General features: G+C 35.5%; 1 protein-coding gene and 1 long non-coding RNA gene across 2 annotated transcripts; both read right to left on the minus strand.

The window, feature by feature from the left end:
* Positions 1–7,494: 7,494 nt before the first annotated feature.
* Positions 7,495–8,799, minus strand: LOC128551529 (polyadenylate-binding protein 1A-like). The gene is made up of 3 exons (XM_053532421.1): positions 8,625–8,799; positions 8,062–8,333; positions 7,495–7,785 (listed from the first exon to the last, which is right to left on the minus strand). The coding sequence occupies exons 1-3, from the start codon at positions 8,782–8,784 to the stop codon at positions 7,510–7,512; spliced, it is 708 nt and encodes a 235-aa protein (XP_053388396.1). The 5' UTR covers positions 8,785–8,799; the 3' UTR covers positions 7,495–7,509.
* Positions 8,800–12,078: 3,279 nt separating this feature from the next.
* Positions 12,079–44,329, minus strand: LOC123563045 (uncharacterized). Its single transcript, XR_008368821.1, has 8 exons — positions 44,196–44,329; positions 31,099–31,226; positions 29,531–29,647; positions 28,989–29,111; positions 27,916–28,053; positions 26,650–26,793; positions 14,568–14,699; positions 12,079–12,175 (listed from the first exon to the last, which is right to left on the minus strand). It is a non-coding gene; the product is annotated as an uncharacterized LOC123563045 (long non-coding RNA).
* Positions 44,330–62,765: the final 18,436 nt, after the last annotated feature.

Raw genomic sequence — 62,765 nt, forward strand, 5'->3', positions numbered from 1 at the left:
TTGTAAAACTTTCTTACCTCATTACCACAGGATACAAGAGCAACAATACCGGCCTTATAAAACTTTCTTACCTCATTACCAGAGGATACAAGAGCAAAAATACTGGTCTTGTAAAACTTTCTTACCTCATTACCAGAGGATACAAGAGCAACAATACCAGCCTTGTAAAACTTTCATACCTCATTACCAGAGGATACAAGAGCAACAATACCGGCCTTGTAAAACTTTCTTACCTCATTACCTGTAAAACTTTCTTACCTCATTACCAGAGGATACAAGAGCAACAATACCGGCAACAATACCGGCCTTGTAAAACTTTCTTACCTCATTACCAGAGGATACAAGAGCAACAATACCCGCTTTATAAAACTTTCTTACCTTATAACCAGAGGATACAAGAGCAACAATACCGGCCTTGTAAAACTTTCTTACCTCATTACCTTGTAAAACTTTCTTACCTCATTACTAGAGGATACAAGAACAACAATACCGGCAACAATACTGGCCTTGTATAACTTTCTTACCTTATAACCAGAGGATACAAGAGCAACAATACCGGCCTTGTAAAACTTTCTTACCTCATTACCTTGTAAAACTTTCTTACCTCATTACTAGAGGATACAAGAACAACAATACCGGCAACAATACCCGCCTTGTAAAAATTTCTTACCTTATTACCAGAGGATACAAGAGCAACAATACCCGCCTTGTAAAACTTTCTTACCTTTGGGTCTCTATCCTCCCAAAGAGCCTCAACATGGTCTCCAATATTGAAAACCTGTTAAAGAATAAATAATTTTAGAACAATATTGAAATAAGTTATGCTGAAATGTTGCTTTTTACAGCCATTTTTGGGTTCATTTAGAAACTGACTTAACAATTAGTTTACATCTTCCCAACAAAACTCTTAGTACCACCTACAAAAAACTATAAGAGATGATACAATTAAATGTTAACCTAAACACAATTTTCAGATATAAATAAAAATATTCTTTTTACACACACATAAATATATGCATTAGTTACATTGAAAAATTTAATTTCAAGTAAAAGGTATTACATCTGATGACATCCTGTTAGGCAGAACTGTTGCTGCTGCTGCTGTCGCTGCCACTGCTGCTGACTGTTATTCAATTAAAAAAAAAGGTTTTATTGAAATACAATTTGAGCTAACCTCAACAGACTATATTCAGACTAAAGATATGAGACATCTGAAAGTGTTTGCAAATTTACAGATGTCTACAGTACAGCTTAAATACATGAATATAAAATTCCTTATATTTCCTTTGTATGTCTTCCATCATGATTTTATAAGTACTTTATTTCTTCTGAAAAATAATACTGATATGCCTATACCTTAATTAAGAGCAGATATATTGCAAAAATATATGTGTGAACTTAGTAAGATAATAAAGTACAAAAATAAATGAAAAAGTACCGGTACCTTTTTTCTTTAACTTTCCTGTCAGCTCTTCACATTTCTGTAAACGAAAGAATGCATTAAATTACATGGTGATTATTAAATAATAATTCCAGTTAATATTACCACATTATATAATAAACTTTATACACAACTGTTACTTAAAGTATTTTATAAAACAGTTGTTCCTATAAAACCTTTCGGGAAATGACAGCTTGTTGTTATGCAGTATAATCAGGTATCAGGATTAAATCAACTATAACACAGTTAAATAGAGCTGTGGTAACCTTTAGCAGGTCGGACTACAACGCCAGCTTAATATACTATGGTCAGGACAGATGAAAGTACAACTTTCAAAGAGAATAGAAAATTAAGCCACATGTAAGGTAGACATTCTATAGACTAAAAACAGTTAACAAAATAAACAATCAATCAGGTATTAACTAGCAGTTAAAGAACCCTTATCATATCTTACAAATAACAAAAGCTCATCGAACACGAAATGCCCTCCCCCATCCCCCCACCCCTTGATGCATTCAGTAATTGCACAAGGAACAGAAATTGTATGCTCACTGTAAACAAAAGTTCTACTGTTCTGGTCCAATCTGACAATCTGACCTTGACCTTCAACCTATTAACCTAACAAGAGATGACAGAGTGATCTTGGCGCCCACCATGAGCCATTTTTGAATGTTCCAAATTTCAAGAACTAGCTCAAGGTCAAATTTCATTTCGGTACAAAACACTGTGCATGTGGTCCAAATTGGAAAAATGTGGCTTCAGAGATGTGAAAGTAGGTCACAAGATCAATTTCAAGGTCAACATTCATTTCGGTACATAAAACTATGCATGTGATTCAAATTTGAAGGTTGTAGCTTGAGAAATGTGAAAGTAGGTCACAAGGTCAAATTTCATTTTGGAACAAAAAACTATGCATGTGGTCCAAGTTTGAAGCCTGTACCTTCAAAAATGTGGAAGTAGGTCACTAACAAGATCAAAGTTTATTTCGGTACGCAAACCTATGCATGCTGTCCAAATCTGAAGGCAACAGAAATGTGAAAGTAGGTCACTAGGTCAAGATCAAGATCAACTCGTGTCAAGGTTCATCTTGCCACTCATAAACTATACCTGTGGTCCAAATTTGAATGATATAGGTTACGGACATGAAGATTTTAAGTTTTTCCCTATATAAGTCTATATAAACCATGTAACCCCCGGGGTGAGGCCATACTTGACCCTAGGGAAATAATCTGAAAAATCTTGGTAGAGGACCACTAGATTTTGCTACATACCAAATATCAAACGCCCTAGACCCTGTGGTTTTGGACAAGAAGATCAGAAACCGTTTAACTGTTCCTGGCCTATGTGACCTTGACTTTTGACCTAATGACCTCAGAATCAATAGGGGTCATCTGCTGGTCATGACCAACCTCACTATCAACATTCCTGACACTAGCCCCAATAATCAAATTAATAATAAGAAATAACAAGTATATGACTGTACTACCTCCATCCTTCCAGAACTACATGGTGTTGGACTGTCATCTGTGAATGTTAATTCATCGTGCTCTTGTGCCTGCTGTATAATATAGTAAATATAATCAGTTGTTAACATGGACCAACCACTAAAGAAGCTGTTACGTGAATTTTCAACAAGAGCACCGCTTTGCGGGTGCAGACGCTCATCTGTTTTTTTGTCTCTGTATACAATATCTTCCGGACAACAGGCCGAGGCCTATATGTTAAAATAAGTGAAATTTTCAGGGGTGCGGCCTATGCATCAAAGCGGCCTATACATCATTTTATTTTTTCAGAATAGATACAGTGCGGCCTTTTCCCCTTTGATTTTCTGTCCAGAGTTTTAAATCTTACTCCAGTTTTGGATTACCTCCGAGACGATCCCATTAAAATTGGTGTTTAGAGAGACACTCTAGTTTGTCTTTCTCTTGTTTCCAGCAATGAAAACATTTCTCATCAACCTAGGAAATAATTAAAAGTGCACGTCAATTGAGATTTATTTTCAAAATGATTTTTGCGGCCTGTAAATCTCGAAAGTTATAAAAATCTCGGTAAAATCACCATGATTTCGGCGTGTATTTGAAAACAAAGGACAAACAGTGAAATAAGCCCAGTTATTTCGCATCTCTATTGTTTTGTAGACAAAGGATGAATAGACACGAACAGACGATTACCGGTATTGCGTCAAATATGTATAATCTGATGTACATGAAAATTGTTGTGCAGAAATTTTAATTAATTAGTATATATGTATATATGTAAACGGAATCATGTATCGCTTGTTGAACCTCATCAAATTTAGACAGTGTTTACCAGTACATACCTCAAAGTAATGACCAGTAGACCGATTTCCATTATCTCTTCAGGGTATGCAACCACTTACAGCTTGAACTCAGTGGTGTTACTTTTTCTTTTAGATAGACTAGTGCTGGATGTTCCAGCGTTGATTTTAGATAATTTTCTCTTTCTCGTCGGTGTAGCCTTATTTCGCTTATCCGATCAAATCAAGTAAAATGTACAGAATGGACACTTTTGCCGAGAGGGCCTTTGAAAACAGCTCACGAAAATTTACATTCGGACTTAACAGTTCCCTGAATTCGACGGATTAGCAAGTGTGATTACCTGTAAATACAACCGATTTCAATAACTATTTATCGAGGACTGTCTTTATAGGACATTGACATGTTCGTTGCACTGTGGTGTATAGGCCGCGGCCAATATGTCGGAGCGGTCTATACGTTTAATTTCATTTCTGATATAGTTAAAATATACGGCTGTGGCCAATACGGTGCAGCGGCCTATAGTCTGGACAATACAGTAATAGAAATATTGTCCTACCCATGATTTTCTAAGTCCAAAAGGGGCAACAATTCTTGCAAAAAGCAATAGAGTTACGGTTCTTGCTGTGCAGGGTCAGTTTTTAATGGCAAATAACTGCTCCAAGTTTTAAAGCAATTGCTTTGACTGTTAAGGAGAAAAGTTGACCTAAACGCAAAACTTATAACCAAGAAATCTGATATTCAAAAAGGGCGATAATTCTTGCAAAAAGCAGGATGGAGTTATGTTTTTTGCTGAACAGTGTCAGCTTTTGATGGTGAACAAGTGTTGCAAGTTTTGAAGCAATAGCTTTGATAGTTAACTTAAAGGAGAAAAGCTGACCTAAACATAAAACTTAACCAGGCAACGCCAACGCCAACTCCAATGCCGATCAAATGATGACAATAACTCACCCTTTTTCTTACAAAAAATCAGATGAGCTAAAACCCCCACTTAATTAATTTAGACTTGAATAGAAAAACAAGAGGGCCAGAGTAATAGTGGACGCAACTTGACCCCGATGGTTGACCTTTGTATTATAATACATGATAAGGCACAACCTATTATTGAAAAGGAGTGCATTGTATACAAACTTACTGCATATAAATACACATGGAAACCCTAAGCACCCCTTATTCATACTAATGAAATAATCGATATGAATAATCAGGTCAACCATCGCGGTCAAGTTGCGACTACTATAATATACACGCTATCATTACAACAAGAGGTCCATAATGGCCCTATATCGCTCACCTGTTATCATTGCACTTTAGGACAAGAAGGTCAAAAAATCGTAATCAAGATCAATCAAAAGAATCATGAGTAAATATAGTTGAAATTTTCTTAAAGGTACAGATATGTCAAAATACACCTAAAAATTGGAGGTACCATCCATTGTACCACAGAAAAGTGGTCTCGGTTTTTCCCTACGGCCAATAATAAAGAAGTTACTAAATAAGCTATTATAGTAACATAAAATAAAGTAACCCCTGGGGCTGGGTCAATTTGACCCTGGGGGGTCAAGATTTGAAATTTTTTTTGTAGAGGTCCACTAGGCAATGCTACATGTTAAATATCTAAGATCTAGGCCTTCTGGTTTATTTTTAGAAAATTTTGAAGATTTTTCTATGTACAATCAAGTAACCCCATGGGGCGGGGTCAATTTGACCCCGGGGGTCATAATTTGAAAAAATTATGTAGAAGTCTACTAGGCTATGCTACAAGTTAAATATCTAAGATCTAGGCCTTCTGGTTTATTTTTAGAATATTTTTTTAGATTTTCCTATGTAAAATCAAGTGACCCACTGGGGCGGGGTCAATTTTAACCCCGGGGGACATGATTTGAATAAATTTTGTAGAGGTCCACTAGGCAATGCTACAAGTGAAATATCTGAGCTCTAGGCCTTCAGGTTTATTTTTAGAAAACTTTTGAAGATTTTCCTATGTAAAATCAAGTGACCCCTGGGGCGGGGTCAATTTTGACCCAGGGGGTGATGATTTGAACAAATGTTGTAGAGGTCTTCTAGGCAATGCTACATGTGAAATATCTAAGCTCTAGGCCTTCTGGTTTATTTTTAGAAAATTTTTGAAGACTTTCCTATGTAAAATCAAGTGACCCCTAGGGTGGGGTCAATTTTGACCCCGAGGTCATGATTTGAACAACTTTAGTAGAGGTCCACTAGGCAATGCTACATGTCAAATATCTAAGCTCTAGGGCTTCTGGTTTTTGAGGAGAAGATTTTTTAATATTTTCCTATGTAAAATTAAGTGACCCCTGGTGTGGGGTCAATTTTGACCCCGGGTGTCATGATTTGAACAAATTTTGTAGAGGTCCACTAGGCAATGCTACATGTCAAATATCTAAGCTCTAGGCCTTCTGGTTTATTTTTAGAAATTTTTTGAAGATTTTCCTATGTAAAATCAAGTGACCCTGGGGTGGGTCAATTTTGACCCCGGAGTCATGATTTGAACAATTTTAGTAGAGGTCCACTAGGCAATGCTACATGTCAAATATCTAAGCTCTAGGGCTTCCGGTTTTTCAGAAAAAGATTTTGTAAGATTTTCTTATGTAAAATCAAGTGACCCCTGGGGCGGGGGTCATGATTTGAACAAACTTGGTAGAGGTCCACTAGGCAATGCTTCACACCAAATATCTAAGCTCTAGGGCTTCTGGTTTTTGAGAAGAAGATTTTTAAAGTTTTTCCTTTCGGTTGCCATGGCAACCAGAGTTCTGCATGGAATTCAATTCTTTGAACAATTTTGAAAGGGGGCCACCCAGGGATCATTCCTGTGAAGTTTGGTGTAATTCTGCCCAGTTGTTTTCAAGAAGAATTTTTTACAAATTGTTGACGGACGACGGACATCAAGCAGTCACAATAGCTCACCTTAGCTAAAAAGGCCTATTTTTGGGTAATTCAAGGGCCATAACTCCAAAATGCCTGGACCGATTTAGCTAGTTATCGAACTTAGCCGAGGTCTCATGGTCAAACACATTTTGTTCAAGTTTAGTGAAGACCAGATGAGAAATGTTCGACTTAAGAGTGTGGACAAGAGTAAAAAGGTAATTCATGGGCCATAACTCAAACATGCCTGGACCGATTTGGCTAGTTATCGAACTTGGCCGAGGTCTTATGGTCAAACACATTTTGTTTAAGTTTGGTGAAAATCGGATGAGAAATGTTCGACTTAGAGTGCGGACAAGCTTTGTGACAGACACACAGACTGGAGTAAATCAATATGTCTCCCACACCACTGTGTGGTGGGAGACATAATAAAGGCGGTTATTTTAATATTATGTTGAAGTGTCTTCAAAAAACTGTCGCAATCAATTACATGAATGACTAGCTACCTGACAGTAACCTGTAAATTTGCAAAGACAAAATTAACTTTTGCTACTGTTCATATGAGGTTTATAATAAATGTACCCTAAAATTGATTAAAACAGCATTATCATGCATTTCAATACTGCAGATGCTTATTGAAACCCACTTTCATGTATACCCATACAAGTACAAAAGCTCAATCTCTCCAAATACAAACCAACAATTAACAATATATATAACTCTTTTAACACACTGAAGATTTTCATGCAGGGCATTCTCAGTACCTTGAATAGAGCACTGTGTGCTCAAGTGAGCTAGAAAGGCTGCAGATGTCTTTTGCACTTCTGCAAGCGTTATCAAGATGTTGTAATTCATTTCAAAATTCAAGCTTGGTTTGGGACACTAGTAGGATTTTATCCAAGCCCACCTCTATTTCACTGTATATAACTTTGTATATAATTTTTGTAAGCAAAATCTCACCTTGGCTTTCAGAGACTCGGTTGATTCCAACATGTGCAGCAACTCGGAGTTGTCGATCTCCAACAACATGCCTGTAATTTTACCCGCAAGGTCTGGGTACATACGCTGGATGAGTGGGAACAGACGTTCTCCCAACATCTGCTTCTGTTCCTGGGGAGGAGCAGCTGCCAACATGGAGGCAGTTAGAGCATCCTGGCCTGGTACAACAATAGCCTGGCTCTGCTGCTGCAAATCACAAAAATAAAATACATATGATTTCTCATTTCATAGTGCAAGGGAGCTGACAAAATTGTTACTATGCCACTGAGTTTTTAAAACCAATTGTGAGTCTAGCTTCAATTCCTAGAAAAATTTCAATCCATTGATAATCAAGACAATCTGCTAATCATTTGAATAAGTTTTGTCGTAATTTCTTCAATGTAAATAGCTAGTTAACTAGCCTTGTTCAAAACCTTACTGTTTTTAAGACAATCAACTGCCGTTAACGGAAGTTCATTTTACCTGTGGCCTGTTGTCCTGGAACTGACTGTACCCTGGTCTAGCACCCTGGGGCATGGTTGGGGCCTGTGGCTGCTGGGGTCTTCCTTGCATCGAGCTCTGAGGCATGCTCATCCCTGGTCGAGCCCGGGCTGTAGGCTGGCCAGTGATTGGTCTGGCATTCATGGTGGATGGCCTCATTTGCTGCTGAGCACCTGGGCATCCGCCAGTGTTGGCTGATGCTGAAGGTCTTGGACCTGGTCTCACTGGTCCACCTGGCATAGACTGGAAGCTTGCTGCAATTGTTGCAATTTGTGAATTAATTCCTTTCTCAAGTTTTCAGCAGGTTTTTAAACAATTCAGAGATAACTATACTAATTGTTTTTCAATATTCATTCTTCAGGCCTGGAACTCACAGCAAAAATTCGGAAAAATCAACTTTCCAAAGCTTGACATACCCTTTTTCAACAATGTTATATAGAGAAATTCTGGCAGTCAAAAGCCTGTTACTGGGACCATTAATGAAAAATCAAAGCCTTATTTAGTTTTCTGATGTTATGTAATCAATCACAAAAAAGTACACTTACTTCCGCCTGGTTGTCCTGTAGGTCTTACAGTCTGCCATCGAGGTCCAGCTCTCATCTGCGGGATCTGGGTAGGAGCAAAGTAACTGGCTCTGGCAGCACCAGGGTTCATTGTTGGTACGAAGTACCCAGCACCTCCGCCTGGCTGGAACACTTGACCCATCTGCTGAGACTGTAAAATACATCATGCATTGAAATTTGTTTTTATGGAATTGTTTGATACTGGCCTTGTGTGATTTATTTATTCACTTATGTCAATTCAAGAAGTTAACCAAACCAGTCTGAATCTAGTTCTTCACAATTGCCAACAGTAAAACATCGTAGCATTCAGGCTCTTGACATTTTGTAGAACTTCAAAAGTTTTCCTTTTATCTAATGTAATTTCAGGTTTCACCAGTGTTTAAAAATCTGGAGAAGTCAGCACTTTCCTCATCTCCTTGCAACCTCTAGAAGTCAGTGTTTTACTGCTGTAACTTTGCCCATGCGTGGAAGAGGGATTTCAATATCCTTTATTGCTTTCGCTTTTATCAAAATGTTACACAGCATTTGCCTCACCAGGTGGTCAAACTCTACATCATGTCTATGTTCTGCCTAAGCTAAGCTACATAATTTTGAAAGGCATGTTCAGTTTATACCAAAACATTTCTTTATTTTTAAATAAACATGAAAAATTTCGAATTTTCATCAACAGAGATCCCAAATCTTCAAGTGAAACACTTGAATTACTTGACCAATTTCCTTGCTAACATAATTATACTATAAAAGCAAATATTTTCTCGAGGGTTTCTTGCGAAAATTAATCCTCGCATAAATATTCACCATTAGTATAAATTAATTAATTCAAATATGATACCATTTATACAATTTCACAAATATTATACCTTGAAAACATACTCAATTTCCAAATTGTGAAATTCTGACCCAGCGAAAATATGTGCTTTTACAGTACTTATAGTGTACCTCATTTCTTGTTAAACAAAATATAATATTACAAGACTTCTAACATAAATCACCAGTCCATATTTCTAATTTACTCTCCCTAAATTTTCAATTACAGAGCATAATATACATAAAACTTTGTTCCAAATTCAGACATGTATGCCATATTTCAAATGATTTGAAATATGTCAAAATCTGTTGGATAAAAATCTGTCACAGAATCGCACCATAAAAAGCCTGTGACTTCAGACTTTTGGTATGTGCGATGTTCTGTATATTTGTGTACCCAAACTGGGAGGAGACTAACATCCTGTCAGGCTCCAGGGTTTTTGGGATATAGATTTCTCAAGTTTCTCCTTCGCTGTGAACTGAAAATGCACTTCAAGCAAAGGACAGGAAGTTCATTAGTTACCGTACATCAAATCCTTACTCCTGGGTTACTAAGACTTAAATTTTGTCAAGGGTTAAAAAAAAATTAGACTGTCTTCTGAAAAGCAGTTAATACTGTTTGTTGAAAAGTGGCTTTTTGCAATGGTGTTGAAAAACAATTTACAGAATAAGCCAAAGCTTTCTGTTAGAACAACCACTCAAAGATCTACAGTTTATTCAATGCATGTATCATGAATAGAATTCAACTGCTGTTGTTTGTAGAGCTCTCACAATTTGGGCCAAAATTGTGACCTCTAGAGTGTTAAAAAGCTTTTTCTTTGATTTGACCTGCCTATGCTGGTGACCTAGTTTTTGACCCCAGATGACCCAATATCAAACTCGTCCAAGATTTTATTGAAAGTAACATTCTGACCAAGTTTCATTACGATTGGGTCAAAATTGTGACCTCTAGAGTGTTAACAGTCAAAACAAATCAAACGGACGGACCACGGACACAGGGCGATCACAAAAGCTCACCTTTGAGCACTTTGTGCTCAGGTGAGCTAAAAACAAGAAAGTAGGTCAGTAGGTTACATTCATGGTCACTGAACGTCAGTTTTAAGATCGGTGCGCAAAACTTTACATGTCATCCAAATTGTAAGGCTGATCTTAAAAAACAAGACAGTAGGTCAGTAGGTCACATTCCACATGACCCAGATTTGAACTTGACCTAAAGACCGTCAAGTTTAACATTCTGACCAAGTTTCATAAAGATACAGTCATAAATGTTGCTTCTAGTGTTAACAAACTTTTCCTTTGATTTGACCTGGTGACCTAGTTTTTGACCCCATCTGAGCCACATTTGAACTTGATCTAAAGACCATCAAGATTAACACTCTGACCAAGTTTCATGAAGATACAGTCATAAATGTGGCCTCTAGAGTGTTAACAAGCTTTTCCTTTGCTTTGACCTAATGACATTGTTTTTGACCCCACCTGACCCAGATTTGAGCCTGACCTAAAGATCATCAAGATTAACATTCTGACCAAGTTTCATTACAGGGTTTTTTTTCGGCCGTTTTTATAGCCGTTATTGGGCTATATTCCCAATGCCAAATAGTATGTTTTTTCCCAAAATGAGTGCAAAAATTCCCAATCTACAGTCTGAAAAAAAAATCATCAAAATTGCACAAACATTGACCAAATTATGGACAATTTTGTAATGACAGTATGTTCAAGAGGTTGTACAATGTGAAACAAGTGTATGAGAAAGTGCTTAAACACATCCTTACTTTATTCTATGGGACTGAATATTTCCCAATCTGGAACATTTACGCGTCAAAATTCCCAATTTTGGGGGTATAGGCTATGTTCCCAAAACAGCAAGAAAAAACTCTGCATTAAGATACAATCATAAATGTGTCCTCTAGAGTGTTAACTAGCTTTTCCTTTGGTTTGACCTGGTGACCTAGTTTTTGACCTCACATGACCCAGATTTGAACTTGACCTAAAGATTATCAAGATTAACTGATTAAGTTCCATTAAGATAAGGTTATAAAAGTGGTCTCTAGAGTGTTAACTAACTTTTCTTTTTTGATTTGACATGGTGACCTAGTTTTTGATTCCACATAACCCAGATCCGAACTTGATCTAAAGATCATCAATATTAACATTCTGGCCAAGTTTCATGAAGATACAGCCATAAATGTGGCCTCTAGAGTGTTAACTAGGTTTTCCTTTGATTTGACCTGGTGACCTAGTTTTTGACCACACCTGACACAGATTCAAGATTAACATTCTGACCAAGAATCATAGAGATATTTTCACAAATGTGACCTCTAAGAGAATAAGCAAGCTTTTCCTTTGATTTGACCTGGTGACCTAGTTTTTGGGATAACATTCTAAGTTTCATTAAGATTGTGCCAAAAATGTGACCTCTAGAGTGTTACCAACCAAATTGTTGACGACGGATGACGGACACAGGGTGATCACAAAAGCTCACCTTGAGCACTGTGTTCATGTGAGCTTAAAAGAAGTCTTGTTTTAATATCATTGGCAAAATCCTGATATTATAAAAAAGCATTTAAATCAATCTGTGGTTTATTTGGTATATATATATGTATATTTTTATTATACATACTAAAGTTACCTTTTATCATGCCAGCTCATCCTGTTTACACAACAGGTAAATTTTTCTATCAGAAGGTTGCTGCTTCGAATCCTTGGGAAGGTGTTAGTTTGGCTATCTGTAAGACAAAACATCAGTGAAGTTTTCTTCCTAGTTTATGTGAACAACTTACCAGTTACTTGTAGAAAACAGTAACAAGAGGGCCAAGATGGCCCTAGGTCTCTCACCTGAGTAACACACCATAACAGTGTAACATGTTTTACCTAGTGATTATTCTTACCATTTTTCATCAAGATTGGACCAAAAATGTGGCCTCTAGAGTGAAAACAAGCATTATCTTTGATTTGACCTAGTGACCTAGTTCTTTACCCAACATGACCCAGACTCAATGTTTCCAAGATTTTATGAAAACAAACATTCTGACAAAGTTTCAGAGAGATTGGAGCAAAAAAGTGGCCTCTAGAATGTAAATGAGCTTTTCCTTTAATTTGACCTTGTGACCTAGTTTTTTACCGTACATGACCCAGATTTGAAATCATCCAAGAAATCATGATAACAAACATTCTGACTAAGTTTTATGAAGATAGAATCAAAAATGTGTCCCCTAAAGTGTGAACAAGCTTATTCTTTGATTTGACCTGGTAACCTTGTTTCTGACCCGATAAATATTCATCAGAGATTTCATGCACATCAAAAGAAAAATGCAGCCCCTATTGCATGTACATGGTTTTTCTTTGATTTTAACAGATGACCTAGTTTTTTAACCAAGATGATCCAGATTCGAACTTGACCTTGACCTAGAGATCATCAAGATCTTCGTTTTGACCAAGTGTCATGAAGATATTGCCATAAACGTGGCCTCTGGAGTGATATCAAGCTTTCCCGGATGACCTAGTTTTTGACTCCACATGACCCAGATTTGAACTTTGCCTAAAGATCATCATGAAAAACATTCTGACCAATCTCATTAGCTTCAAACTCCAACGAATGACAACTGTGACTTCAAGAGCTCCTAGAGATCATCAAGAAAAACACCATGAACAAGTTTCATAAACTTAAGATTGGATCACAACTGTGGCCTTTAGAGCTGTTCACAAGCTTTTCCTTTGATCTGGCTTACTGACCTAGTTTTTGAACCCAAATGACCCAGTTTCGAACTTTACCTCGAGTTCATCAAGAAAAACATCCTGATCAAGTTTCATAAAGATTGGGTCACAACTGTGACCTCTAGAGTGTTCACAAGGTAAATGTTGATGGATGACTCACAACGGACAATGACAGATCACAACAACTCACCTTGAGCCCTTTGTGCTCAGGTGAGCTAAAACTTTGTAGCAGAGTTACAAAGGTCCCCTAGCTCGGTAGCGGTGATGTGAAATATTCGCATTTTTCCAACGTTACAAACAAATCATTGGCTGCTGAGGTCGTAATATAAAAGTATTTTATTGTCAGAAAGCATCCTTATTATAATTATGCTTATGTTCTGGCAAAAATAATTGCTAACACTATACACTGTTGTAAATTGATTAATCTCCCCGTCCCTTTTACAGAAATACTGGAGGAGGGGATTTATTCTATAATGTCGAAATGGAGAATGGACCAGACAAGAAAAGACAAAGTAAACCTTCAACTTCTATTTGTGACCTTGACCTTGGAGCTAGTGGTCTGGGTCTTGAGCAACGTATTAAATGCAACCTTTGTAATTTGAAAATCCCTTGATGAAGGGCAGAGTAAAGGACCAGACAAGAAACATACCATGTTAATATTGAACCTCTAAGTGTGACCTTGGCCTTGGCGCTAGGGGTGCCAACTAATTTCAAAATACCTCAGTGAATAGCAGAGTAAAGGACTAGACAAAAAACTTATAATGTTAATATTGAACCCCTAAGTGTGACCTTGACCTTGATGCTAGGGGTGCCAACTAATTTCAAAATCCCTCAATGAATGGCAGAGTAAAGGACCAGACAAGAAACATACCATGTTAACATTGAACCTCTGTGACCTTGACCTTGACGCTAGGGGTGCCAACTAATTTCAAAATCCCTCAATGAATGGCAGAGTAAAGGACTAGACAAAAAACTTATAATGTTAATATTGAACCCCTAAGTGTGACCTTGACCTTGATGCTAGGGGTGCCAACTAATTTCAAAATCCCTCAATGAATGGCAGAGTAAAGGACCAGACAAAAAACTTATCATGTTAATATTGAACCCCTAAGTGTGACCTTAACCTTGACGCTAGGGGTGCTAACTAATTTCAAAATCCCTCAATGAATAGCAGAGGTACGGACCAGGCATGAAACATACCCTGTTAACATTTTACCCCAAAGTGTTACCTTGATCTTAGAGCAAGGTGTCACATTTTTGTGATTACATATTGTCTCATTATAGGGAACATTTCAAAATTCCTTCACTGATGGCTGTGGACCTTACATCTAAAGTCAAACCTAAAATATTGATTTGTTTGCACAAATTCTTTTCAGCAGGTACATACATATACCATATCCTTACATCTTCTTTACCCTTTTCCTTTTATAATTCCTTCAAGGCAATACTGTCATGTGGAACACAAATCTGTGCAAAAAAATGTGAACTTCTTGGTGTGTTTATGGAAAACTGTAGAGCTCTACCTCATATCTTCCTCTACAAAAGAAAAATATTTCCTCACATGATGTACATAAAAGCTGGTTTTTTACTGCAAAGAATATAAGACAATATTTACAATTCAAATGTGTTTCCTATATATGAAAGACTTCATCAATTATATATAACATTTTATAAGTGTTAAGTTTGGAGCATTTCAAGAGTAACAAAGCTCCGCTGGCAGAACTTAATAACACGTCTCAGTGTTATATCAAGTTGTACGTTGTAGCAGTTGTTTCTAAGTGTGTGATGGAAAGCTGTGTTTAAATGTTGTATGTTCAAACAGTTGTTTTCCCAGTTTCAACTTTGTTCTTTCTGAGACTGACAGCAGCGCTGGACCAAATGAAACAAGTGATGGAAAAATTACTGATCTGCAATCAAGAGATCCCCGCTGTTAAGGGGAAAATTCACAGAACAAGACAGCCATAATGGCCCTTAGCTGCTCACCTGACCATAACTATGACCTTGAATATATGTATGCCAAAGTGATCCATGAATGGTAACAAACGTGTTTAGCCTAAAAGAACATAACAGGTTCAAGTGCTCCTATCTGAACAAATCTGAGTGAGGCCAATATACAAATGCTACTGAAAAAGTTTACTGAAGCTCCCCAAAGCAGTTCAAGGAATATAGTCAGATAAAGGTATTTCTTTTTTAATCTCTAATGTCCACTTTTAAGGACCAAATTTCCTTTTTTGAAGAAATTAAAGGACTTTATAAGAATGCTTCAGTCCAAGTCTGTAAATCCATCAAGCTCATAATCAATGAAAGTTGTTCAAATTATTTCTATTTTTAGCTCTAATTTCAGTAAGAAGAGCTAATTGTGTCTGATCGTAAAAAATAAAGAGAGGACCTTATGAAATATTGCTATATAAAGTTTGATACGGATGCATTAAGCTGTTTACGTGAAGAAGTTGTTTATTAATGTATTTCTTTTTTGGAGCTTGCATCTCCCAAAAGGAGTAAAGCATCTCAATTGAATACATTTGATAAACTTTAAGAACCTTATAATGATACTAAAGACCAAGTTTGATGAAAATACATGTACATTCAGCAGGTTCTTGAGGAATAATTTGTTTAAATATTTTTTTTTCTTTTTAAGCGCTAACAGTACATTAAAAAAGTAAAGTGCCCAGATAGAAATCTCTTTGATAGGGGATATTACAATGATGGTATAGAAGAAGTTGGATGAAAAATAAGTCAGCAGGTTATGAGAAGAGCGTGTTCAGGTGTTTTTCTATTTTAACTCTGGCTGCCTCTAGAACTGGAAAATGTTGCTGATATGCACACCTACACTTCACAGTGATCACTTACAAGGTTTTGTGAACTTCATGAAGTGTAAACACTGTAAAATACAACAAGAGCTCCACCAAGCAGGGCAATATATGCCCAAAGGGTTATATCAGAAGAATGGTGCAAAATTTAGAGAACTTGACTGTTGAAACCAAAAGGACAGGAACAACAAAGGGAAGAAATCCCCCTCCCAACAATTCTCTCTAAGTCCACAAAAAAAAATCACTACCAGGTACATATATGTAAAAATACACCTAAAAATTGGAGATACCATCCATGTTGTACCACAGAAAAATGGTCTAGGTTTTTCCCTACGGCCAATAATAAACAAGAGGACCATGATGGTCCTGAATCGCTCACCTCTTCCCACATGACCCGGTTTTGAGTATGACATCAATTTTTCTATTATTTGACATAGTGAACTAGTTTTTGAGCTCATGTGACCCAGTTTTGAACTTGACCTAGACCTTATCAAGATAAAAATTCTGACCAATTTTCATGAAGATCCATTGAAAAATATGGTCTCTAGAGAGGTCACAAGGTTTTTCTATTATTTGACCTATTGACCTAGTTTTCAAAGGTACGTGACCCTGTTTTGAACTTTACCTAGATATCATCAAGGTGAACATTCTCACTAATTTTCATGAAGATCTCATGAAAAATATGGCCTGTAGAGAGGTCACAAGGTTTTTCTATTTTTATACCTACTGGCCTAGTTTTAGACTGCACGTGACCCAGTTTCGAAACTGACCTAGATATCATCAAGGTGAACATTCAGATCAATTTTCATGAAGATCCTTGAAAAATATGGCCTCTAGAGAGATGAAAAGATTTTAATAATTTTAGATCTACTGACCTAGTTTTTGACCGCAGTTGACCCAGTTTCAAACTTGACCTAGATATCATCAAGATGAACATTCAGACCAACTTTCATACAGATCCCATGAAAAGTATGGCCTCTAGAGAGGTCACAAGGTTTTTTTATTATTTGCCCTACTGACCTAGTTTTTTAAGGCACGTGACCCAGTTTCAAACTTGACCTAGATATCATCAAGGTGAACATTCAGACCAACTTTCATACAGATCCCATGAAAAATATGGCCTTTAGAGAGGTCACAAGGTTTTTCTATTTTTAGACCTACTGACCTAGTTTTGACCGCACATGACCCTGTTTCGAACTTGACCTAGATATCACCAAGATGAACACTCAGACCAACTTTCATACAGTTCCCATGAAAAATATGGCCTTTAGAGAGGTCACAAGGTTTTTCTATTATTTGACCTACTGACCTAGTTTTTGATGGCACGTGACCCACTTTCGAACTTGATCTAGATATCATCAAGATGAACATTCAGACCAACTTTCATACAGATCCCATGAAAAATATGGCCTCTAGAGAGGTCAAAAGGTTTTTCTATTATTTGACCTACTGACCTAGTTTTTGATGGCATGTGACCCACTTTCGAACTTGACTTAGATATCATCAAGGTAAACATTCTGACCAATTTTCATGAAGATTTCATGAAATATATGGCCTCTAGAGAGGTCACAAGGTTTTTCTATTTTTAGACCTACTGACCTAGTTTTTGACCGCACGTGACCCAGTTTCGAACTTGACCTAGATATCATCAAGATGAACATTCAGACCAACTTTCATACAGATCCCATGAAAAATATGGCCTCTAGAGAGGTGACAAGGTTTTTCTATTATTTGACCTACTGACCTAGTTTTTGATGGCACGTGACCCAGTTTCGAACTTGACCTAGATATCATCAAGATGAACATTCTGACCAAATTTCATGAAGATCTTTTGAAATATATGGCCTCTAGAGAGGTCACAATGTTTTTCTATTTTTAGACCTACTGACCTAGTTTTTGATGGCACGTGACCCAGTTTCGAACTTGACTTAGATATCATCAAGGTAAACATTCTGACCAATCTTCATGAAGATCTCATGAAATATATGGCCTCTAGAGCGGTCACAAGGTTTTTCTATTTTTAGACCTACTGACCTAGTTTTTCACCGCACGTGACCCAGTTTCGAACTTGACCTAGATATCATCAAGATGAACATTCTGACCAACTTTCATAAAGATCCCATGAAAAATGTGACCTCTAGAGTGGTCACAAGCAAAAGTTTACGGACGGACGGACGGACGCACGCACGCACGCACGGACGGACGACGGACACCGCGCGATCACAAAAGCTCACCTTGTCACTTTGTGACAGGTGAGCTAAAAAAAGATACAGAATAAGTTATTTACAGTAACATAAAAGGGAAGTAATTAAAAAAAAAAAGATTATTGTAAGTGAACAACAGGAGTGCCAGAATGTCACAATATAGGCCTGTCACTGCAAATTTCTTTACACTAGCACATGTATTTGCAAATGGAATTTTAATTTTGTGGTTGTTTACAATGCTATTTTTTTAGTAATTATTGTAATTCTTTTGTTTTTTCTAAGTCCACAAAAAACTCCTTACCAGGTAGAGATACCTTAAAATACATCTAAAATTTGAAAGTAACATCTATGTTGTACCACAGAAAAGTGGTCTTGGTTTTTCACTATGGTCAATTATAAACAAGAGGACCATGATGGTCCTGAATCGCTCACCTGTCCCCACATGAACTGAGTATGACGTCATTTTTTCTATTATTTGACATAGTAACCTAGTTTTTGAGCTCATGTGACCTAGTTCTGAACTTGATCTAGATATCATCAAGATAAAAATTCTGACCAATTTTCATGAAGATCCATTGAAAAATATGGCCTCTTAGAGAGGTCACAAGGTTTTTCTATTATTTGACATAATGACCTAGTTTTTGAAGGCATGTGACCCAGTTTTGTACTTGACCTAGATATTATCAAGGTGAACATTCTCACCAATTTTCGTGAAGATCTCTTGAAAAATATGGCCTCCAGAGAGGTCACAAGGTTTTTCTATTATTAGACCTACTGACCTAGTTTTTGACCACATGTGACCCAGTTTCGAACTTGACCTAGATATCATCAAGGTGAACATTCTGACCAATTTTCATGAAGATCCATTGAAAAATATGGCCTCTAGAGAGGTCAAAAGGTTTTTCTATGTTTAGACCTAGTGACATAGTTTTTGACCGCAGTTGACCCTGTTTCAAACTTGACCTAGATATCATCAAGATGAACATTCAGACCAACTTTCATACAGATCCCATGAAAAATATGACCTCTAGAGTGGTCACAAGATTTTTCTATTATTTGACCTACTGACCTAGTTTTTGACCGCATGTGACCCTGTTTCAATCTTGACTAGATATTATCAAGATGAACATTCTGACCAATTTTCATGCAGATCCCATGATAAATATGGCCTCTAGAGAGGTCACAAGGATTTTCTATTATTTGTCCTACTGACCTAGTTTTTGACCACACGTGACCCAGTTTCGAACTTGACTTAGATATCACCAAGATGAACATTCTGACCAATTTTCATGCAGATCCCATGAAAATTATGACCTCTAGAGAGGTCACAAGGTTTTTCTATTATTTGACCTAATGACCTAGTTTTGGACCACATGTGCCCCAGTTTCAATCTTGACTAAAGATATCATCAAGGTGAACATTCTGACCAATTTTCTTGAAGATCCATTAAAGAATATGGCCTCTAGGGAGGTCACAAGGATTTCCTATTATTTGACCTAATGACCTAGTTTTTGGACTGCACGTGACCCAGTTTCAAATTTGACTTAGATATCATCAAGATGAACATTCTGACCAATTTTCATGAAGATCCATTGAAAAATATGGCCTCTAGGGAGGTCAAAAGGATTTCCTATTATTTGACATAATGACCTAGTTTTGGACCGCACGTGACCCAGTTTCAAACTTGACTTAGATACCATCAAGGTGAACATCCTGACCAATTTTCATGAAGATCCATTGAAAAATATGGCCTCTAGGGAGGTCACAAGGATTTCCTATTATTTGACCTAATGACCTAGTTTTTGACCGCACGTGACCCAGTTTCAAACGTGACTTAGATATCATCAAGATGAACATTCTGACCAATTTTCATGCAGACCCCGTGAAAAATATGGCCTCTACAGAGGTCACAAGGTTTTTCTATTATTTGACCTACTTACCTGGTTTTAGACCGGACGTGACCCAGTTTCGAAATTGGCCTAGATATCATCAAGGTGAACATTTTGACCAATTTTCATGCAGATCCCATGAAAAATATGACCTCTAGAAAAGTCACAAGGATTTTCTATTATTTGACCTACTGACCTAGTTTTTGACCGCACATGACCCAGTTTCGAACTTGGCCTAGACATCATCAAGATGAACATTCTCACCAATTTTCATAAAGATCCCACAAAAAATGTGACCTCTAGAGTGGTCACAAGCAAAAGTTTACGGACGGACGGACGCACGCACGGACGCTGCACCATCACAAAAGCTCACCTTGTCACTTTGTGACAGGTGTGCTAAAAAGTTACAATGTAAGATTTTTAAAGTTACAACTAAGGAAAGAAGAAAACAAATCCCCCCAAAAAATTCCAAGTCCACACAAAAATTATTACCAGGTAGAGACAGGTCAAAATACACCTCAAAACTGGATGTAGCATGCATGTTGTACTACATAAAAATGGTCTCGATTTTTCCCTATGACTAGCAATGAAACAAGAGCAGTCGGAGGACAGCAATGCTCGACTATTCAACAGCCTTGTCGCTTGAATGAATACGAAAGTCGAAAAAGGGGCATAATTTAGTAAAAAAGTAAAATAGGGTTATGGAACTGCATAGTGCTTATCAGCTCATGACAGTGGACAAGTGTATGAAGTTTCAATCCATTCCCATTAGTGGGCACTGAGATACCAGCTTACATAATAAGAATTTAACCCAAAACTCCTAAGTTGAAAAAGGGGCATAATTTTGTAAAATGCGAAGTTGAGTTATTGACCCTTTGCACTGCATGTCATATCATGACAGTGAACTAGTGTGTGAAGTTTCATTCCTTTCTCATTAGTGGATAATGAGATACCAGCTTACATACAACACCTTAACCAAAAATTTCTATGTTGAAAAAGGGGCATAATTTTGAAAAAAAAAAGTTATGGGACCTGCTTTGTGCATGTCAGATCATGACAGTGAACAAGTGTGTGAAGTTTCAATCCATTCCCATTAGTGAGTACTGAGATACCAGCTTACATACAAACCTTAACCAAAAGTCGAAAAAGGGGCATAATTTTGTAAAAAAGCAAAATAGAGTTATGGAACCTGTGCAATGTAAGTCAGTTTATCACAGTAATTAAGTGTGTGAAGTTTCAATCCATTCCCACAAGTGGTTACTGAGATACCAGTTTACATAAAAAACCTTAACCAAATCGGGAAGCCGACGCTGACGCCCACGCATGGGCGAGTCCAATAGCTCTACTATTCCATGAATAGTAGAGCTAAAAATTACAATATAAGCTATTTATAGTAACAACAAGAGCGCCGCCAAGCGGGGCAATATACGCCCGAAGGCTTATATCATAGGATTGGAGCAAAATTTTAAAAACTTGACTGTTGTAGCCCCAAAGGACCGGAACAACAAAAGGAAAACTTCAAAAAACAAATCTAAGTCCACAAAAAAAAATCAAAGTCTACAAAAAAATCCTTACCAGGTATAGGTATGTAAAAATACACCTTAAAATTGGAGGTACCATCCATGTTGTACCACAGAAAAGTGGTCTCGGTTTTTCCCTTCGGCCAGTAATAAAAAAGTTTCAAAATAAGCTATTTATAGTAACATAAAAGGGAAGTAATTCAAAAAAAAAATTATTGTAAGTACAAAAAAGAGATCTGCCAAATAAAAACAAAACCACTGCAATGCAGAGCAATATACACAAAGCAGTCATATATGACCTTTGACCCTTAAGTGTGACCTTGACCTTGAAGCGAGTTATCCGGAACATGCGCTCTGCACATCGTTACAATGTGGTGAACATTTCTGCCAAGTTTCTTTGAAATCCTTCCAGCAGTTCAAGAGTTACAGAGCGGACACGAAACAAACTGATATGACTTTTGACCCCTAAGTGTGACCTTGACCTTGAAGCAAGTCATCCGGAACATGCGCTCTGCACGTCGTCTTGGTGTGGCGAACATTTGTGTCAAGTTTCTTTGAAATCCTTCAAGGGGTTCAAGAGTTACAGAGCGGACACGAAACAAACTGATATGACCTTTGACTCCTAAGTGTGACCTTGACCTTGAAGTGAGACATCCAAAACATGCAGTCTGCACATCGTCTCGGTGTGATGAACATTTGTGTAAAGTTTCCTTGAAATCCTTCAAGGGGTTCAAGAGTTACAGAGCGGACACGAAATTGCTAACGGACAGACGGACACCAGCATCATAACATAATACGTCCCTTCGGGCGTATAATAAAGGGAAATAGTTCTAAAGGGACCTGCGCATGACACTCCGTTCCATGATGGTGTACAATTGTGCCAAGTAACATCAAAATCCCTCCATGCATGAAGAAGAAATGCTCCGGACAAAGTCATTCTTGTATCTGACATTTGGCCTCTAAATGTGACCTTGACCTTAGACCTAGGGACCTGGTACTTGTGCATTACTCCGTCTTGTGGTAGTGAACACTTATGCCAAGTTATATCAAAATACCTTCATGCATGAAGAAGTGTTCTGGAAAAAGTTTTCATTCTTGTATCCTTTGACCTCTTAGTGTGACCTTGACCTTAGACTTAGGGACCTGGTTCTTGCGCATGACACTCTGTCTCATGATGGTGAAAAATTGTGCCAAGTCTCATCAAAATCCCTTCATGCATGATGAAGTTATGCTCTGGACAAAGTCTGCGGACTCCGCACATGCCAGGGGCATTCCCATAATACGACCCGTTTTTCAAACAGGCGTATAAAAAAGGGATCTGCCAAATAAAAACAAGAGACCCGCATTAAAGAGCAATATAAACACGAAACAAAGTCATATGACCTTTGACCGCTAAGTGTGACCTTGACCTTGACGTGCTCTGCACGTCGTCTCGATGTGGTGAACATTTGTGCAAAGCTCCTTTAAAATCTTTCAAGCAGTTCAGGAGTTACAGAGCGGACAGGAAACAAAGCCATATGACATTTGACCCTTAAGTGTGACCTTGACCTTGAAGCCAGCCATCCGAAATATGCGCTCTGCACGATGTCTTGATGTGGTGAACATCTGTGCCAAGTATGTTCGAAATTCTTCGAGGGGTTCAAAAGTTACAGAACAGACAGACACGAAATTGCTAACGGAGAGACCGACGGACGGACACCAGTGGTATAACAAAATACTTCCCTTTTGACGTATAACAAATCAAGAGCCATAAACCAAATGAAATCCACAGAACCAGAAAATGCCAACAATATGCAAGGCTTGGCAAGGAGGACTCCTGTAAGATTTGGTAGAAGTCTGCCCAACAATATAAGAGAAACTGCAAAAATATTATAAATTTGAGGAATCAAGGGCAGTAACTCTGATGAAAATCACAGCACAAGAAGACGCTAATGATATGCACAACTAGGCATGGAAGTGACCATTTTACCGAAGTCTGGTGTAAATCAGTTTGCCAGCCTGTTTGTGTCAGAGGAGTTGTGCGGATAAATTTTGTGACAGACAGACTGACAGCACAAAATGAATATGTTTCTGCCACTACATGTAGGAGACATTATTCCAATAAAACTAAGTAAAAGTAACTATCTAAAATAACGGTTCTCTGGTGACCAACAAACTCCTACAGTCCATAAAGTCTTTAGTATTCATTACTTTTATTCACTTTCAGGAATTGTTTATAATGTTGTGTCGTGTCTGTGCAGTGTTATTGTTTACTTATGTCATTTTCTCTATACATGTATCTAAACTCTAAATGTATACATTCTTGAAAACTTTAAACTTTGTAACTGTATACATTTTAATATAGAGGCTCAAAGGGCTGAACCCGGCAAACCAAACTGTGTAGCTTCTTGAAATAAAGTCATTGTTGTCCTTGCTATTTTGAATTTCGTTCAGCAGTTTCTGAAGAGAAGATTTCTAAATTTCCCTACACAGTCATATAAAGAAACCTAACAAATTAATACGGCCAAAATGGTTTTAATAAAGAATCACCAATAGAAAATTGCAGTGTAATTATTTTGAAATTAAACAAGTACTTTTGAATGTTTTCGTTATAGCTATGTAGGTAAAACTTGCCCCGCCCATGGCAGTCTTATCTTAAAAAAAAAAAAACAAGGAATTTCGCTGTAAAATTATTTTCAGAGCCAGAAGTTTGAGAAGAGAAGATTTTTAAAGTTTCAATATAGCCATATAGACAAAATTAGCCATTGCGCTCTGGCAGCCATGTTTTACTTTGACAAAACAACTTGGCTTGAAGAAATATTTTACAAACTCACCAAAATTAATGTACGTTGCTGCCAAATTATTCTGAAAATGAGTCAGAAGTTTCGGAGAAGATAATTAAGTTTAGTTAAGTCTACTTAAGTCCATATAGAGAAAACTAGTCATGACCCAAAGCAGCCATATTTTATTGATACATTGATAAAGCTTGAAGGAATTTGAGTGTGTCATCCAAGAACCAAGAAGAGGAGAAGATTTCAATTATTTGAAGTACAGCCTTTATGAGAAATTAGCCACACTTAATAACATATATATAGTAACATAAAATAAAGTAACCCCTGGGGCTGGGTCAATTTGACCCTGGGGGGGGTCAAGATATGAATTTTTTTTGTAGAAGTCTACTAGGCAATGTAACATATCAAATATCTAAGATCTAGGCCTTCTGGTTTATTTTTAGCAAATTTATGAAGATTTCCCTATGTATCAATCAAGTAACCCCTGGGGCTGGGTCAATTTTACCCTTTGGGGGATCATGATTTGAACAAAGCTTGTAGAAGTCTACTAATTAATGTAACATATCAAATATCTAAGTCCTAGGCCTTCTGGTTTATTTTTATAAGATTTTTGAAGATTTTCCTATGTAAAATCAAGTAACCTCTGGGGTGGGGTCAATTTTGACCCCGGGGTCATGATTTGAACAAATTTTGTAGAGGTCTACTAGGCAATGCTAAACGTGAAATATCTAAGTCCTAGGCCTACTGGTTTATTTTTAGAAACAATTTGAAAATTTTCCTATGTAAAATCAAGTGACCCCTGGGGCGGGGTCAATTTTGACCCCGAGGTCATGATTTGAACAACTTTAGTAGATAAATTTGGTAGAGGTCCACTAGGCAATGCTTCACAACAAATATCTAAGCTCTAGGGCTTCTGGTTTTTGAGAAGAAGATTTTGAAAGTTTTTCCTTTCTGTTGCCATGGCAATCAGAGTTCTGCATGGAATTCAATTCTTTGAACAATTTTTGTAGAGCTTCACCCAGGGAACATTCAAGTGAAGTTTGGATGAAACTGGCCTAGCAGTTTATGAGGAGATGTCATTTAAAGTAAAAGTTTATGAACAACGGACGGTGACTGATCAGAATAGCTCACCCTGAGCCTTTGGCTCTGGTGAGCTTAAAAGAAGAATTTGAAGGACTTTGGGAAATGGAAAAGTAAGGAAAACTGCTCTGAAATTACTTTAAAACTGGACAAGCAGTTTCAGAAAAGATTTTTCATATTAGAAACACTAGCCTAGCCCTGTATGTGTGTTTTTTTTCTTTTTTTGTTAGTATTTCAAAGTTGAGTCAATGGTTTATTAGAAGAAGATATAAACGCTGTTCCTTTGGGTTGCCATGGCAACTAGAATTCTGTTAGGATAGTCTAAAAATCTGAAATAAGACCTCCTAAGGAACAATCCTGTGAAGTTTGGCTGAAATTGGCATAGTGATTTTGGAGGAGATGGAGGAAATTTGGATGACAGACCACCAATGATCCTAAAAGCTCACTATGAACACTTTGTGCTCAGCTGAACTAAACAAGAGGGTCATGACCCCTGGGGCGGGGTCATGATTTGAACAAATTTTGTAGAGGTCCACTAGGCAATGCTACATGTCAAATATCTAAGCTCAAGCCCTTCTGGTTTATTTTTTAAATATTTTTTGAAGATTTTCCTATAGAAATCAATGTAAAATCAAGTGACCCCTGGGGCGGGGTCAATTTTGACCCCGGGGTCATGATTTGAACAACTTTAGTAGATGTCCACTAGGCAATGCTACAGGTCAAATATCTAAGCTCTAGGGCTTCTGGTTTTTGAGAAGAAGATTTTTAAGGTTTTTCTATGTAAAATCAAGTGACCCCTGGGACGGGGTCAATTTTGACCCCGGGGTCATGATTTGAATAAATTTGGTAGAGGTCCACTAGGCAATGCTTCACAACAAATATCTAAGCTCTAGGGCTTCTGGTTTTTGAGATCTGAAGAAGATTTTTAAAGTTTTTCCTTTCGGTTGCCATGGCAACCAGAGTTCTGCATGGAATTCAATTATTTGAACAATTTTGAAAGGGGGCCACCCAAGGATCATTCCTGTGAAGTTTGGTGTAATTCTGCCCAGTGGTTTTCAAGAAGAAGATTTTTTAGAAATTGTTGACAGACGACGCACGACTGACGACGGGCGATGCACTACCCACGACGGACATCAAGCGGCCACAATAACTCACCTTGTCACTTTGTGACAGGTGAGCTAAAAAGACTTTAAACCAAAGAAGAGAAATTACCTAAAAACCTTTTGATATATGTCTTTATGACTGTGAAAAGTTCTGCCAAATTATTTGAGAATCTATGCATCCATAGCGAATTTGTCACCTGGACAGACATGTGATAGCCTGACAAACTGGTACACACGTCACTGTCCTATAGACCTGTAAAAATATATGGTACGTACGGTAGTGGTAAACTGGTATGAAAATATAATAGCTTGAGTCTGTGTAAAAAGTATCAAGTAATAAGAGAGGCAAATATAAAGTGTATCGAAACACTATATAACTATATTTCTAGGCAAAAAGGGAGCATAATTCATAAAATATTGGTGCAGGAGTTATGCACCTTGTGTCATATGATGAGGGTGACGATGTGGAACAACCACTTCATGTTTGAATCAAATGCATTTCGTAATAAATGAGATATAGTGAAAATGCATCAAAATTAACCTTAAATTCTAAGTAAAAGGGGGCATAATTCATAAAACATTGGTGCCAGAGTTATGCACCTTGTGTCATATGATGTGGGTGATGATGTTGAACAACAACTTCAAGCATGAATCAAATCCATTCAGTAATAACAGAGATAGAGTGAAAGTGCAGCACAACTTTAACCTGATATTCTAAGTTAAAAGGGGGAATAATTCATGAAACATTTGTGCCAGTTAAGCACCTTGTTGTGGGTGATGATGTTGAACAGCTATTTCAAGTCTGAATCAAATCCATTCAGTAATATAACAGAGGTAGAGTGAAAGAGCATCAAAACTTTAAACTGAAAATCTAAGTGAAAAGGGGGATAAATCATGAAATATTGGTGCAAGAGTTATGGCCCTTATGTCAGATGATGTGGGTGATGATGAGGAATAACCATTTTAAGTTTGAATCAAATCCATCAAGTAATTACAGAGACATGATGAAAAAAGAGGAAGTGTTAAAAAACTTTAACCAAGGTGGGGACGCGGAAAGACGCCGACGCCAGGTCGAGTAGGATAGCTCTCCTTATACTTCGTATAGTCGAGCTAAAATACTAATGTAGTTCATACTCAATCCAGAACTAGAAAACTGATGAGATTCTGAAAGTGACAATTTCTATGAAATTAAGAGCATTTAGTATGTATTTTTTAAATTGAGTTAGCTCCCTTCAATTGTAAAATTTGCTATATAGAAGATAAGACATTTTTTGCTGCTTTTTTTTTAAAGTAATGGTAACTGTTTTTGCTCTTGTGTAACTCTAAATGCAGTTTGTAGGTGATGAATTATTTTTAATAGAAATTATCTGGTTACTTATTAGATATTTCTATGACTGCCATGAAATCCAAATTTCCACCATGGTTCCCCCATACACCATATAGAACAAAGAACTGCATCTCTTCAATTCTGAATTGAAAGTCTGTAGCCATTCTGCTTTTCTGTTACTTCGCACTACAAAAGAAGATACAGTTTTCAAAGTGTTTGGGAAATATAAAGAAATATAAAATGCACATAATGAATTATGAGAAACAATTTTACAATTTAATGATAATCACCTAAAACTCCAAACATGTAGCTAAAAACTAGGCTCGAGGTTTCCTATTACGAAATTTCATGAAATGTTATTTAGAAGTGAATCTATGTCTCTAAGGAAAAGGTTTAGACTAAATAAGAAAAAAAAACTAACATAATTGGCCTTCAAAATTTATGTCTCTTTGATTTTCATTGAAATTAATTTCCCTGATATTATGCATATCTGAGTAATTTCAAAATCAATGCATGTAATGCAAAGCTGACCAGAAGAAAAAAGGAATATGTTTACAGACAGGCCTTAATTTTTACCCTGCTATATTTCTATAATGCACTTTTCCATCTTTCAATTCTAACAGTACCATTAACTGTTAAAATGAGTGTTTACACAAAAGATACTGACTGAATGGCGAACAAAGTATATCTTGATCAGACTGCACAGATGGCGTAGGCTAATCATGATTTACACTGGTTGCAAAGGCAGAATTAATTTTGTCCAAAATTATTAGGGTTAAGGGACCAATGATAGAAAGGGGAAGAAACAGAAAATATTAGGTATGAATCAAATCTTACCCATCAAAGATTTTAAACAGATTGGTGTAGTATATACACTCGAACGGAAACTTATAACCTTGATTTGTTTCTTAACAGTGTTAGTGAACATTTGTGTAAAAACAAACCCTGTGATTTACCAAAATACAGTAATGCAATGCGATTTGTGTGTTGCTTTTTTTAATTGAGTTACCTCCCTTCAACTATAAAATTAAAGAAAATCTGAATGTATGATTGTGTTAAGTGTTAGAAGCGCAACTGGAAGTACAGGAAAATAATTCTAGATACAAATTGTGTTTATTTACTAAATCATTTCATGTCTGCCATCCACAATGTTTCCCATATACACCATGCTGAACAAAGACATGCATCTCTTCATTTCTAAATATCATGGTTTGTAGCTATTCTGCTTTCCTGTAACTTCACACCTACAAAAGAAGTGGAATTCTATGAAAACATTTTGTAAATCCATCAAAGTTCTCAAGATGCACATTCAAAAAGTTAGTGCACAAATTTTATGAAAATCATCAACTTCAGTTAGACTGACTGGCAGACATTCTATCAGCAAACGTGTGTAAAAGATTATAATAAGCACTATACATGACATTATATACTTTAATTTCAAATGTATCTTCAATAAATGTAAGGTTATATGACAATGGTAAAATCATTCAAGTAGATTTAAACAGTATTCTTTCATCACAGAAAAAAAGGTTTGTAGTGTGTGTTTGTAGTGTGTGGAAAGAGTCTGAAGACAAACTACATGTAATATCAAGAGGGACGACAAACTTAGGGTCCTTGGTCCAATGCTGTTTTCACATATGGCTACATGTAAATATCAATCTACCTTATAAATCCAAAACTCCACCATGGTTCCATCATTCGCCATATAGATTAAAGACCTGCATCTCTTCAGTTCTGAAGTTAATGGTCTCTAGCCATTCTGTGTTACTGTTACTTCACACTACAAAAAGAAATATAAAGTGCATAGACATATTACATGCACATATACCACACAAAATATCAAGTGAAGGTACTTTTTTGTCAAATAGCAGTAATTGTAGAAAAAAAATCGCTAATTAATAGATCCTAATTTATTTCCATTTTTCGCACAATTGAACATAACAGAGAGCCAAATGGGCATTATTTTACTTTTCATAAAATACTGGTAAGACATTTTTTATGCTTATACTTGCATGTCTTCCGGTTGTTTACTTGAAAACGAAAGTAGGGTGTTTATTCTGTAGACTGTTTTCTGAAAAACTGCAATATGATGGTATCTGTCATAATCTGAATCCAGATGACTTGCATTTCACTGCATACTATTCAACACCACTTTTTCTTTTCATTTTCTTGAAGCAAATGTATGGATATCTTATGGGAAACAGGTCTATGACAGAATGAATATTCAGAAACTGTATCAAAATTGATTTGAAGTAGCTGAATTTTATATCAAACTTGGAACCTTTAAGTGTTCTTTCTTTAAATTGAGTTACCTCCCTTCCATTGTACTTTTTTTTATTTTTAGAAGAAACAAGAGCTGTCTCCATAGGATGACACATGCCCCCGATGGCACTTTGAATGAATAGTTATGGCCAATGTTAGAGTTTAGGACCTTTGACCTATGGACCTGGGTCTTGCGCACGACACGTCGTCTTACTGTGGTACACATCCATGCCCAATATTTTTAAAATCCAAGCATGAATGACAAAGATATGGACCGGACACGCCCATCAATGCACTATGTTGAAATATGACCTTTAACGTCTAAGTGTGACCTTGACCTTTGAGCTACGGACCTGGGTCTTGCGCACGACACGTCGTCTTACTGTGGTACACATTTATGCCAAGTTATTTGAAAATCCATCCATGGATGACAAAGATATGGACCGGACACGAATGCACTATCATGAAAAATGACCTTTAACGTCTAAGTGTGACCTTGACCTTTGAGCTACGGACCTGGGTCTTGCACGCGACACGTCGTCTTACTGTGGTACACATTCATGCCAAGTTATTTGAAAATCCATCCATGGATGACAAAGATATGGACCGGACACGCCCAACTATCATGAAAAATGACCTTTAACGTCTAAGTGTGATCTTGACCTTTGAGCTACGGAACTGGGTCTTTCGCCCGACACGTCGTCTTACTGTGGTACACATTCATGCCAAGTTATTTGAAAATCCATCCATCGATGACAAAGATATGGACCGGACACGAAAATTGCGGACAGACTGACAGACCGACAGACCGACAGACTGACAGACCGACAGACTGACAAACGGTTCAAAAACTATATGCCTCCCTTCGGGGGCATAAAAATCGTTTCAACTGTATTCAGCTTTTCTATAACTCAGAGTGCAGCAGCTGAATTGGAGGAAAATTGTTCTAAATGTAAATAATCTTCTTACTTATCTTACTTGCTTCCTGTCCGCTATGTTTCCCACATACACCATGTTATACATTTACATCTGCATATTTTCATTTCTCAATTCATGGTCTGTAGCTATTCTGCTTTACTGTCACTTCACACATGGCACTGCAAAAGAATTTTAGTTTGTTTTAGGCTGAATGCTGTTTTTCAAAAATATTTCAATTGTGTACTGGCAGGCAGTTAACAGCTAAAACCTGTTCTCCACAAGTAACTGCTAATTCCTTAAAGGTACATATAAATAATGTCTTTCATCAAATTGTCACGAATAATATGTACTTGAATTGTAATAAGGAAAGAAGTTTATGAATTTTTCATCTAACATTCATCTTTCATCTAACATTTTTCAAATTGCAAAACTAAACACCGCACTTTAACAATTTAAATGGTTCTCTTTTAATTTTTCGCAAAAACAAAGTTGGCTGCGGGCCTAATAAAGATGCTACAAATCAAGTTTGATTAGAATACACGAGAAAAAATCAATTAAAGGATTTTTTTATTTATTATTTTTATTTATTTCTAAAATAGGCCAACTGATCCCGCTTTAACAAATGCATATTCGCTATTCATGAATCTTTGGACAATGACGTCACACCTATAAAAAAGTGAAGGTCAAGCAAAACATACAATTGTAATTATTTCAATATTTCTGTTTCATAAACAAAGTTTGACCGTAGTCATATCACATAGATAAATTGTATGCAGCGTACCTTCATTTCAGTGTAATGAGATTCAGTCATTATATAGCATATATATAATGAAACAGATTTCAACTGAGTTCAATATTTGCATACCATACTAAAGAAAAATATTCATATATAATAAATCAGTTAAATAATTTATAACAAATATATCAAAGCAAACAAGTACTCATTTTAATATGCAATCTGAATAAGTCACAAAAGCAAGACACCTTTTCATACACAGACGACAATTGTAACAAGGAAAATCTTTTAAAAAGCACTTCTCTACATAAAAGACTCTTATCACAACCTTATTCATGTGATAAGCAGACCGTATTCACCTCTTTCTTTAATTTGATATATGTTGGTATTTGAACAGGTTTTTATCTTATTTATTAAACTTACTTATCATTTTGAGATATATCAATATTCTTGCTAAATATACTGAGCCAAAGTTAGCTTTAAAACTGTGAACAGCTTCGTTTAGGATAAACGCTTTGTCTACATTTCACTCAGCGTAGCACAATCAACAGAGTGAAAGAAATTGACACTCTCGTCCAATCAGACAGAGTGTTGCACAAATCTTCCATTTTGATAAATTATCTATAATGCGTTATCAAGTAGTTTGATTTGCAAACTGAAGTCACTTGGCATAAGTAACGAAAACGAATTTAGACGGCGTCGCCGAAAAAGAAATTACAAGCAATTTACTAGTGATTACCATAGTCTCCTTGCAGCTTTCTCCCTTTCAAAAATGAGAGCTTTTTAGATTTGTTTGTTTTTGGGGGGTTTAATGCCCTTTTTCAACAGAATTTCAGTTATGTAACTTAACTATTGTTAATTGATTCTGTACTGTACAAACATGTTCTCTGCAAGTTACTGCCAACTTCCCCACATGCATCAGAGGCAGAGGTCTAGAATTTTGAAATCATAGTTTGATTTACGATTGGAGTTACTAACATTTGTTCCAGTATTTTTCCAAGAAAATAATATTAATATAGGTGATAACATGAAAAAAAGAAGTAAATGTGATAAAAAGATAGTTAAAAAACTTTGTCTCCGGTCATACTATCTTATATAATGGAAAAAGGTCAATATTAATCAAAAATATTACTGGCTAGAAAAAGAGAATGTATCTTGCGAATTTTAAGAAAAAAGCATATAATGTAAGTCATTAGCTGACTCAAAACTAAGTGATAAAAACTTATCACAGTGAACATTTAATTATTCTGTAAACAGGTTAACATTCACAGGAATTTTATTTTGCAGGACTACTTAAAATATTAGTACGAGTTATGGATCTCACAGAATAAATGTGATATGGGTATTTTACAACATACAGCTATTTAAGCAGTCAGCAAGGGAGTTTGTTTCATTAGTTTTCCATTTAAGACACAGTTGTAATCTTTTTAAGATGTTGTTCTCAGCTATAAGTTTAACAAGTTCTTCCTACTTTTTTAATGTTTCTACTTTAATGAACATGTTTAGATGAACTCATAGAGTTCTTCATGTTAAACTTTGTGTTTATACTTTTTTACCATTTCTTGATTGATATGGCTGATATCAGCATGTAAATAATTTGCCTCAACAAAGTCTAGTCAGGTGGTTTCTTCCACCATCCAATTTCAGGATTGTGGTTTATTTTGTTTAGTTAAGGTTAAAAGTTATTACAGATAAATAAACATAGTCTAAATGGTGTACATAACAGCTGCAAGGTCAGTTCTTAAGCCCATTAAATGCATGAGCATTGATCAGAAACATTATTACTCTATCTGTCTTTTAGACAGAAATTATGGTCAAATGTCTTGTCCGTAGACACTTGGCTGAAGGAGATTTTTAACAGCCTATTTCAGTGAGGATCCTTCCAAGTATCATTATTTTTAGTATATAGTGATACATTGTGTATATGAAAACAATTAGTCCTAATTTATGTAAGCAATAGCACAGAACTTGTCACATAATGATATTTTGATTAAGTCACTGTTGTTCAAATCCTTCAATTATTCGAAGACAGTCAATTATACTTCTTTTCTTAAATTTGTTTGTTATTTACTTGTTCTTGATCATTTTAAACATAAAAAGATCAACAGAACTAAAACACTGTCTTCTAAAACCTATGTAGAAAGCACTTGGCGATGATGTCTTGTCCGTAGACTTTTTGGGTAAATTTCGGCTTTCATTTTAAAATTGCTATATCTCTGCCAAACATACGGTAGTCGTAATCACAAAAATGAGACCATTATTTAAAGAGAAATTACTGAATTTTTAGAAAATAACATAATTGAGTTGAATAAATGCATTTCAAAAGGTATGCAAAAACTGCAAGCAAGTAGAAAACAAAAATTTCTAGAATTTTGAACTTCAAAAGAAGATAATAACTACAAATCTTTGTGTAATTTATTAGTTTTTTGGGTTTTCTACATTACTTTTGTGTACCTTATCATGTGGTAACAATTTTGTTGGGTCTCAAAGAGTTATTTGAATAAAACAGTCCTTTAAAAATGGTCATGTCTGTTTTATTTTTTCCCTGAAGATTCATCTTTATATCGAATAAAAATTTTTATCGAACTATCAGACAGAGACAACTACCATTGTTTTTGTAGAACCAAGGTATATGGTAAATTAACATTTCAAAATAAAAGAGTTTTACAACTTTTATTTTTGACCCCAAGTGAAACAAAAAAATGCATTTGATTGTGACTGAGGCGATATATATCTAAAAGAAACGTTTTTATCTTTAAATGACTTAATTATATTCTCGAATCAGATCGTGCGCGGCTGTTTTTCTTGTCGCTTTTGTCAAGAAGGTTTATCTCTAATATCTATGCTTAATTTATATTCAATAGCTTTGAAATATATATATATAATTTATATAAATGACTTTAAGACATCGGTACTTCAAAAAAAATAACATTTTGTCGTTATATGGCTAATACATAGTCAAATCTTGACGCTACCTGATCGAGCGTCAAGCAGATTTATTTTCATTCTAAGGATTTTTAAAATAAATGATAACCATGGTGATATTTATGAATGACATTAAAGACATTTTTTCATTGAAACAAAAAACAACAAAAAAAAAAAACATGTTTAAAACATTAAAACACAGAATTATTCTCTAGAATCAATTAAAATGTGCACGGAAGTTTTCTTGTCGCTTTCGAACCTGCACTGCAATACGAAGCGTCAACAAGGTTTAGTTTTATTTAAACTTTTCTATTCACTTGTAATAATATTTCAATTGATAAAGGACGATTTTTAAGATTTCATAACTTCTAAAAAATACGTTATAATGACTTTATGATTCTCACGTAACTAAACAATGTGCGGGAGTTTTTCTTGTCGCTCTCGGGACTGGCTCGCATTGTAAATTTACATTTTCTTGTCATATTTTCTTCGTTACTGTCGTTCATCAGTTGAATCGGTAAACAAAACAGAACTGTTTTCTTTGATAATCTGTTAAAAGCAAAGCAGACGATTTGTTGCCCATTTTCTTGTCGCTGTCGTCAGGAATGTCATATTTTTCTTTTCGTTTCCTTATAAGTACAGTAATAACTAAAGTTTTCTTGTCGCATTATCATTTATTTCATGGTAACTTACAACGTAGAGAAGACAGTGCAAATGCTGAGGAATTGAGGAGAATATTATTTTAATATTATGCTTGTGTGTGTGTTTTTTTTTCTTCTTTTTTTTTCGTTTCTGAGGATTTATTAATAGACAAGAGAATATCACATTTTGCTTGTGTGTTTTATGTAGTACATTTAAATAGATGTAAAAAAACACGGATATAAAAATGACGATGTAAAGGTAAGATGCTTCATTTTTCAAGGATAACTATAGTGCACAATACTGGTCTCCCTCATTTCATCACTATATAAAACTATCATGCTCTCGTCAGTAAGTATGAATCCCCTAAAGTATTTCTGTTTCTTGACGCTGATCGCGGACTACGAAAATATAGCGTATATATAATATATATATATATATATATTTACTTTCATACCATCTTTGCATGTTCTAGTTGATGTTTAAATGTTATATAGAATAAGTATCGTTTTTATTTTTCATCATAACCCTATTAGCGTCGTACCTGGCTTGATAGCGACAAGAAAACTGCAGTGCACGATTAGGATTAATGATTATAATTTAAGCAGTCTAACATGTATTTCATTAGTAATATAGATAAATTAAACAAATAAATAGTGTTGTTATAAACTATGGCATGTCTCCCTTTATTTTATTCCAGTTTTGTGAATTTTGACGGAAACAAAATTGGGCGATATGTTTGGTGAGGACCACCGGAATTACATTATCTTATAGAAATGAATGAACTGAAGTACAAAATGGAAGATCGGTACCGTTTCCAAACTTTTACCCAAAATTTGGAACCCGGGTCCCTATAAATATGACCGCTCAATCTATTTTAAAACAGCGCTATAAAAACGGTAAATAATTATCATGAATAAACGAGGAGGTAGCGACAGCAATTAACTTTCGCGTTTCAACAATTAACTGCTAACTTCATGTTTTAACTTTAAATCATATTTGCTCATTCTTTCATTCATATATTAAACAATACAAGCATATCTTTTAACACAAAATTTAAAACAAAAAGATTTGATTGGGTCGAGCTACAAGCTATTTCAACATCGGTATATACAATCATTAATTCACACTTGTTAACTTCCATCCTTTGAAAATGAACATTTTGAACCATTGTTAACAAACGTGTGCATTTCAGGTTTTAAAATAATTCCAGTTTTGAAACTTCAGTACAACAACTCGGTAAATATCTTTTTCCTTCCCCTCCCATGAAGTAAAAAGACCTGTCCTAAAGGGGACAAATGCCCCCCGATTGACCTTTGACCTAGTGACCCAAAGTCAGTAGGGGTGGTGTACTCAAAAAGTACTATCAGCATGTGAAGTTTGAAGCTCCTGGGTGAAGTGGTTCGCATGTAAAGTGCCTTCATGCAAAAAGTTAACTTTGGGCCCTGTGGACCTTGACCTTTGACCTGGTGACCCCAAAGTCGTAGGAGTGGTGTACTCATAAAGTACTATCAGCAAGTAAAGTTTGAAGGTCCTGGGTGAAGTGGTTCGCGAGTAAAGTGCCTTCATGCAAAAAGTTAACGTTAGCCCCTGTGACCTTGACCTTTGACCTGGTGACCCAAAGTCAGTAGGGGTGGTGTACTAAATAAGTACTATCAGCCTGTGAAGTTTTGAAGGGTCGGGTGCAGTGGTTCGCGAGTAAAAATGCCTTCATGCAAAAAGTTAACGTTGTGAGAACGAACTAAACTAACGACGAACGAACGGAGGGGACAGTTGAAAACTAATATGCCCCCCTTGGGGGCAAAAAAAAGTGTAGGGAAAAGGAAATTGTTGTACTTATGCATTCGATAATCATTAAACTTGTGTTGTGCTTACGCCGTTTCTCAACCCCTAAAAATATGTCAAGCGTTTGCTTACACAACCTGTGGGACACAGGCTCTCTGAAAAAATTTGGGACACTTTCTCACTTCATTGAGCGCTGTAGCTAGCTGGACTCAAAACAAATATCTTCGGAATCTGGGGAAAATCGTATTTAACGATTTACGATTTTTATGATGAACAGCTAGTTCTCCTTTCAGTTTACAAAACGTTTAAACTGAAGAACTAAGCTCGGATCTTCCGTAAGAAACTGTAACCTTTCTACAAAAACCGATTTGTTTTTTAGCAAGGCTCAACCCGTGACTCCAGTGAAGGGTTAGTGATTGCAAGTCAGGAACACAGACCACTCGACCACAAAAAAAAAAAAACGAAAAAAAAACACACACACAAAGGAACCCTATGAAAGTTTTTTCTCGACATAAGAAGTATGTGCCAATCGTTCCCGTAGACTACACATAAAAAATTAGATTATTATGTTTGATTGTCGAGCAATGTCAACAAATTCATTGGAGAATCGCAGCAGAAAACTGATTTCGGAAAGTAATTTAAAGGAATACCGAAAAAAACAGTTGTTAATCTGAATGGTATTTATTTTTTTTTCCTACGGTGAAAGGGGTCCTTTTTTTTAACGATGGACAAATAATGAATAGTTTTTTTTTAAAATTTTTTTATAACTGAAGATCATTTAAATTTTTGAAATGTTCTCCACTTTTAAAAACAGCTGCAACAATTTCGAGTTAAAAGCATTTTTTCAACAACCTTTTCGAAATGTAATGGGTGGGCATGACATTTTAAGTACATGCGATTGCAGTGTTTTAAAAGCAAAAAAAACATAAAAGTAAAAGAATTATAAAACCAGAAAAAAAATTTGTATTCAAACAACATTTAGTGTTTTTAGAATACTCAGACTCATACGGTAAAAAATTTCACCGAGTAAAATCGTTACCTGAAAACCCGGATCAGTAAGCTTGATCTGGTCAAATGGATTTTCGGAAAAAAAAAATTATATTTTTTGTTATTTAAAAATCATTGTAAGGATGGAATTTAGCGAAAGATGTGTCCATGTATTATGAAATATTGTTGCGATTTCTTTAGCAAATCTAAGAAATTTTTTAAATTTTTTGGATTCCATACAAAAAAAGCGGGGTAAACAATGCCGAAAACCAAAAAAAAAAGCATTATTTCGTAATTTTCTTCGGCGATTGTGACCGTGCCAGTAGTAACGCATGGACAAGGATCGTGATGCAAATTCAGTAAAAAGGAGCTTCGAAATTTTTTCCCCTGTGTTCGTTTTTCAATTTAAAGGGAAATCCCCTTTATTCATTGTATTTATCTATCAAAACGTGATAAGAAATGGAAACAAAAGAAAAACAGATAAAAAAGATGTTTAATGCTCCACTTTTTAAATTAGTCAGCACTATTATGTTGCTACAAAATTTGGAATTTAAGGGAAAATTTGAATGATGAACAAACAGGATGGTCAATTTACTAAGAATTTGAAATCAATACTAATTCTTAAAGGTTAAGTTATATAGGGAAATAAAAAGCGTTGCACGCGGGGGGACATACCATTGGATCCCGTGTTCCATGAAGCTTTACATAGCTCCCCATCCAATTTGTTTATTACGTCTGCCACTGGAGAATTTTGTCTTTGGGCTTTTAAAATTATGCCCCTTTGGGTTTGTTTTGTTGAGAAATTTTAATGCATGTGTGCATGAACCCACATAATGAAAGTAATGCAAGGGAACTCTTTTTCTTGCTTACATTTAGAACCCCTATAGTTCCTGTAATTAACCCCGCCCCGGGGTACCCTTTAATCTTTTTCAATTCACTCCCAAAAAAAGGTGGAGCAGTGTTAAGGCGTGATATTTGAGAGAAAAATTGCAAAGCAGTGGTATGATAATTTATGTTTTAGAAAAAAAAGAATTATTTTTCTAAGAATTGCTTATCCGTAATTTTAGTTTTGCTGTCGATTTTAAACAGTACTATGAATAAAGTTCGTGCGAAAAGTTGTGATTTTCATCCCGGACCCAAAAGCTTTTTTCCCTTTTTAGTTGAAAAGGAAAAAAAACATATAGTCTAAAAGGGGGTAAAATCAAAGGATGAGAACCCTCTAAAAAAGTGGACCATTCTTACTTGGGGGGAAATTTTAAAAGGTGTACATCCCTGTTCAGTGGAAAGTTTTTGACATTTTTGGGAGAAACGCATTAAATTGAGGAAATTTTGAAATAAAAACTACATTGTAGAGAAGAAAATGCTTTGAAAAGCATTTTAATTTTGATCTCGGGGAAAAAAACTCTAAAAAATCGTGCTTATAAATTTTAAACAAGGTAGAGCAGCAGAGAAAAAACCGTAACAGATGGTGATGATTACAGGAAATCCATGGTAAGCTCCCCGGTGGAAGTCTTCACCATCGGCACTTACAATTCGTGGCGAAAAATGAAATATGTAAAAATTCGCCGGAAGCAGGTACCCAAAACTCTTTTCCCGCTGGCATTCGTCTGTGGAACCCGTGGGAGCAATCCCCCAGCCCAAACTTGGGCCCTTTAGGTCGGGCTTGTCGCCACCCCAAATAGAGCCATCAGGGTTTTTTCTTTTTTCGCTTTTATCTTTCACTGTTCGTCATCAGAAAAACCCAGTTACTAGTTTTCATTGCGACGATGCTCCGAGTGGGCCCCCGCAATTAAGGAAAAGAAGAAGGGCGACTGTACATTTTTTTTTACTTTATGTAGAAAATGTAGTAACGGGTTTTTTCATGCATGTTTTTTATGTCTAAACAATTTTTCCCGGTGCTACGAATTATGTCTTTTAAAGAAAATAAAATTTTTCCCGGGGTTTCCCGAAAAATGATTCACTACAAAAAAAAAAACGAGAATTACTGTTTATATGAACGGTTCGGAAAAAATACTTATTGTGTTTTTGAAAGATGAAAAAAAATAAATTATGGTACGTTCCCCAGAAAATTTTTGAAAACGAACCCAGTCTAAGTGAAATTCCCAAGCTCGGGGGTTACTTTTTTTGCAGTGCTGATCCCTTGGCTCATGTTACCCATCCGTTCGTCATGAATGCCCCTTTTTGGTTTAAAACATTTAAAATTTAAATTTTTGCAGCACCAAGTGTTTTGGATGTTCAGGGACAACACGAAATAAGTAATATTGTATGATGTTCAGAGAACGTACTGGAAATAACGCTCTTTCTGAGTTATGGCATTGTTTACCTGCTTTTCTGGCATTCTGGTTTTCCGGAGTAATTGAGAAAAGTGTTTAGATTTGCTAGAAAAAACAAATAGCAACGAGTATTCCATAATTTTGAGGACAAGAAGGTCCTCAGTAAAAATATTTAAGTCCAAAGGACAGGAACAACAATGGGAAGAAATTTAACCAAAAAGAAAAAACAATTCTTACAAGGTACAGATACGTCAAAATGCACCTAAAAATTGGAGGTACCATCCATGTTGTACCACAGAAAAGTGGTCTCGGTTTTTCCCTACGGCCAATAATAAAAAAGTTCCTAAAAATAAGCTATTTATAGTAACGTAAAAGGGAAGTAATTAAAAAAAAAAAAAATATTGTAAGTGAACAAAAGAAGGCTCTGCCAAATAAATCTGTTGACATAAATGAAATTTCAGATCAGGAGATATACCCATTTTAAATTTGAAATAAAGGGAGGTAATTTGACATAAAATCAGTCCATAGTTATCTACCCTGATCGTCTCAGTCCAACTAATGACAATTATGAAATTTCAAATAAGTCCTATAAGAACTTACTGATATAAATCCATTTTGATTACAATCAGGGGAGGTAATCGGATATAAAATAACTCTGGAACCTACGATTGGATCTGATTTGTCATGGAATCTAAGATTTATTATTGTTGAAGATATTTTGGAAGTTTGTATCAAATAAAACCATAAACGAAGTCTCTATATGACTGCAAAAGCCAAAATAGCCAATTTTGGACCTTTAAGGGGCCATAACTCTGGAACCCATGATGGAATTTGGCCATTTCAAGAAAGGAACCAAGACCTTGTGATGATACAAATTGTGTGCAAGTTTGGTTAAAATCAAATCATAAATGAAGCTGCTATTGTGCAGGCAAGGTTAAAATAGCTAATTTTGGCCCTTTCAGGGGCCATAACTCTGGAACCCATTATGGGATCTAGCCGGTTCAAGAAAGGAACTGAGATCTTATGGTGACACAAGTTTTGTGCAAGTTTGATTAAATTCAAATCATAAATGAAGCTGCTATTGTGCAGACAAGGTCAAAATAGCTAATTTTGGCCCTTTCAGGGGACATAACTCTAGAACCCATAAAGGAATCTCGCCAGTTCAAGAAAGGAACGAAGATCTTATGGTGATACTAGCTGTGTGCAAGTTTGGTTAAAATAAAATCATAAATGAAGCTGCTATTATGCAGACAAGGTCAAAATAGCTAATTCTGGCCCTTTCAGGGGCCATAACTCTGGAACCCATAATGGAATCTGGCCAGTTCAAAAAAAGAACCAAGATCTTATGGTGATACAAGTTGTGTGCCAGTTTGGTAAAAATCAAATCATAAATAAAGCTGCTATTGTGCAGACAAGGTCAAAATAGCTAATTTTGGCCCTTTCAGGGGCCATAACTCTGAAACCCATAATGGGATCTGGCCAGTTCAAGAAAGGAACCGAGATCTTATGGTGATACAAGCTGTGTGCAAATTTGGTTAAAATAAAATCATAAATGAAACCACTATCGTGCAGACAAGAAATTGTTAACGCATGGACGGACGGACGCACGAGACGCACAGAAGACAGACGAAGGGTGATCACAAAAGCTCACCTTGTCACTATGTGACAGGTGAGCTAATAAAAGCAGTCCTACAATTTTTAAGCAGGTGAAATATGTCATAAAATTTATTATTAATGTGATAAGTTCAGAATCCCAAAACTGGAGGTTTGCCATTTTTCAGCTGGAGTTTGGGTCTCAAAACTGGAGGTTTTTTATCGACATAAATTAAGCGCGTGGACACATAACTTAAGAGATAAAATCCAACATTTTTGGCCGCACAATAATGTTTATAAGTCTACACCTGAAGAAACAATCCTCATAACACTTGATTTGAATTTTGACAGAGTTATGCCACTTTTTAACTTACGTTTTTGTGTTAAAGTTTTATATAATGTGTAATATCTCTGTTACTTTCAAAGCTATTGACTATTATGCCCCTTTTACTGGCAAAGCTATAATTGCCCCTTTTACTGGCAAAGAGTCAATCACTGAGATAAGCTCCCTCTTGTTCTAACTATAAATTTTCTTAACAGATTAAATTTGTAGAAACAAAGTCTCAATTTAGGTCTGAAATGGTGGTGAACATGCATTAACATTATTCTACTCGAGGACTAGGAAAAAAAAAAAAAAGCTCTAAATTGGTCTGAACACAACTCATAAATAATGTAAATTCCTTACCCCACCCACTTTCGTATAAAAATACTGATGATTTTGACATGAAAAATAGAAAACAGAAATGCATCAACATGTATTTACCCTTACCAAAATAATGTAGATTGATGTTATCAAATAAATGGTGTGTGTTTTCGGCGCCGTGTTTTCATCCAATTTCAATGAAATAAGTCCAATTTTAGTAGCAAATTAATTTGGTAAACATTGGAAGAAAATGGCGTAACTGCATAAGGGGATATAACACTCCTGTTCTAAAAATAGTAATGGGTTGGTTTTTCCAACAATTATTTATGTGATTTTATTATCGAACAAAACTTTTCTTTGAATAATCATAATTCATTTCAGTTGGGAATTGTTTCTTATGACTGGGAGTTTTTAGCTTCAAACTGGTAAAAAAATGCAGCCTAATTGGCATTGAGAATGGGCCGATATTTGGCCCCGTTAGACAGGTGGAAAAGGCCCTGCTTGTCTAATCCCTTATCAAAACAAACAATTAATAATTCACCTGTGAAAAACGACTCTTTCCTCCAGCTACATGTGTGTCAAACAAGTATAATACACAACAGTCGGTGACACTTTGATTTACTGTGTAAACATGTTTGGCACTCCTCGGTAATTATAACCCCATCATCATACTGATTTTTTTTTTTTTTTTTTTTTTGAAAAGCGGGAGAAATATGGTTTTGGTCGGGAGACGGGAGGCAAGGTGAAAAAATCGGGAGATCACATGTATGAATATGTGATCTTAATAAGTGCCAGGTAAATTAGAAATATTGCCTATTGGTTTACAAGAAAACGTGATTAAACAGCTACAAATATAAATATAATCAAATGCCTTTATGTTTTAAATATAAAAGTATCAGAATGTAAGATCATTCGTAGTTATATTAGCCGTCCGTCCGTAAGTTTCCGGCGGTTTCCGTACAATAGGATTCGGCTATTTCCGTTCTTTGGGCCGGGCCGGGTTTTATTAATAACCCTTGAAAACACTTTTTCAATATTTTAAGTGTTTCAATAATGAATATCAATAACGTATGTATTTACATCTATATCTGTACAACAAACAATCGTTTTCCCCTTTATTTAGAAGACAAATTTCAGTAAAAAATAATTTACACTTACAATAAATTTGTTGCTTTAAAAACATTTGTTTATGTAACAAATGGAAGCAATAAATGTAACAAAAATGTGTTATAATAGGGGAAATCAATGACCACCTGCAGACTTTTCATAATTCATATGGGAAAGTCCAGGCTATTCCTACGGGACCATAAGAATAACCACTTCCTTCTTTATAAATTGAAAAATAATGCACATATTTATGAAAATAGTGCCAGTGGGTTGCTGACTTGACTTGAATTTTAATTCAACTTGAAATCACTTTCCTCTTAGTGATGTTGGTTCAAGTCTTGCTCTTGGCATTGAATTCTTCATGCCACTCAAAGCTAAATTTGCGGTTCTAGTGCCAGTGCAGCAAACTTAAGGCTTAACCACCTCGCTACGAACCGTCAGGCCTCGAGATTAGTTATACCTGAAGTAAGTTTTCATTATTCCCTTTTGAATTAGACCGCTGATAGTGACTGTCATCACGTGGAATGACTTATTTTCGCTAATTTGTTCTCCTATACAAATTTTCCTTTCCAAATTTCGAACATTCCTTTTCTGCGCATGCGTCGATTGTTTATGTCGGTTTAACGTGCGGCTTTGTATCATTATACGGGCATGTCTTACCTTAGCAGTCTGACCATCAGCAGAAATTTCTACATCTACATCTACATGTTACTCCCAACAGTCAATAACTGACTATGACTGGGAGGCGACTGTCTGGGGGACATTTTGTTGACTGAACCGCTATTGGAAACACAAAATTAGTGTGCAGTATTAAAATCAGTACTACTATATTACGTACAAGTTATGGTTAAGATTTTAGGTTAGAACATCAATACTTCCAGGCTACTCCTGAACTCGTTTAGGGTAGCACTGGATTTTACATTATATGGTAGGATGTTCCAAAGTCTAATTGTTCTAGGAAAAAATGAATTCATGTGATACTGTGTGCGGGAGAAAGGAACATGAAAGTTAAAGTTCCTAGATTCTATTAGGTACTTGTGATCTACACAGACAATTGAGTGATAGATTTTATACAGCATAATTTGTGATGTGAAATTTTTCCTTGTTTCTAAAGTTTGCCATTTTAGTACAGATAACATTTCAGTGACGCTTGATGTAAAGTCATAATTGTTGAGAACGTATCTAGCTGCAGCCCTCAGCACTCTTTCAATTTCATAGGTTAGATTTTTTGCCATGGATCCAAACAGTTGAGCAATACTCCAGTTTGGGGCGAACATATGTTTTATATGCAGTTTCTTTAATTTTGACATTTTTAGTCTGAACATTTCTTTTTATGTATTTTAGGGTATCGTTTGCCTTGTTTGATACATTTTGTATGTGAGGCTTCTGTGGTTTTTCTCTTTTTTGAAATTCTAATCACTTCGCACTTATCAGGATTAAACTCCATGGACCAGGTCTTTTCCCACAGTTCTAATTTGTGTAGGTCCTGCTGGAGAGTCTCACAATCATGCATGGTATTTATAGTAAAGTAAACTACTGTGTCATCAGCAACAAATCTTACACTGCTTTTAAGTGATTCTGGCAGGTCATTGATATAGGTTAGGAAAAGGCTAGGCCCAAGGACAGACCCTTGGGGTACCCCTGACATTACAGGTAGAACATCTGATTGGTGGCCTTCTGCAACTACAGTTTGTATACGTTTTTGAAGAAAAGATTTAATCCACATGACAGATTTTTTTTGTCAATGCCTAATTTAAGTAGCTTATATACTGGAACATTGTGGTCCACTTTATCAAAAGCTTTACTAAAATCCATTACAATGAGATCTGTTTGTTTACCAGCTTCAAGGTTATCAAAGATTTCTTGACTAAAAGCAATTAGCTGGGATTCACAACTATGTTTTGATCGGAAACCATGTTGGAAGGGGTTAAGCTAGTTTTTATTGTCTAGATAATTCATAATATTTGATACTAAGATATGTTCCATCAATTCTGATGCAATACAAGTAAGAAATTTTATCTATCTATCTATTTATTTGGATCTAACGTCGCACCGACACAATTATAGATCATATGGCGACTATCCAGCTTTGATGGTGGAGGAAGACCCCAGGTGCCCCTCCGTGCATTATTTCACGATCGAGCGGGCACCTTGGTAGAACGACTGGCCTTCCGTATGCCAGCTGGATGGCTTCCTAACATAAAGAGTTCAACGCCCCGTGATTTGTAATCAGCGACCTTAACCACTCGGCTACGGAAGTCCCGCAGAGATTTTATCTGGCTTCTAAAAACTTAGTAGGCCTAAAATTACGTAAACTTACAGAAATGTAGGTAACGTTTAACAATTTAAACATTTTAAAATGTCCAATCTTCAAGTATATGTTCATGCCCGGCCTTTTGGAGCATTTTTCAAACTTATTAACACTTTAAAAATTGTTAGGACTTTGGTAGTTTTTAAGGTCTGATAGCTTCCTTGCCAATAATGTAAACACTTCTGTACAGTTTGATGAGGGGCTGTCGTTTTCTGAAGAATTTTTATAGGTTATTAGCTTTGTATCGGGAAATATGCACGAGTTCTTCAGCGGAAATATTGCGCGACTTTAGGAGCGCAATAATCTTTCGCTGAAGAACATACGCATCTACAGGTATGAATATTATGTAAATATCATAAATATGTTCAATAGCTTGAATAAGATTGGCAATACTGAACTAAATAAAAACAAATAGTCCAACATCACTCTCTGAATTAAGTCACGCACCCGATATGAAATTCAGGCGTCAGTGTATGGAAAAATATTAACGTGTCCGGTACCAGATTAATATTGAAGTATTCTGCATAAAACGACCCCTGATTATCTTTGCATTATAGCGTAAGTATGATACTATCAGACAACAACTATTTCCTCGTAATCGCCGAATTGTCAATGCAGGAATATTAAATAATCTACCAAAAATGATTCCAACGCAGAGGTGGTGGATACAGTTGCAACGCAAATATAAGTAATTACGGTGTGTTCGATTCCGTTAGTGAAAATTTTGGCTTTTTTACTTACCTAAACTGTACTTTTCCAGGGATTTGACCATTGCATCATTTTTACACATGCCAGCAGTAAAAACTCGATGTTTAGTCATAATTTTCTGTTCATTTGCATTCCCTTCTCTAACTGTTGAAAACTATACCAAGAGTAACCTATACACCATGTTTTATAATAAAACATGCATGTATTATATTGCTGTAGATTGTATGTTTATACACATGTCCCAACATATATGAGCAGCTCTCGTATGACGGAAAGAAATTTCACGTAGATTAAAACAGAAAGCTGTCAGCACATCGTCAGTACACCGTCAGTACACCATCAGTACACTGTCAGTACACCATCAGTACACTGTCAGCACACCGTCAGTACACTGTCAGCATACCGTCAGTACATCGTCAGTACACCGTGTCAGCACACCGTCAGTACACTGTCAGCACACCGTCAGTACGCCATCAGTACACCGTCAGTGCATGCAAGTCAAAATTACTGATCTGTCATTTTTTCGGGATTTTGAGGAGGGGGTGGGGCTGGAGAAGGGGGTGGGGCAGTGGGTGGGGAGAATCTTATGTTGTTTTGCCTTTCAGTTTACGTTGGACAGTCAGTTTTCTGAATATAATACTCAGGTATTAACTTTATCTTCACAAGTCAAAAGTAGCTGACCCCACGTGAATCAGAAGTGACGAAAGACGACTATTTTTATGCAGTTAATTGAAGTTAATCGTAATGTCAAAGAAAATAGATGCCTCGAACTACAGGAGCTCGAGGTTGGGAACGCAGATTTTTTTCTGCCTTATCCGGCCTTTAAGTATTGAACTAGTCATCATAATTAATCTTTATGGAAAATATATGAACCTAATATTTTCGTATAAGTCAAAATATTTAAATATTCTATCTACTTTTATGTAAATGCAGGTTGGCACATCTTCCGACCTGAATAAATAAACTTGATCTGGGGTGTCTTATGAGAGAGTTTAACCAAATCGGGTTAGGAAAATTATTTATAAAAAGATATTCAAACTCTTGTACTTTTGTCTTGTTCTTATAGAGCTACAATCTCGAATGGCGGTACTTGTTCTCATAGAGGTTTGAAACGTATTGAAGAACTATACAAGAAATTGAGCTATTGATATGTCACGTGATCCAAATAAAATTTAGGTTCAGTGCAGTTTTCCGGCGGCTATTACGTTTCAAAACGTAACATACCGTCATGATTTTACGACAATTTAAAGTCAAAACTGAGGCAGATGCATTCGGTTTACTTTCTTTATATTTAGCCAATTATAGATATCATATTAATGAAAACAGAACAGAATAGAAATTTTATTTGGCCAGTACAAAACATACAAATGCACTAAGTATGTGTAAAAGATGAACACACTAAAATATAACGTTTACAACAAAACATTTTTACTGAGAAAGTATCTATGTGATTGAACCTTTTGTTGAGAAAAATAAAGAATTAAATTTCTTCTCTAAGTTTAGATGCTAAATATAAATATTTAAACAGATTGCTTAATTCCTTTGACTTTTAAAGTTTCAAACCTTTTCATTGTCGGCAATCTGCAGTAGTATGCTTTGAGATTATTTTCATCTTGGGAAAATGAGTAAAAAAGTGAAATTAAAAAATAATGTTTACAATTATTTATAACTTTAATAATTTAGAAACTATGTTAAATTACATTTCCGGAAAATAAAACTCGCTTTTCTTCAAGTTCTAGTTTTTTTTGTACTCTTTTCACAGGCGTGCCTTAACTGAACGGAAGTGCCTGCTCATCATATCGGAAAACATACGGAAGACATGTTTCAAAATATCTGTAAGAAGAGTTTATTGTAGAGCAATAAATACTGGATATGTAAAACATCTTAGACAGTGAATATAAACTCATTTTGCACATTCATAACGTTACAATGTTCTCGCGTGATGATTAAGAGATTTGAATATGGATCTTTTATGATGAAGTTGAAGAAAGTACGCAGCACATCTAAAAATAAGTTTTCAACAGTCAATAAAATAAATTCTTACACACTGATATGGCAAGTCACATTCTGTCGAGAAGCATCACGGGATCATTTGGAGATATGAGAACTCGAGAACCTCGATGTATGGAATATATCGTAGGAAGGCAGTCTGGTTTCGGTACTTTATCTCTAGACTGGGGTGGTTTTTGTCCAAGCAACAACAGTATATTGTCTACAGTATCACAGAGCTGGTATTCGAAATTCTGAATTCGACTGAAAAAAAAAGAATGTGCGTATAGCCGATTTTAATGCCGCTGACAAATAGTTCATAAAAGTTACAATAGTAAATCTAATATATGCACGTGTAAACGAATGCTTAAATGAGAAAATAATTTGTTAACTTTCTTTACGTGCACATTTCCTTAACGTCCTATTATATGTATACATCAACTAAACAAATAGTATTGCTCTATGTATTGTCCGTAAGTATTGGCCTTGCACAAGCTAACATTCGCCAATATTTTAGGGTGTTTTCGTTAGTTTACGCAATATTTGTTTCCTGAAAATATCTAGATTTTTAAAAAACCTATATAGTTACCCCATGAGACAGCGGGTTTGTTGTAACGTGTCTGACTTCTATAAACGTTATCACGGGTTCGAAATCATTTTTTCCTTCAATGTAATATAATGTAATTGGTATTGCTTTAATTCTTAAATAATTTCATTGTACTCTTCTTCAAACGCTGGTGACAGCGTCCGATGTTTCCCAGGATAACATGTTAGTTCCGCTGGAAATGGGCTGTGGCATTGTCGTTACCTCTGAAATTGGATGGAGAAATTCAAACATTATTTTTTCAAAACGGCATGTGTTCGTCAGCTAGAAAGCTGGCTAACGATTAGGCATTGTTTTTCTTTACTTAAAATGAAAAGATATTTTTCTAAATTTCTATTTTCTCGTTTTCACTATATCAGCAAATATCATCTGAGCTCTGAAGAAAGTGGACATAATACACGGGTGGTAAACGCGCAATCCAATTCCCGCTGGGAATACGCTTAAAATGGGTTGCGCAACGTCCGGTGCTGTTGTTGCGCGTAAAAAAAGACGAAATTGAGGTATGTGAAGTTATGATTTTGCTTAGTATGATACAAGAATGAATTTTCTCGAAAAAAGCAAAATGCTATTCGACACAAATATGATATTACCCTTAGCTCAGATCTCCGCAAATAATGCGGAATTCCGCAATTCCTCCGCAGGACTATTTCCGCAAATTATGCGTAAAAAATGCGGAGTATTGAGCCGCGGAGATCAGCAACAAAATCAGAATGCGGAAAAATGCGGAAATTGGGAGAAAATCAGGTAGCGGAAAATGTTCCGCAATCAATGCGGAATGCAGAGTATTGAGCCGCGGATATCCGCAGCAATTAACCAGAATGCGGAGAATCTGCGGAATGCGGTTGCGGAGTATTATCCGCATTTCGTGCGTAAATTTCCCTGTTTCTTTGCCTCGATTTTCCAGGGTTTTAGAAAGCAGAAATGAACAAAAGTTATAATAACGGGCAGATTGGGTGATATGAATTACAACTCTTGGGAGGCGTAATTCAAATTATGAGACAAGGTTGACTCCATCTTGCTTAAAGGTGGTGGAAAAACAATGTTTCAAAACACAAATGATGAACAACTTTACCTTTTATTTATTGATGGCCGCTGTCTACAATATTTAAATAAACATACATAATGACTAAACCAGACTTACTTACTTACATAAATGCAATGATAGTACAAGACCTAAGTTTCACCTTATTACCGCACTAAGCTGTTGCAAATGAAAATTGACCATAATCACCTTTCTTTATAGTTTTAATCCTATACAAGTGATACAACAGTTCAAGTAAGGAACCAAGATCTTATGGTGATACAAGTTGTGTGCAAGTTTGGTAAAAATAAAATCATAAATGAAACTACTATCGTGCAGACAAGAAATTGTTGACGGGCACACGGACGGACAGACTAACGACGGACGAAGGGTGATCACAAAAGCTCACCTGTAACCTAAAAAAAAATAGAGTACGCCCTTCATCGAACTTGACCTAATTCAAGGGGCATAATCCAAGGATGCCCGAGGCGATTTGTGTGGTTGTTCGTACTCGGCCCAATTATGCCCGCAAACATTGTCAGCAAATTTGTTGAGGATAGGATGAAAACTGTTCGACTTTACAGGCCTCGACCTTAGCGGTGGACCGTTGGATCGACACAACCAAAATATCGGCAGGTCCACTATCAAAAGTTGGGTAGACCGACGGTCAACCAATTTTCAGTCACGCTCTGCAAATAAAATAAAACCCTTAAAAGTGAAAAAATAGGGGGAACAATCGTACCCATATCGGCGAATTCGCAAAACGAAAGTTGATTTTGCCCTAGGTACGGCATTCTACAGTTATTAGCATTGGCGAGTTAAAGTCGGGATAGCACGAATGGACTACACCACCGGTCGGGCGAGTGGTTTTTACGTTGTAACTTTACCAAATTGAGAAATTACATCAGGCAAAATTACCTGGATTGATTGGAATTTACCCGTGAATCGTAAAAATATCAAAACGTCATGCTGGTAATTTTCCATTCCAAAGGCACGTGCGCCCTATCGTAATACCTAATTTACATCGCGGTTACTTTTGACACAAAAAACGCGCGTAGTGCATTCATTTTTAGGTTGAAACCACGAAGTGGTTGAGACCTATAATTACCGTATTCCAGAGCTTGCAGAAATGAAATTTTGTTTTACGGAGAATCTGCGGATATGCGGAGAACATGCGGAATAATGACACTTTAACATTTCTCAGTTGCGGAAATTCTGACTCTGACTATTTCATGATGCGGAGAAGTTATACTTATACATTTTCAGTTGTGGAAATCTTGACTCTGACGGCCTCCGTACATTATTTTATTACAAGCGGGCACCTGGGTAGAACCACCGACCTTCCGTAAGCCAGCTGGATGGCTTCCTCACATGAAGAATTCAACGCCAAGAGTGAGGCTCGAACCCATATCAAAGAAGGGCAAGTGATATGAAGCCCGAGCGAACTTAACCACTCGGCCACGAAGACCCCTAGAAAAAAGTTTGACTTGGGATTTGTCATAAAATCTGACATTTCTTCAGATCATTTTTTAGTAAATCAATTAGATATTACAAGATATATTAAAAACATTTAATTGGAGTAAATGTTGGGGCACATCTAAATATGAATCTCAAAAGTTCTTTTTTTTAAAAAAGCAGACTTATGTGTGATGCCAATGCTTTGGTGAGTACGACTTAGCTTTATTTATTCTTCAAATTCATAATAGTATGCTGAAAATGAAATAGAAAATAGTGGACGCAGTGGTCGAGAGGGCTAAGATGCTTTCCTACAGAGGTGAAGGCCCCTGGTTCAAATCCTGGCTAACTCCCATTGCGGTGTGTCCTTTAATTGGAGTGAATGTTGGGGCACATCTAATTATAAATCTCAAAAGTTTTTGTTTTTTCAAAAAGCAGTCACTTATGTGTGATGCCAATGCTTTGGTGAGTACGACTTATCTTTAATTATTCTTCAAATTCATAATAGATCTAGTATGCTGAAAATGAAATAGAAAATAAATTATAATATTAAATTACAAACAATTATCATGCTAGGATAGTCAATAAAAATTGCCAATGTATTTGTTTTTAACTAATTTGTACAAAATGAAATTGTATAAAAAACAATGTTTAAAAGGCAGTACAACATGTATGTGTAAATTTCTACATGGAGAGTCGGGCCAGTTGTAAAAATGGGAACGAGTTGAACGGGGACGAACGAATCGTAAGACAACATTTACGTGTATTTTTCGGATTTGCGTCAACTTTACATATAAATACAATCAAGACCAGTAAAACTATACCATTTAAAATGAAACTCCATACATGTTACTGCCAATTTTAATTGAAAACGCCTAAAAATTGAGAAAGTACAGTATCCCGATTGCGTTAGATCTCATGCGCCGCCATGTTTGTTTACCGAAGATACCCCAGCCAATCAGCATTTACAGGAAGTTGCTGGTTACCGGTCATCGCAGGAGACCATTTTGTATTGGCATATTTGATTGGTTATTGGTGTTATATTTCAAACACCTATTATTGAAAAAAATCAAAAACGGCGATTTTCTTTCCATTTTTCAAATATTTGTCGGTGTAAAACAATGATTTTTACATCACCATAAAGGAAAAAATAATTCTCGTCGAATAATGTATAATTTAAGAAAATTTGTTGGCTGGTGCCGTTGCAGTACCCGTAAGAGTTGCCAAGGATACGTGGCAACGTCAGTTTCAAAAACGGGCTTTGGTGGTCAACTTTAACGTCTCGTGTACAAAAACTGGTTGGCTCTATTAGTATAAAATAAACTGCATCTTGTTTGAAATATGGTCAACTTTACACATGTAAAATTTCAAGACGCTACTCGGAAGTTCGCAAAGTGTCGCGTTCTACCTTAATAAGGTCAAGAAAGCGTTATGCAGCGTCATCTAGCGGAACGTCAAACACTACGCTTGACGACGACACGTCTTTGCATTCTAAGCGTTAACGGTAAACAGTTTATAGCTATTATTATAATACAAATATAAAATAAAAGTCTTACGTGAGCTTTTAAGATGGCTGGACTTGCTACTTTTGGCATGAAATCAATGGGTTAAATAATCTCGTTTCACTTTTTTTTTCAGTTTGACATACATAGCCTGTTTGGAGCGTCCTTAATTTCTACATGGTAACACATGTATTGTTGTTTTGAATTTAACAGCTGTGAACATATTTATCTCTCTTGATATTGGTATGAGATAAAGTTACTTTTTGACAATGCTGTAAAAAAAATAGAAGAAAATTGGTGGTGTAATATTATTTTTCATCAAAAAATGACCTTTGACCTTTAATCTGACCTTGACCTTGACACTGTAAACCCTGTGTTTCTATATTTTTTAAAGTCACACACACTGTTAAGTTTTAAATTAACACTTTAGTGACAGTGGTCATTTTTATTAAAAATTCTCAGTTCAATTTTGAAAATGTACCCATAGTATATGAACTGGCGGCCATCTTGGCGGCCATCTTGGATTTCTCAGTTTCGCAAGAGCGGTCAGCTGGCCAAAGTCACTTTTCATAAACACTGGATATCCCCCAACATAATAACCTAGAAATAATTTGTATAGCAGGGGAGGGGGGGGGGGGGTGCACAAAATTGTATTTTTTTTAGCTTTACCCGCCTTGGCTCCCAGACTATTCGTCTATACCAACTATAGTGGACGCAACTTGACCCCCATGGTTGACCTATGTATTATAATACATAATGAGGCACAACATGTTGTTGAAAAGGAGTATACGTAAACCACGAGCTGCATGAGAAAGTTGATATATAAATATGTGTTTATTATAAATTAATGTATTGGAAAGATTTAAATGATCAAATGTAAGTAAGACACTGTATACAAGCTAATTCCATATAAATATACATGACTACCATTATCACCCTTTATTTCTTCAATGAAATAATCGATACAAATAAGGCCTAAAAAGTCTTTGTTTCCGGTAACATGCTAAAAAAAATAGGGTAGGTAGGTCGGAATTTTTTTTTTTTTTTTTTTGGATTTTTTTTATCAAGGGGGACTTTTCGGATTATTTGGTCAAGAAATGATTACAAATAAGGGGGTTATGCCTTTAGACCATCAGTAAATTGATTTCTAACATCACTGGCCATGTTTAAAGCATAAAAGTGCAGTTATGCATCTTTCTGTAAAAAAAGTTGAAAAAAAAAATTCTCCAAGGCCATAAAAACATTTAGGGTCGGGCCAAAAATTTAGGGTAGGTCGGGATACCGGAAACAAACATTATTGTATATTTCTCAATATTATACTGTTTATCTTACATGACGATTAGATTACTCGTAATTCGAATTGACGTATAATCAAGATATCTTTTTAGAAGGCAAAATATCGTTGTTATATCCCTTAAACATGTTTGTTTCTACGAATTTAAACAAAGTAATTTACTTCCTGTTTTCAATCTGGTTTATAAGTTTGCTATAAATAACGTATATAACATTATAATTTTAAACTGTCATAAATAAAATTAAATCGTTTAAACTAGAACCAATTTTTGTTATATTCAATATTATATTATATTTGTCTATAACAAGAAACTGACATCATTAATCCATCTATTATCACTCACTTTAACATTTTTGTCGTCGTTTAAAATGAAAAGCCGACTGTGGGCGAATATCTTTAAATGACATTTTCCAGAAACATGTTATTCTTCAACATTGAAAATAAAACGCACAGAAATGTAGATATGTATGCTCCTGATAACAATGAAACTTTCTTAGACAAAATGGAATTTTCAAAATTTGACATGAGCATTAAACTTGGCGGAGATGTATGTTTAAAACGGGAAAAATAAGGCTATAAGTGAGAAAAAATAATATCACTGCTACCTCCCTTTAAACACGTTTATTCCTTAACAAGTGTACTACAAAGTAGTTATAAAATCGTTTTTAACTTATGTTTTAGTAAAAAAGCATGAAATAACAGAGGAAGATTTTTCTGTATCTTAAAGGTGTCAATCAAGTCTAAGCATCATTTTATGACATTTTTTGTTTTTAGTGTATTCTATTTTGTACAAAAAGCTAAAAGATCCAGTTGGTAGTAAACGGAGCTACCCAGTATCATATGGTACTGAATGGAGCAAAATAATATACATGTATATTGTTAAGTACAAATGTATCACATGGTATTGATCAAATCGAAGGTAGATAATAGGGAATCGATCCTACTGATTTACGTTGCTCGGATCGATTCCTCTTCGGTAACGTGTAATGTATACCGAATGATGTACTATCGAATAAAAATGCGGTCTTCCAGGCACGTGCACAGAAGGTCTGACTTTGGATAGTTGGAAAGAAAACGCTTTCTCATTGTGCATAATAAGCCTACACGTAACTTGTCCGAACCTCACAGTCTTGCTTATCAGTGCGATCATGTTAAATATTGTTTTTATCCCAAAATCTACCTTTAAGTTCAACGTATATTTCTGGGTAAACTAATAGATTATAACGATTCCCGTCTGAGCCAATGACTCATTTCATATCATTTTACCTCAAGAACAAGTGGTGAACACAGCTATATTATATGATAGTGAACGGAGCTAGATAATGTTTAATGCCCAGTTTTGTATGGTAGTTAACTGAGCTAGATAATATCGTATGTGCAGTAACATTTTGTAGTGAACAGAGCTACATAATGTCGTATGTGCAGTATCATATTGTAGTGAACGAAGCTAGATAATATCGTATGTGCAGTAACATATTGTAGTGAACGGAGCTAGATAATATCGTATGTGCAGTAACATATTGTAGTGAACGGAGCTAGATAATATCGTATGTGCAGTAACATTTTGTAGTGGACGGAGCTAGATAATATCGTATGTGCAGTAACATTTTGTAGTGAACGGAGCTAGATAATATCGTATGTGCAGTAACATTTTTAGTGAACGGAGCTACATAATGTCGTATGTGCATAATTAATATCTTTTGTCCTGTATCACATTATAATGAGGATTTAGATAATGTCTAATGTCAAGTATCATATTGTCGTGAACGGAGCTAGATAATGTCTAATGTTGAATATCATATTGTAGTGAACGGAGCTTGATAATGTCTAATGTGAAGTATCACATTATAGGGAACGAAGCTAGATAATTTCTAATGTCTATTATCAATTCCGTTAAGTAATTTGTAGAAAAGAATGATTTGTTTAGAGCAGTCTAATGTTTATTCTAGTCTGGAATTTTACAGTTTTCAATACATTAAGTAAAAAGGAAAATGTAACTATCTTTACATGTCGTACCGTCTTGCATCAGAAGGATCAATTCAGAAACAATTTTGTAGTGATTGATGATTTTACTTTTTCCTATAACTTATCAACATATAAGATAGTTATTTATGTGTGCATAACTTATTATCCTAGAGGGTTTTGTCGTCGCAACAATACAATGTTACTATGCCTCTAGTAAGCAGTTCTTTTCTTTTCAAGTCTTTTCTTCCCTCTTGTATGTATTAGGACAAAAACTACCCACCCACAGATTGGTTGAATTATTTCAACATGTTATTCCGCCAAGTCTGTCATAGGATGCATAAATGAAAAATGATAAAATGAGTTAATAAACAATATTGGTAAAAAGCATTTTAAGAATTTTGCATTATTTCAAAATCATTGCAACGGTTAACTATCTTCTGCACAAATAGTTTTGGACATTTATAAAAATATCTTACAAAAAGCTTCTTTTCCGAAAGTTTGAATCAATAGTCACTTTAAGATTACTCACTCTATATGGGTTCTTTTTGAGAAAAAAATAATATAGTTGGCCTTAAATTATTTGTGGGTTAGTCCCTTTAATATGAAGATGGAAAAGAATTTCAGTTCCTTCAATGAAAATAAATTCTCCTAAATGTATTTCTGTTTAAAATTTTAATAATTCTACTTTCATTCATTGCCGCTTGCTTCTGCTTTAATTGTTCAAAATATGTTAAAGGAAGTTTCATATTGTATTACAAATCATTTTCAATAATAAATGCCTTATGAACATTTATAAATCACGTCTGTACTTTATTTGCACGAATGACAGCTAACACCTTGACGTAATTTGAGCTTGTATTTGTTAGCTTATTTACATGGTTACATGTCCTTAAATAGCATGCCAACAAGAATACAAAACAGTTAAAGAGTTTTATTCATCCATATAATATTTGTTCAACCTAAGTTTTAATAAGCTGTAATATATAGAGTTTCACGCCTCTAAAAATTTATCCGGGTTTAGTTAGTATCATGATTTATCACATGTCAATAAAGAAATAAAGATTAAGTGTTCATCTAATCTTTATCTCAATTTACCATCTTACCATTTTTTGCATGTCTTTACTTTAATTAATCTATTGTGTTTATAATAAACTTTAGTCAACCTCTGATTATATTGGGAAGGAGGCCGTTACTTGCGGAGAACAGGATTTTACTGAATCAGATACGGAATCCAGAAACACTGGTTAGATTAATTGCCCGTCGTTAAACCCAAAACAAACAAACCTATTTTACAGAGGACTGTTTACGAACATAGTAGTTAACTTTCCTATAACACTAATTGCAATAAATAGGTAGACTTAGGGCTATTTCGAGTTAAACATTGGCCGATTAATTACATGCAGACAGACTTAGGGCTTAATACTATACCGATTATTATGAATAACAGATTACCTGCAAGCTTCTAAGATTTAGTGACAACTCAATTTGTGGAAAACATCAAAACATTGAAATATTTCTTTCGCATAATAATATTGTGAAATTTAGTCATCTCACAGGAACCAGTTACAATAACAATGTTATCCATGACAACAGCCCATGGTAGACAATTACAGATATATACATGTGTGTAATCAACCACAACGTATAAGTCGCTTTTGCTGGCAGATAAACACAACACAGTCAAGAAACACATGTGAATAGCAAGATAGCTTGGACAGACTCATTCTAGTTAGCTGACGCTGTCTAGTGATTCATATGTAATGTCTTCATATCTGTAAGGAGTGTGTGTCAAAAATGCTAGTCAGAAGCCATTACACTGGTACGAAATTAAGCAGATTACTGATAATTTTATTCTGAGGTTACTATGTAAAATTAAAGTTAAAACAAAAAGCCTACTGTACTTCTATCACTTTGTAGGAATACTTTTTTAGAGTGGGACGATTACTGAGGTGATGAAGATGATAAAACGTAAAGTCTTGTTTTCTATATTTTAGTTCTAGAAGAAATTACCGTATGTATACATACATTTTACTGTTACCAGAATTCCGCTTCAGCCGGTGCTGGGCGTGTTTTAATCTCAGACGTTACTAGTCATATGCATGTACAGACTCAGTCAAATCAAGACTGTTATTATCTTGCTTGGTTGTATTCTGTTTTCAATGAATCTCTTAGTTAATTCCATTACGCTCTACCAGATTTGTCAATTTTAATGATTTTGAGAAAAGTCTGTCTAAGAATGGTTCCGACTAATTGTGGTGAAATTTCCGTCTCAGCCAAGTTCAATGTAGCGGAGCCATTTGAGGTAATGTTTTTTAAAGTCATAACAAAGGATTTTTGATTTCCATTTTGTTCTGATTGAATTCAATTCAGCTGAACCATTTGTACATATATGAGAAAGGTATCTGAAATTATGCAGCAGATGAACTGAAACTAGTGCTGGCAGAACTCCTGTTGCCAGGGTAATATGAAATAAGCATTCAACATATTCGCATTTGGAAACGAATAAAAGAAATAAACGGAGCGTTTTCTTCATACACCTCTCGACACAAAATACATATGGTGACAAAGCGATTCACGATGTTCTACGTTCATTCTCCTGGTTCCGTCAAAATACAAGTTAGCAAAACAAACCAATGCACGATATTGTCCCTTCCTTGGCTTTGCCTTGTCAATAAACAATGTGAATCAAACAGTTCTTTTCTGTTGATATATAACAGGAAAAGAACAATTTGTGATATGTTGTCTTTACACTCATATGTTTTGATATGTGGTGGCCCAATTGTGAGGGTTATAAACTAGTTATTATAGAGGTTGATGTTCTAAAAAGGAAAATGCCTCATCTTACTAGGTATTTTATGATCATCCTAGTGACCTAGAATTTAATTTGAGACGACCAAGTTTCGAGCACGTTTTAGAACTACTTAAGGCATACATTATGAAAAAGTTTTAAGAAGGTTGGGTCCAAATTGTGAATTTAGGAGTGTTTCCAGTAAAATCCGTCGTGACTAAACACGATGCACGACGGAGCTAGTCGACGGACATAATTTTATTACAATATCGCCCTGCAAAGCTCTTAGTGCTCAGTTGAGATAAAATTCTATATGCAGTATTCATAATTCATGTTTTGAATAATATAATAGGAAAGCGATCCCAATTGAAAATTAAAAATACACTTCCACACTTTCGAGTAATATTCCATCAACATTGTTCCACTTTATATATTAACCGTGACGATAAAAGCATTTAAATGGGAAAATACATAATAAATCGGTTGTAAGTAATTTTTGAGTAATTTATAGTATATATATAATACATTGTATATGTCAAATTTAATGTATAAAGATAACGTTATAATAAGATCATTTGGAGGCCAGGAACGCCACCAAAATCATGCCATGCTAAATAAAAGATCCGGTTTGTGCGAATGAATCTATTAGAGATTCTGAAATATCACAAATCTACAAAATCGTTTAGAATACTAAATTATTGCTACACAATATTTTTATATTCGTTCTCGCATACCAGAGGACTTCAATGGGGCCTAGTTAACTTATCTGACGAACCTCTTGTGGATGAGAATGGAACATATTTGGTGCAGTACTTTTGTCTTCTAGAGATATAAAATGATTTTTAAAGTCTTATTTATGTTACTGTGTTATTTAATATTGTTAGATCGATGTTAAATATCTTAAATCAAACTTCGTAGATTATTGCTAGACTATATTATATATCAAACTGAAAATAACTTTGGAAAAAGGAACTGAAACTGTATGAACTAAAGTTGATGTTTTGGAAAGATTTTTTTATAAGCTAAAGCAAAGGTCACTTGTACATTTGTCATTTCAGTTTTAGATGTTTCTTACAAGTTTCGCCTAAATCAACAGTGTTAATGTCAAATAAAAAAGTATTTTGGAAAATTTCTTTGATTTATGAATAAACTACATATTATGCCCGTTCAAGGGGTATACATATGCCCGTTCACGGGGTATACATATGCCCGTTCAAGGGGTATAATATGCCCGTTCAAGGGGTATACATATGCCCGTTCAAGGGGTATACATATGCCCGTTCAAGGGGTATACATATGCCCGTTTAATGGATATACATATGCCCGTTCAAGGGGTATACATATGCCCGTTCAGTGGGTATACATATGCCCGTTCAAGGGGTATACATATGCCCGTTCAAGGGGTATACATATGCCCGTTCAAGGGGCATACATGGCTTTACAATATAATATACTTTTCATGGACTGACCGTTCTATGCCTGCTAATGACTTTTTGTAGATTTATTAAAACAGTTACAAAGGCAGAGATTGCGCATAAAAACCGATTCTGTTATCTTCCATTGTTTAATAAGATCAACTCTATATATAGTTGTCTCCCTTCCATTGTCTCAAAATCGGATAATTTTAGTTACTAGTGGAGTCCGATATGCTTCGGCTATCTACGCTTAGCACATCTACGGGAAATGCTGATCATAAATAATCCGAATAATATATACTATAGAAATGTGGGAATATGAAATTCATTTAATACCAATTTTAAGTACCGATACAACAACAACAACAAATAGAGTCATCTTTATTTCTACCAGGTTACATACAGTGTAAACAAAATGATTTAATTCGGTTTTACAATAATGTGCAATGCAGAACGGAAAAAAGAAGTCACCAGACGATAGATTTACGTTATTTTGCTCTTTACTTTTGCGTAAGATATAATCAATATTTAAAAATATGAGCGCTTTATTATCGTCTTTTACTACCATGAACCGAGATTCAATCAAATTGACTATTAATCAATGTGAATACATTCTCTGTTCCGTTTTAAATTTAAATGGATTAGATATGACACATCTTTCAAAAGATTTTTATTAATTTATGTATAGGCAATTTTCATTCACGTAATTGAAATGTTTTTTGTATAGAACTTTGTCCTCTTTATATGCATTCAAAACCTAATGTGATGACACATCACTGATTATTGTCGCGAAAATAAATATAATATTTTCTTTAAACCAAGTGTATTCCCCTAAACATACCGTTTTTTTTATAAAAAATATCTTTTATTTAATATTTAAATTTCATAAAACATTATTCTTTTCTCTATTCATATTTTACTCAACAACTTCAACTAACTTGAATGCAAACCCCATTTCTAAAGCGTTTTCAATGACAAATTCATTTCATGTTTAAAGTGTAAAATTATATATAATCAATGCCCTTCACGTAGGGTTTTTATCTACATAGATATGTGATTAAAGTGAATTAAATTACAGTAATAACGCTTGATTTGTTCTGAAAAAGGTATTATCATTTTCTATAATATATCTTTAATTCTATGGCGTCGTAGAGTCTATTGAATATATGTTAAGGGCAGACTGACGGAGGGCTGCTGCATATTATTACAATACCACTGACACACAATTAAACTGAAACAGTCACAGTTATTAAGATACTTTGTCAGTTTCAAACGATTTGGTTAATATTTGTAAATATTTATTTCTATTTCAGTTTCATGGAAGTGTTTGACATATCAGCTTCTGCAATTGTTAAGATTGGAGCAGACATGAATAGAACAATTTAAGTATCAACAATCATCTATGTGTATATCTTTAATTGTGGATTAATCCAAAATGATAGAGACAAGAAATTGCTTTTCTGTCGGAAATGCATAGATTTCAAAGGTTTTATAGTTACTGTAATAGTTTAGCACATTGCATTGTAAATTCACTTGAATCTTCATCAATTTTCAGAACTGTTGTGTCTCTCATCCATCCAGTTAAGACCTTACGTGAATCAGTGCGTTTTACAAGACCAGTAAACGAACGTATAAGTATAAAATCGTATATAAGCAATGATATGAATTTGAGATGAAAGGTTAACGGTCTGATATTTTATTCTGCGTACATGTATAAACGGCAAATGGAAATAGGTAAAATATTGCTATTTACTGTTTTAAATCGAAGCGCTTTAGCAAATTAAAATGCATTAAATGCGTATTCAAATATATGATGAGGCATATATGCGTGTCCATGTACGTATAATAGAAAATTTCTGTTCAATATTAATCAAAAGGACAAGATAAAAGGCCGAGGAACGCGCTTTTTTTCTTTGCAAATGATTTGGAAGTACTTCAAAAGAACTTAGATAATCGGATGTTAAAGTCGTTTGAAGTT

The sequence above is a fragment of the Mercenaria mercenaria genome, unplaced genomic scaffold (genome assembly GCF_021730395.1).
Source record: "Mercenaria mercenaria strain notata unplaced genomic scaffold, MADL_Memer_1 contig_1221, whole genome shotgun sequence".
Classification (NCBI taxonomy): Eukaryota; Metazoa; Mollusca; class Bivalvia; order Venerida; family Veneridae; genus Mercenaria; species Mercenaria mercenaria.

Bases quoted from the DNA above. Each gene is read 5' to 3' on its own strand.
- LOC128551529 (XM_053532421.1), bottom strand. From the start codon at position 8,784: ATGGGTCAAGTGTTCCAGCCAGGCGGAGGTGCTGGGTACTTCGTACCA. The intron at 8,334-8,624 runs GTAAGTGTACTT...CAACAATTGCAG, and splicing joins TACAGGACAACCAGGCGGAA to CAAGCTTCCAGTCTATGCCA. The intron at 7,786-8,061 runs GTAAAATGAACT...TGTGATTTGCAG, and splicing joins TCCAGGACAACAGGCCACAG to CAGCAGAGCCAGGCTATTGT.